Consider the following 67,377-nt stretch of genomic DNA (forward strand, 5'->3'; position numbering starts at 1 on the left):
AAGATCTAAAATCAACACCCTAACATCACAGTGAAAAGAACTAGAGAAGCAAGAGATAACAAATTCAAAAGCTAGCATAAGACAGGAAATAACTAAGATCAGAGCAGAAGTGAAGGAGATAGAGACACGAAAAGTCCTTCAAAAAATCAATGAATCCAGTAGCTGGTTCTTTGAAAAAATGAACAAAATAGATAGACTGCTAGCTAGACTAAAAAAGAAGAGAGAAGAATCAAACAGACAAAATAAAAAATGATAAAGGGGATATCACCACTGATTCCACAGAAATACAAAATACCATCAGAGAATACTATAAACACCTCTAAGCAAATAAACTGGAAAACCTAGAAGAAATGCATAAATTCCTGGACACATACACCCTCCCAAGACTAAATCAGGAAGAAGTCGAATCCCTGAATAGAACAATAACAAGTTCTGAAATTGAGGCAGTAATTAATAGTCTACCAACCAAAAAAAGCCCAGGACCAGATGGATTTGCAGCCAAATCCTACCAAAGGTACAAATAGGAGCTGGTACAATTTCTTCTGAAACTATTCCAAACCACAGAAAAAGAGGGACTCTTCCCTAACTCATTTTATGAGGCCAGTGTTATCCTCATACCAAAACCTGGCAGAGACACAACAAAAAAAAAAAAAAAAAAAAGGAAATTTCAGGCCAATATCCCTGAAGAACATCAATGTGAAAATCTTCAATAAAATACTGGCAAACCAAATCCAACAGCACATCAAACAGTTTATCCACCACGAACAATTTGGCTTCATCCCTGGGATGCAAGGCTGGTTTAACATATGAATATCAATAAACGTAATCCATCACGTAAATAGAACTAATGACAAAACCACATGATGATCTCAATAGATGCAGAAAAGGCCTTTGATAAAATTCAACGTCATTTATGCTAAAAATTCTCAATAAACTAGGTATGAATGGAGCATATCTTAAAATAATAAGAGCAACTTATGAGAAACCCATAGCCAATATCATATCGAATGGACAAAAGCTGGAAGCATTCCCTTTGAAAATTGACACAAGTCAAGAATGCCCTCTCTCACCACTCCTATTCAACATACTACTGGAAATTCTAGCCAGGGCAATCAGGCAAGAGAAAGAAATAAAGCATATTCAAATAGGAAGACAGAAAGTCAAATCGTCTGTGTTTGCAGACGACATGATTGTATATTTAGAAAGTCCGATCATCTCAGTCCAAAAACTCCATAAGCTGATGAGCTACTTCAGCAAAGTCTCAGGATACAAAATCAATGTGCAAAAATCACAAGCATTCCTATACACCGACAATAGACAAGCAGAGAGCCAAATCATGAGTGAACTCCCATTCATAATTGCTACAAAAAGAATAAAATACCTAGGAATACAACTTACAAGGGACACAAAGGACCTCTTCAAAGAGAAGTACAAACCACTGCTAAAGGAAATAAGAGAGGACACTAACAAATGGAAAAGCATTTCTTGCTCATGGATAGGAAAAATCAATATCGTGAAAATGGCCATACTGCCCAAAGTAATTTATATATTCTATGCTATTCCCATCAATCTATCAGTGGACTTTCTTCACAGAATTAGAAAAAACTACTTTAAATTTCATATGGAACCAAAAAAGAGCTTGTATAGCCAAGACAATCCTAAGCAAAAAGAACAAAGCTGGCGGCATCACGCTACCTGTCTCCAAACCATACTACAAGGCTACAGTAACCGAAACAGCATAGTACTGGTACCAAAACAGACACATGGACCAATGGAACAGAACAGAGACCTCAGAAATAACACCACACATTTACAACCATCTGATCTTCAACAAACCTGACAAAAAAAGCAATAAGGAAGGGATTCTGTATTTAATAAATGGTGCTGGGAAAATTGGCTAGTCATATGCAGAAAATTGAAACTGGACCCCTTCCTTACACTTATACAAAAATTAACTCAAGATGGATTAAAGACTTAAATGTAAAACCCAAAACCATAAAAATCTTAGAAGAAAACGTAGGCAATACCATTCAGGACATAGGCATGGGCAAAGACTTCATGACTAAAACACCAAGAGCAATTGCAACAAAAGCCAGAACTGACAAATGGTACCTAATCAAATGAAAGAGCTTCTGCACAGCAAAAGGAACTATCATCAGAGTGAACAGACAACCTACAGAAGGGAGGAAAATTTTTACAAGCTACCCATCTGACAAAGGTCTAATATCCAGAATCTACAAAGAACTTAAACAAATTTACAAGAAAAAAACCAACAACCCCATCAAAAAGTGGGCAAAGGATATGAACAGACACTTCTCAAAAGAAGGCATTAATATGGTCAACAAACATATGAAAAAAAGCTCATTGCCACTCATCATCAGAGAAATGCAAATCAAAACCACAATGAGATACCATCTCTTGCCAGTTAGAATGGCAATTGTTAAATGGTCAGGAAACAAGAGATGCTGGTGAGGCTGTGGAGAAATAGGAACACTTTTATACTGTTGGTGGGAGTGTAAATTAGTTTAACCATTGTGGAAGACAGTGTAGTGATTCCTCAAGGATCTAGAACCAGAAATACCATTTGACCCAGCCATCCCATTACTGGGTATATACCCAAAGGATTATAAATCATTCTACTATAAAGGCACAAACACACGTGTGTTATTGTGGCACTGTTCACAATAGCAAAGACTTGCAACCATCCCAGATGCCCATCAATGATAGACTGGATAAAGAAAATGTGGCACATATACACCATGGAATACTATGCAAGCATAAAAAAGAGTGAGTTCATGTCCTTTGTAGGGACATGGATGAAGCTGGAAGCCATCATTCTCAGCAAACTAACACAGGAACAGAAGGCCAAACACTGCACATTCTCACTCATAAGTGGGATTTGGACAATGAGAACACATGGACACAGAGAGGGTAACATCACACACTGGGGCCTATTCGGGGGTGGGGTGCAAGGGGACGGAGAGCATTAGGACAAATATCTAATGCATGCAGGGCTTAAAACCTAAATGATGGATTGATAGGTGCAGCTAAGCACCATGGCACATGTATACCTATGTAACAAACCTGCATGCTCTGCACATGTATTCCAGAACTTAAAGTAAAAAAAAAAAAAAAAAAAAAAGAAGTGAGTCAGACCACACCCAAGGGGAAGAAAATTATTTTTTGACTTATTTTTAGAACCACCACAGATGCTGTTGAATAAGGATATGCCTCACATAAGGAACTCTTACAGCTGGAGAAAGGAGAACTGGCTTTGCTTGTATGGAAATGTTATTACCTCTCAACTGAGAAAATAAGAAGAGGTATGCGGTATTGGCTGGAAAAGAGAACTTGTTACAGTGGTTAGGGCATTATCCTTCTGATCCTTCTCAAATGCTCAGTCAGGATAACGTGAGAGAAAATATGAAATCTAAAAAGTAGGTTGGAGTTTAAATCAGATAACCAGTTTCTACCAAACTGAATTGAATAATCTTTGTGAAATTGCTGAACTTTGACCCTCAGAGTCTTCATCTATACAGTGGGAATGAAAACAACATCCATTTAGCAAAGAGTTGTCATGAAGATTGGGTGAGATCAATTAAAGGCAATATGTACTTTGTGATACATACATGTTATAAAATTATTTTTTATTAGCCATAAAAAGCCTTAATGTTTCAGTACCATTTTTTTCCTTTTTATTACTGCCACTAAGGACAACCTCATCTTCTCAAGTTTGAGACAGCATTTCTTTATAGCATTACTATCAGTAATGAGTTTTTCAAAATCTCACTCTCTGGCTAAGCACGCTATTTTGCTCTAGGTTTGTATACTGACAAGCTTACAAATCACAAGCAGGTAGATAATTAGATCACAGGGTACAAATGCATGGTTTACCTTTCCATCCTCGTAGTTCCTGCTGTACTGACTAAAGTTCTCCCTCTCTTTCTCTCTATCTTTATTAAAGTGTGTCATCTCTTCCTAGCTTCCTCTCCTTAAGTGCTCTGTTAACTATTTTTCATCCAGGATGAGCATTCTAAAAAAGGCCTGTATCTAAGGAAATAGAAATTCATGCTGTTTTTCCATTTCCTGCAATGAAGCAAAACTAACTCAATTCAAGACTCCATAGTGCTTCTAGGTTCTGTCTCCCTTAATTCAGTTAGTCATTTTTCTCTAGTTTATTTTCTAGACCGTAGTATTTGTTAAATTTGCTTTCCTAAGCAAGAAAAAAAATAGTTGATTTTATAATGATTAAGCCCTTCTCTTCTCTTATGGATCTTAAGAGGAAATAAGTCAATGATAAGTAATTCCATGATCCTAGTGTTGCAGCTGCAGGTAAACAAACAGTGGAAAACTGGTCCTGCCTTAATTGGCATACAAGAGCAAACAGGGATTGGAGAAGAAGGCAAGAATACTATAAGGGTCTGGGCCATGTGGTTTGCACACTATTCTATTCCTCAGACTTGGCACTGACCACAAGTGTTGGTTCATCATTGCCAAGCCAGGAATCAAGATGAGCCATTAAAAGTCTATGTAACTTCAGCCACAACTGTGCCATGGGAGAATCTCAGAATCTGATCAGTGGTGGGAGAATGGAATACTATCCATTACACTCAATGAGTTAGCTGTGTTTCATTTTCTGTGACTGGTGTTTGCTATTTTATCTGGATAAAATCTTCAAGGAAGATGGAGCTGGGAGTTGATACAGAACATCTTTAACTTACCCTTCTAACAGGACAAGTGGACCAAAACATGGGTTTTTAACACTGGTATTTTGCTTATACGGTCATTGACATAATGCACTCACAGGTACTTTGCAAACTCTAGCATGCTAACTTCACTCTGTTAGGAGACAGCCTAGGGTCCACAGTGAGAGCAAATCCGAGTTCACTAAATTTTTTCACATTATCTTTTCTCCACAGACATGTGAGGGAAGGCATTTATTTTCCCTCAAGAATCAGCTACAGTCTATGTGTCCCTGATCCCCAAGGTGAAGAAGCCCCTGAAGAACTTCAAGCTTTGCCTGAAAACCTTCACAGACTTCACCTGCCCTTATAGCCTCTTCTACAGCACTCGGTCCCAGGACAATGAGCTGCTTCTCCTTGTCAACAAAATGGGAATGTATCTGCTGCACATTGGAAATGCTGCAGTCACTTTCAATGGCCCCACCCCCTGCCCTCGATCTCCTTATGCTTCGACCCATGTCAATGTGAGCTGGGAGTCTGCCTCTGGAATTGCTACACTCTGGGCAAATGGGAAGCTGGTGGGGAGGAAGGGTGTGTGGAAGGGGTACTCTGTGGGAGAAGAGGCTAAGATCATCCTGGGACAAGAGCAGGATTCCTTTGGGGGACATTTTGATGAAAATCAATCCTTTGTTGGGGTGATATGGGATGTGTTTTTGTGGGATCATGTGCTCCCTCCAAAGGAGATGTGTGACTCCTGTTACAGCGGCAGCCTCCTGAATCGGCATACCCTGACTTATGAAGATAATGGCTATGTGGTAACTAAGCCCAAGGTGTGGGCTTAAGTCTCATTCTCTTCGGTCATGATTTGTGTTTTGTGATAATCACATACTCTTTGAAATTAATGCATGGATTTTGTTTTCTTTTTCTGGCTCTGTTACGATAGTATAAACTATATTTTAAAAAGACAAGGGATAAGTAGGATTTCAATATACATTGTTTATTGTTGCAAAAATTATTTTGGGTGAATTGCACCATAATTTTCTGCAGTGCCAAACTACAGGAACTCAGGGGAACACACTACTTTCAGTACTGGTCACCAATCTTACAGAGCCCTGTACCACTGTGGGAGGTCCTATGGGGGTTCTGCGCACTCATATTCAGCAATCTATAAAACTGATGTGACTACTGGGAGAGGCTTTCAGAAGTGGGCTAATATAGTGAGCAGGAGCCCCAAAGAGGGAGTCTCAAAAGGGGTTTTCACAGGAGCAGGGTTGTGAGAGTATTTCCTTGGTACTCACTGCAAGCGGACTCAGAGGTCTCCTGGGAAAACACCTAGATAAAGGCAAAGATAAGCTGCCCTGGAGGTTTCTCATTATACCCACTCAGCTTGCTCTCCTGCAGGTAGTGCTCTGAAGGAGCAAATCTTTTACTGTTTCAGGCAATGTTTCATAAACATGAAGGTTTCCTTTCTTGGGCCTTCCACCTTTAGGGATTCCCAGATCCTTTATTTTACAGGCACTTTCAATACATTTTCAAAGGGGACACTTGGACAGTTTTGGTAGGTGACAGATACAGATTGATGTTTTTTAACCAGCCCTTTATGGACCGGAAGGCATATGGCAAGTTCTGTCTTTTTTTCTCCAGGCCGAATAAATCTAAAATCTTAATCCTTTCTCGCAAATCAAAATAACTTTCTCCTTTAGAAGACAATAAACTCCCAGACTCTTGTTTAGAACTGTATTTAAACTTAGAATTTAAACTAGGTACCCAACTATACACAGAAAATAAATTCATCCATGTAGAAATGAAAAGGGTTAAAGGCAAGGCATGGATTGCCTTGTAGCATGGATTTCCACGAAAAGGGTAAAGGCAAGACATGGACTTCCGTGTAGAAATGAAAAGGGTAAAGGCAAGGCATGGATCAGATTATGTTCTACACAGAGAAGAATGAAAATCATGGGCTAATTTCCAGATCTAAGTCAGCAAGCATTAGTTGGAAGGTGATAAAAATAAACTCAATTACAAAAAATCCTCAGATATCAGATATCCCTATATTTGTGAATTCAGTATAGCATGTGTTACTCCCACAGAAAGCATACATAAGCACAGTGAAATTCAGAGGTTGGATGTGACCATGTTGCTTACTAACACTGAACATACTGGTAACAGAGTCTCACCGAGGAAATAGTTCTAATGTGAGCCTCAACAAAATTGGAAAACAATTTCATGGGTCTCCAAGGCAGATGAGAATGTTTAAAGCTTATAATATTTTTTCTGGAATGTCAAGATTTGCTACTCTTGTCAATGCTTAAAGTAGAAAGTGATGATAAGTGGGAAGGTAGTTTTGACTGTTTTCAAGACACCCTGTACACCAACCATGTCCTCTTTAAAGTTTTAGAGCTCAATATCTATATGACATTTAGGTTGACCTGTCAACCTAGTACTTCCAATAGGTGTTATGCCACCCACTTTTCTGCTTTCAACAAATGATAACAATCAGCTACTCCTTGCTTACGATTCCCTACAGCTTTGCCCCTGTGTGAGCAGCAACTGACCACTCCCCTGGTGGTAACCTGTGTGGTTAGTAGAAGGTATAGGAGAATGATGGTAAAAACAAAGTCAAATCATGGAGACTCTTGGTTCCTTAATGTCGCATTACCACCAAATTTTGCAACTCTCTTTGGTTAGAGGATGAATGATAGGATTCAATTTTCTCGAGCTTAAAAAAATACCCAGACTATGACTGACTATATGTCAAACTGATGAAGATTCTAGGCAAAAGGTTTTTTGCCAATAGCACGGTGAAGGGCATTCTTGACCTCCTTGTTCCTCAAAGTGTACACAACAGGATTAAGTAGTGGAGTAAAGACGGTGTATGTCACTGAAATTAGCTGGTCCTGATCCCTGGTGTTCTCTGACTTGGGCTTGAGGTAGGCAATGGAGGCACAGCCATAGTGGATGATAACCACAGTGAGGTGGGAGGCACAAGTTGCAAAAGCCTTTTTCCGGCCCTCAGGAGAGGTGACCTTGAGGATGGTAGAGATGATGAGGATGTAGGAGATGAAGACCAAACCCAGCGGCACCACAATAACCAGGGAACTAACAACAAAATTAATTAGGTCATGTAGAGTGGTATCAACACAGGAAAGTTTCATAACTGGGTGGATATCACAGAAATAATGGGCCACCTGTTTATCACAAAAAGGCAGCCTGAACACAGATGAAATCTGAACTATGGCCACAAGCAGCCCAACACTGCAGGACCCACATACCAGCTGGACACACACTTTCTTGTTCATGATGATCATGTACCTCAAAGGGTTACAGATGGCCACATAGCGATCATACCCCATTGCTGTGAGCAGAAAGCAGTTGTTGATGGCCAAGGTAATAAAAAAAACATCTGGGTGGCACAGCCACCCAAAGAGATAGGTTGGCTTAGACTTAAGAGACTGGAGAGCATCCGTGGTACAATGACTAATGTGTAGACAGTCTCTGAAGTGGAAAGCATACTAACAAAGAAGTACATGGGGGTGTGAAGGTGACGATCAATGCTGATAATTGTCACAATTATGACATTGCCAGCCAGGGTTAAAAGACACAAGGTAAGAAATACCACAAAGAGGGTAAGCTTGTGTTCATGAAAGCTGGAGAAACCCTGGAAAACAAACTCCCTTATCACTGTGTGGTTCTCTCTCTTCGTTGGATAAATAAACAGATTGAAAGTACAGAGACTTAGGTCAATTAGTCAGAAGACATCAGTGCCCAATGCTTTGAGCAGGTGAATCATCTAAGAAGATAATAAGGATTCTGTTCGTGGATGGATGCCAAGTTATTGGGGACGACTGTTCACCTATAGATATAGACAGAAAAACACGATAAGAAAACAATTTCATGCATGACAATGTGTGTGTGTGTGTATATATATATATATGGGACTAAATAGGGATGAAAAAATGGAAGAAAAGACACCGGGGTAAGTTTGAAAAAGATTTCTTGGTGACCTAGCACATAAGTGTTAGAGAAAAACTAGGCTAAAGAAATAGGAAATGCATAGTTAAATTTGAAAGGAATTTTCTTTTATATTACAGTTTCAGATTTTGTTTACCTAAAACAAATTTTTCAACCTCTTCCACTTTGTTTAAACCACAATTTCGATTGTCTCTTTAAAGATCTTTCTTTCTGGGTTGCCAAACAAGACAATGCTCTCTGCTCCAACATAACATAAGTGTTTACTTTCTCCCTGTTGCTCCTGTCTGCTTGTTTCACAAACTCTTTTCATAAGTCATCAAACAGCTTCAAACCTGACTGTCACCCCAGATTTTTTAAAACAAGAGATGTTCCTCTCTTTTTTCAATGCTTGACTTGAGTCTCCTCCTCCTCAGAAAGTCTTCTCAGGACTAAATACAACCTGTCAATCCAATTCCCCGTAGTGTTGGTAAGTGTTTCCCAGTAGCTTGGTTCCGGGGACTGTGTTTATTTCTATGCATTTTCTAGCTTATACTTAGAGGAGAATTTTCACAGGTACTCTGCCTCACTAGTAGAGTAAACTGTCTTTTACAATTTCTTCAGAATTTTAAACTTTAGGGAACCGAGTTTACACATTTCTCCCTCTGTCCCCTATCTGGGGAGTTATTGGGCATCAAAAATCTCTCATTTTCAAAAAAAGTATAACAATAATAAATAGTTCCTATGGCACTTTTTAGTTTATAGAGTTTTTACGTGTATTATGTAGCATCATAACAATCCTGTGTTTTAGGTAATTATTATCCCTCTCTTGGTAAGACACCCAGGGTTAGATGATTGCACAAATTAACTCGATCTTTTAATTCTAAGACTAGTGTGATTTGCCCTATACCGCAAGTGCCTAAGAAGCAACATAATCACAAAATAAATGAGAAAGAAGATACTTTTTGTTGCTTTTATCAAAAAGAATTAATGCATTTCTTCTTGCTCTTGAGAATGAGATTACATTGGGAAAAAAATGAAAAACTGGAGAATCTTAGAATGCTTTCTCTAGATAAATAAATATTATTACATTAGTGACAATCCACGTCCATTCTTCTTGGCTTGATATTTTCGCTTCCAATTATTTATTTTAAGGAAATAATCAGAGATACATATTAGGATGTATATCTAAAGACATTTTTATATTATTTATTGGTGAAGTCTAGAAACAATGTAAATGAATAAAGGAATAATTGAATTAATTATAAAATATCCATCTGATGGGAGCTATGCAGCCATTAAGAATCTACAAAGTGCTGACATGAAAAAATACACTATATAAGTAGGTTGATTGACTGATTGAGAAATAAATTACAGACTGCAAGTTTGTAAAAATAAAAAGAACCAGAAAAGAGAGGCAAGGAAAAGAAAGGAAAAACATTCAATGACACATATGCCATTAAAAAAGTAAATATAACAAAATGCTAAAAATATGTCTTTCAAATAGTGCATGGAGAATCTATCGTTTATCATCTATCTATCTATCTATCTATCTAATATCTTCTCTATTATAAATACTATCATAAATACTTTTAATACATACATACTAATATATTATGAATCTAATATTTAATGAAATATTTAAACATTAAATATTAACGCAAAAATTAATAATAAACCATATTGGAAGAAAGTATTAATGCTGACTGTTAATTACTACAGTGGGATGCAAGTACTTGAGTGAAGGCAAATTTCAGAGTTTTCTTACTAAAGATTTTGAAGAACCAAAAAATATTAGTTTCAAAATGCTGAGAAAAATATGAAGCAAAATATGTGTTTATTTTCCTTGAAGATGTAGGAACGGGCCAGTTCTTAACCATTCCTATGTAACTGATATTCATGGTGTATTACTGAGCAAGATAAACCTCAAATGTCTATGTAACTAGAAAGTCAATCCTACCTACACTAAGCAGAATGAAAAAAATAAATAGGTGGCAGAAGAGAAAAGATTGCACTAAGTTTGTGCATTCCTGCAATTGCAACTCCTTTCTCATCATCCCCTTAGGTAAACAATGACTCACCAAGATAGCAAAGGTCCTCATGAGTGATAACGCTAGATTAGTAGGATCATGATAGCTGAAACAAAATGCCAACTTCCTTCTGTGGAATCCTTGTCACTGAGAAAAACGGCATTTTGCAACACTTTCTGTTCCCTTGTATTTTGGATTGTTAGCTAAAAATATCTCTCTACCCCTAAATTTTTTTTTAAATGTTCTTCTAGAGAAATCATTTTCTGCCTAGACCTGACAATGAATTCTGGGCCAGAGGTTAAAATTATTCATTTCATTGTTCAAGTCTTTCCAATTGGAAGCAAGCTAGAAAAGCCCAGGTGCTTCATAGTTTTCAGTCCTTTGAATATAACTGAATCATAGGACCTTAGCGTTAGGTGGTAATTTTAAAAGCACAGCATTTCTCATGAACAGTCCCTCAAATTCTGCTTCACTGCTTCCAATGATTGGAAATTCATTACCTTGTAAATAAGCATTTCCTCTTTTTTTTAAAGATACAAACTCTTCTTGAAAAATAAAACCAGGCTTTTTAAATTATAAAAGTGCTCATAGGGGAAAAACCGTGGGTACAGAAGGATATAAATGGAAAAGTTCATTTTCTCCTCTACATTTTCTTGGCCAGAGGTAAAGATGATTCATGGGTTTTTGTTGTTAGTATTGCTGTTTATTTCTGTCCAGAAATATTTTATGTACAATCATGCATATTTTCACATCATTTCAATTTTACGCAAATGGAATTAGGCAGTACATACCAATTCACAACTAGGGTTTCCCATATATTATATCCTGACTACTTTCCATAATAGTATTGTGATCTATCTCACTCTTTCTATTTCCAATGGTGCACATTATTTCATTATATAGATTAATATAGCTGTACTATCATCATTTCTATTTTGATTGACTTTAATTCTTAGAAAATATTAATTCCTATCAACTCAATATTTATTTGCTTGCAACTTACCACCTCCCACATCATTCCACTTTCTATTTTCTCTTCAATATGATTACACTTCAAATATTTGAAGATCATTATTACGTCTCTGCTAAATTTCATGTCCTTCAATCCATTACCACAGCAAGACAAGCATGAAGAAATGTAATATTAATGGACATGTGATTCAATATAACCAATCAAATACTGAACCATACAGGGAAAATAGTAAGATTTTGAAAAATGCACATGGTGTTTCATTTTCATTTACTTCTGCCAAAAGCACTCGCTGCTTCTGACCTTGGCAATAGGAAGGAGAAGGAAGCACTTTCCAGATAGTGATCTTTAAAAGGCATGAAAGGACTGAGTCTACTCAGAGAAAGCAGGTGAAAAAACCTTGTATTCAAGAGGCATTTACAACGGAAGCAAAAACACACAAAATGAGAAAAATCCAGTTCTCTCTAATATCAAAGAGAGCCTCAAATTGTTGCTATGTTCCTGAGGCTTGGGACATTGGCTCATTTGGCTTGAGAAGTGGCCCAGGGAAAAAAATACAGTCTCTTAAACTGCAGATTTCAAGAGCTGTGTATATTTATTTTCCCCAAGGAGAAGAGAATCCCTCTGCCCCAAGTCTCCTGAGATCATCCTTTTGAGAATTCCTCCATGCTACTAAGAGGTAAGGAAGGTAGAACCTGAAGGCTGGTCTCAAGAATTTCATTAGAAATGTGGGTCGCTGATGAAGGAGATGTTTTCATTTGCCTACTGACTGTTGGGGATTGTTGGAGTGTAGAAACTAATACTGCATTGAGTTTTAATAAAGTAAACCACGTGAATACTGGGTAAGCATACAAAGGGAGGACCTTAAATTTAAGTTTCTCAGTATTGGAGAGCAGCTAGCTTCCTGAAACTTATTTATATAAATAATATCAGGGTAATCAAAAGGTTATAGGGGCCGGGACATCTGTCATCCCACTTCAGCCTACAGCAAATTTCCTTGAGTCTCACTGACATACATCTCAGCCCTACTTTTCCATTTAGGGAGATCCATCACCCACACCACACTGGGAAAGGGGAGAAGACACTGTCAGAGCCCTTCCTTGTGCTCCCTTTGGTTCATTCTCTGATCCTGCTGGAGGGGGAATGAAACAGCCATGAACTTCCAATAAGTTTAATTTCTGGCTCAGCACATCCTTCTCCATTCATACAGTCTCTGCACCCATGTGAGATGTTTGAGTAACATTTCAGCCACTCTGTAAAAGGGGACAAGCCCACAAGGGCCTTCAACCCAAACTAAGAATTTTTAAATTCTGAGTTGGCCCTGTTTTCTCTCTGATTACAAACATAATGCTTGTTCATTATAGAAAAAACAGAAAAGGAAAAATAATGTAACGTAAATGACTTGTGATTTCCAATTTAGAAATCAACATCATTAACATTTTGATGAATAGGTTTCTAATCTTTTATGCATTCATATGTGTGCACCTGTCTATATACACATGTATTTATGTTTATGGTAAAAATGGGATGATTATTACTTTTGTAGCCTTTCTTCTTTTTAATAATATGAGATCATGCTATACAAACTTCCTTATATCCAGTTTACTTTTTCTCTTAGCAATGCATTTTGAAACTTTCGCATATCAATAAACATTTTCCTACATTATAATTTTTAAATAATTGCCTTGACTTTTATTACAGGAATGCTCTTTATAATAATATGGTTTGTTTGGATCAAGATTCAAATGAGCACTGCTTATTGCATTTGATTGTAACTCGTTAAAAGTTTTTTTGAGTCTAGACTAGGGTTTCTCAACAGTGGTGCTGTTGACACTTTGAAACTGCTAATTTTTGTTGTGTGTGTACGTGTGTGGGTGTGAGGTGAGTTAGGAGGGGAGATGGTCTTCTGTGTTACAAGATGTTTAGCAGGATCACTGGCCTCTACCCACCCAGAGGACAGATGCCAGTAGAATCCTTCTCTCTTTTCCCACTGTATTGGAAAAAATAAAAAATGTCTCTAAACATTACCAAATATTGCCTGGAGGGCAAGGGTATTTCAACATCCCATTGCCCCCATATTTTAAAAAGTCTCATTTACACATTAAAAAGCCAGGTCAAAATCTTACTTTCTAGATGGCATTTACTCATAGTATCATTAAATTTGTTATATCTTCTGTACTTTTTATAAATTGGAAATTAGTTTTAAAGGCTTAATTAGATTCAGGTTCAGCTTATTAAATTATATTAGATATATTAAACTGGATATACTATAACCTGTAATATAGTATATTAAACTATGGACTATATTAAACTATATATAAAAACACACATAAAATTTGGTGTATATATCAGTTTAATATATATATAAATTATAAATTTGATAATCAAGTAAAGTTGTCTGATTTAACAAAAATACAGGACATCCAGTTAAATTTTAATTTTAAATAAATAGCATAATTTTTAGGATAAGTATGTTACAAATATTGCATGGAATATACAAAATAAATTATTTATTGTTTTTTGAAATTCAAATTCAGTGCAGCATTCTGTATTTTATCTGGGAACTCTAATCAGGAGACACATACTGTTTTGTTGTCTTACTCTAAGCAAAGCTGATTTCAAAATACTATATTGTACCTCATAAATACAAACAATTATTATTTGTCTATTAAAAAATAAAATTTAATCCAGGCACTGTGGCTCATGCCTGTAATCCCAGCACTTTGGGAGGCCAAGGCAGCCGGATCACTTGAGATCAGGAGTGCAAGACCAGCCTGGACAAACCAGCATGGTGAAACACAATCTCTACCAAAAATACAAAAATTAGCAGGACGTGGTGGCGCGCCCCTGTAATTCCAGCTACTCAGGAGGCTGAGGCAGGAGAACTGCTTGAACCCGGGAGGCAGAGGTTGCAGTGACCCGAGATCATGCCACTGCACTCCAGCCTGAGTGACAGAGTGAGACCCTGCCACCAAAATAAATAAATAAATAAATAAATAAAATTTAAATGCATGCACAAAAGCTAACTGATCAATATTTCAGGTGGCAACAGCTTGCTCCTCCATTCAAATGGATCCCATCAACCTTTATCATTTAATTTATTGATAAATTTTGTCTAAATCATTTTTTTTTTGAGACAAAGTCTCTCTCTGTTGCCCAGGCTGGAGTGCAGTGGCGCAGTCTCGGCTCACTGCAAGCTCCGCCTCCCGGGTTCATGCCATTCTCCTGCCTCAGCCTCCCGAGTAGCTGGGACTACAGGCGCCCGCCACCACGCCCGGCTAATTTTTTGTATTTTTAGTAGGGACAGGGTTTCACCATGTTAGCCAGGATGGTCTCGATCTCCTGACCTTGTGATCCGCCCGCCTTGGCCTCCCAAAGTGCTGGGATTACAGGCGTAAGCCATCGTGCCCGGCCTAAATCATTTAAAATTAGGAGTTGCAAAACGGTGCTTTCTTAATCATGCCATTTCTTTTACATTTAGTCAATGGAATTATTTTATATAGAAGGTTTCTTTCATCATTTAGCTTGGGGTGCAAGCTAAAAATGAGTAAAATTGGAATTTAAGCCTCAATCTTCTAATTCTGATCCAGTGTATATTCTATTACATCCAGTGAAAGAAACTATTCTGACTACAAATAGTCATAATCCAGCAAGCCTATGTCCTATAATTAGCAGATATATGAGATGTCAGGAACATATTATAGGGGGAGGAGGCAGTACCTGCAAACTGAAGCAAATTTATAAGTGATTTCCTAAGTAAAAAAGATTAATTCTCTAGAAATAAGGAGTAAACGATGGTGCCCAAAAGAGAAAAGAATGATGCACAATTGAAAAATCTAGGGCATTTTTTCATTTCCCTCCATGCTGGCCACAAATTCTGAATAACGCATGTCAGAATAACCCATGCTTCCAACTACATAGCCATGCATGTGCCATGTAAAACCAAATTGCTTGTGGCTTCTGAGAGGACAAGAATTTTGGTTCACAAACACACTGTAAAAGGCAGGGCAAAGAAGACTCTCTTTTCTTCAGCCATGTGACTAAGGTGGCACAAAGAATTTCAGCTTCCTTTTACTCATTGACTTTATTATACTGTATTTCTAGTTAATTAAATTTACAGTCAAATATTCTGTGGTTAGAATTGTAGAAAGAGTATTAGAAGTCCATCTCTTTCCCATACTTTACATATTCTCAAGAGGACTGGCAGGCCATCGGTCATAAAAGAAAATATTCTGTGATACTAATTACCATAGAAATTAACTAAAGAATATGTCCTGGATGCTGGTTTTCCTAAGTACAGATGCAAAGACAAGATTGGTGGTTTCCACAAAGGATGAATAATTGGAGATAAGGAGTTGTCCAGCACCAGCATTCTCTAGTGCTCTTTTAGAAATATGCATATATAAATATGTACATGTAGATAAACATATTTATATATGTCTATATACACATTGTTATATATATTATTTCATATATTGTATATTATATATAAATATATAATGTATTATATATGTATATAGGCATATTTATATATGTATGTATATTTATATATAAATATAAAATTATATATTATATATGTGTGCAGATAGATAAAGACTTGCCTCTGAGGAAGGAAAGGATGATTTATTAGGTTGTAACATCTTGATATAATAATCAATGAATTAATTGCTCATTTGCCTCTCTAATAAATACATATTAAAAATCTAAGCATGCTCTCTGCTGTGCTGAGTATCAGATAAAGAGCAGTGAACTAAACTAATATAGTCATTGACTTCAATGAGGATGTGATAAGGAGCTAGACCAGGAAAGATGCAATTTTCATATATTGTGATACATGCTATGATAAGGTAAGAATGGAGTAATATGGGAGCAATAAGTAATCTTCTGGCATGCATTTTAATATATGAATTGCTTACATTCACCAGAAAGTGAAAGCCATATAGAAATGACTGGTCTGGTACACTTACTGTTAAAAATGAATACATTCACATACTAAGTTATTTTGTAAGTTTGAGTAATGTCTCAGAGACTGGTCAGCTCCAGTGAGTTTACCATTGAGATCTAGGGCTTGCATGGTAGAGACACAGACCCTGGATCATGGGGGCTACACCAAGATTTTTCTAATTACCAAATTCATCGGACTATTCTTGGTTCTTTCCCTACTTCATAACTGAAACATTTAACACTATTAATCACTCTCCCTCTTGAAATGCTCTTCTGCCTTGGTTTTGTGACACTACTATCTCCTGGTGTTTCTGTTAGAGTTTACTGGATGTGGTCATTTAGTGTGTAGTGTGCATCTGTCAGTCTGCACTGCAGAAGCGATGGTGAATGTCATTTACTCTGGTAATTCAGTTAACCTGGGTTATCAACAGAGCTCTACTGCACTCTTATCATTTCAGTATGTGATTAACCTAAATATTTTAACCATCCACTAACTCTATCTCATCATTCTAATTTAATTCTCTCTGTGTTACTACCTGGTATATTTTGTTCAATAATTTGTTCACTTTTTAATTGACTTTCTCCCCATGATGGACTATAATAATCCTTGAGGGCACCTGTTCTCTCATCCTTTCCTTGGTCCTGTATCTTCAACTAAAGCAGCAGCAGAAACAACAACAGGAGCCTCACAATTTAGTACTGCATTTTCCACTAATTAATTGCTTAGATATATAATTCTCACAAAACATTCTGAGGGGTTCGGGCTTCTCAATCCCTAAAATGAAGAAATTTAAATTGGTTATGACTATGATCCTTTCCTTTTTAACATTTTTCCTATACTTTAAGACTTATGATAAAAACTCATTAGGAAACTAGAAATAACATGTCTTCCCCAAGTCACTTCTAACAAATATCCCATGGTTATCGTCAGTCCTGCCATCTTTCCACTATTCTGCTTCCAACTCCTTTCTTTCTTTGACTTCCACTTTCAAATCTATCACGACCTCCTGCTGCTCTTTCTTTTCTGCCAGCTCAGAGTCAGAGGCATAGAAGGCAAGGTTACTGTAGATCTTGAACTGTCAACCTGGCAGGCAAGATAGGAGAGTGAAGGACTCATCAACTAGCCAGTAGCAGTCACTGCTCTTTAGAAGCCACCTTAGGACCAAATTGTTCAAGTAACTGAACTGTTATCTTCCTGAACTCCTGCAATTCTAATTGCCAGAAAACATCTAGATGTTGGGCCTGCAGAGGACCTTAGCACACTTGTAGTACAATCTTTCCATTTCATACACACAACTGTGTTGAAAGAAGTCTCAACTTGTGAGGTGTAAACATGAAATCATTATTTTTGAAATTACTACTACTGCTGTGGACCCATTCTTCTTGGGCAGTAGCCTCCCTTAATGACTTCTTAGACTAATTCCATAACCTTTTAATCACTTTATGCTACTAAAACAGTCTCATTGGAGTTATTAGGCACAATCAAATCTAATTAATTTTGATTTTATAAAATTAATCAATTTAATTTTATCTTCTGTTCAAAATTCTTTTCAGTCTCCAGCATCCTCCACCTGTCTACCACCGAGCATGGGGTAAGTTTATGGCTCCAGTGGCTTGTTATGTGTTGGGAGGTAAAGGGTGATGGCCACACTACTCACATCCCTCCCTCTTCCAGATATCAGCCCCTTCCTTGAGAGTAGGAAGAAGAAAGCAACTCTCCATGCTGTATTAGCTGTCGGCTCCTTGTTTTGTTTTAACTGCTATTCCTGTGTGAACACTACCTCATAAGTGGAGGTCAGATTGTGGTAGTGTAACCTTTTTGCTAGTTGTCACCATTTCTCTAGCATTATTCATTGTTCTTTCTCATTTGCAGTGATTCAAATATAGGTGCTCTCATGGGAATACCTTTGTAGGTTCTCCAGAAGAACCTATGTCCCATGCATCTGCACAGCAAAAAGAATGACCTATTAACTTATGGTTCAATCAATTCTACTTTCCTCTGCTCTCATTGCAGGCCGCCCACTCCAGAGCCTCTTGTTATTAGAGTTCCCCTCACCCAGAGAGTGTCCCCTTTGAGGGAGAGGGACAATATGGCTTAAGTTCTTGTCACTTTCCTTTATGCCCACCTAACTCAGGGGTACTTAAGTAGGTGCCACACAATGGAGGCTAACTCTAGCACCCTCTCTCTCAGGTCCATTACTTCTAACCTGCCTTTTCCTGCAAACCCTAGCAGTGTCAGATTCTCCATCAGTACCCTAGCAGTGTCAGATTCTCCATCAGTATCTTGCCTCATAAATTTTAAGTCAAAAGATGACCACAAACTCTCAACTTATTGGAGGGAATAATTAAGTTATCCCAAATGTTGTGGCCAAAGTGCTGGAGCACCTTGTTGAATGCCTTTCTTCCTCATGTTTAAGATCCCTACCATTCAGACCTCTAAGCTTCAAATCCTGGCTTTGCCATTCACTAGTTGTATAATCTAAACCTCCCTACCTCATTAAAAACAAGGATGCTGATAGTACCTGTTTCATAGGATTCCTGTGAGTATTAAATAGGATAAAGCACAATGCCTGAATACAGTCAGTGTTCAAAAAATATTAACAGTTACCTGTGCTTATATTTTTATTAGAACACATCCTAGTTTCTCCATTATTCTTCCTGCTTATGGAAATCAAGTTTTTAATAAAGTCATTGTGGTTTGGATGAACTCCCTTCTGCATTTTTGTATTCTACGCAGTATTCCACATATTGCTATGCACATGGCAACTGCTTAACAAATCAAGAAATACATTGCAGTTTCTCTGATATAATGCATTTTTCTGTAATGCAAATTAGTCTATATGCTATAGGCAAGCCAAGGAATAATGTCAATATAACATTGAAGTTGGTTGAAACAAGATTTTTTTCTAGCAAGTTAATATTTTGAACTACCAAGGAACAGCTAACACAAATCTTACTAGCACAGTAGAACATGGCAAGGAATAGAATATTCTGCACAGTAACTATTCACTTCAAGGTTTTCTCTTGGCTTAGTTTTACCACAAGTGTATCTTGAGCATGTTTGTTCTCTGGTTTTCCCCTGCTTTTGTGTATTTTCTCTTTGTCATCTTCTTCCACCAACCTTTGAAAGTGATCAAGTCCTAGATTTACTGTTAATTTTATTTATTACAAATTTAACATATCTTTTTAACTGCATAGTTCATTTGGTAGAAATACTAATGTTTATGTTACTGCTCTGATGGTAGGTTTTCATGATCTGTAACAGTCTTTTTTTCCTCTCAAAGACTTGTTAGTTTTAGTTATTTTTGCAGAATGCAAAACAATTTAAAAAAATAAATGTATGTTACATGTTATGGCAGAAACACCTGTGTTATGTTCAAGAAAGATTTAAATTGAATGAGTGAAAGCCACTTCTCTCTTCTTGATTATGCAAGGGCTTAACTTCTTCAATTATTTAACTTATACTTCCCTTATTCCCTCTCTGCTTACTGAATTATTCCTGTTAGCTAACAAATACAATCCAGCATCTTATATAAAACAAGAATCCTCCCTTAACCCCACATCTTCCTATACCACCATCCCACAGCAAAACTTCTCAGAATATTGTCCGCACATGTTGCCTATGCTTCCTCAATTCCTATTCACTTTTTTAGCCCACTTCAGTTTGCTTTTTACACATATTACTCCACTGCCATTGCTAAAGTCCCAAAAACTTCCATATTGCTAGATTCAGAGGATAATTGTATTCTCTATTTTACTTCACCTCTCAACAAGATTCAATGTAATTAACGATTTCCTCTAGAATTGTACTCTCTTCTTGGTTTTAGTGACATAATTCCCTGTGAGTTTTCTTACCTTATCAGCTGTTTTCTCTAGCCTCTGTTCTGGGTCTTCTGATACTCATCTTCAAGATATTGAAATTTCCTAGAGTTCTGCTCTGAGACTTTCTCTGTTGCTTAATTTCTTTTTCTCTCTCTTCAGCTGACCTCATCTTACTCAGTGGCTTTAAAGTATGCCAGTGATTCTCTACTTTCTCTACTTTATATCTCTAATATAGACATTTCTACTGGTCTCTCAACATTTTTTTTGTAACTGCCTATTTAGCACAGACTCTTAGATACAATAAAGATGCTTCAAACTAAAACACTTCCCAACCGGAACACTTGGTTGATTTCTCCCCCAATTCTAGTACTTCCCTTAAATATAGTACTTCCCCAGTCTTCACCATGTAATTACTGTCTACCCAGTTATTACAGCCAGAAATTTAAGAATCATATTTTATACTTTCTGTGCCCTCCAATCTGTCAGTAAGTCCCATTAATATATATACCTCAAACCCATCAACTTTTCTTTATCTATACTACCACTTCTCTAGACTATCTATCATCATATTTTGACTCTTAAGCATTTCCCAATATCTGCTCAAAAAACCTACAGATTACATGACGACATACCTATCTATATATAGATAGATCGGTAGACGTTGAGAGAATGTGGGTGTATACACATATACTATACATATACATGTCTATGGTTTGAGTGTTTATCCCCTCCAAACTTCGTGATGAAACTTAATTTCCAGTATGGCAGTATTGAGAAGCAGGACCTGTAAGAGGTAATTGGTTCATACAGATTCTGCCCTCATGAATGGATTAACCTAATTATGAATTAATAGATTAATTGAATAATGGGTTATCATGGGAGTGAGACTGGTGGCTCTAAAAGAAGTGGAAGAGAGACTAGAGCTTACAGGCTCAAGCCCCCCTTGCCATGTGAATCTCGGTGCCACCTCGGGAATCTGCAGAGAGTCCCCATTAAGAAAGAATGTCCTCACCAGATAGACCCCTTGACCTTGAACTTCACAGTCTCCAGAACTTTAAGAAATAAATTTATTTTCTTTATAAATTTCAGTCTCAGGTATTCAGTTATAACCACAGAAAATAGACTAAGACATACATGAAGAGCCATCAAACTGTATTAAGCAGGGGAATATATATACATACACACTGTGTGTGTGTGTGTGTGTGTGTGTGTGTGTGTATGTGCATTCTTTTGCTTCACACAGTCCGGTGGCTCTTTCTTAGCTTTCAAATAAAATCCCAACACTTTTTCATGTTCTTCCAGGCCCTCATGATCTGGCCCCTATGTGTATCTCCAATCTCGTTTTATGCCATTGGCCTTCTACTCGCTATGCTTCAGCCCTAATGTCCTTCTCTTAATTTCTTTTTTTTAAATTTTATTATTATTATACTTTAAGTTTTAGGGTACATATGCCCAATGTGCAGGTTAGTTACATATGTATACATGTGACATGCTGGTGTGCCGCACCCATTAACTCGTCATTTAGCATTAGGTATATCTCCTAAAGCTATCCCTCCCCCCTCCCCCCACCCCACAACAGTCCCCAGAGTGTGATGTTCCCCTTCCTGTGTCCATGTGTTCTCATTGTTCAATTCCCATCTATGAGTGAGAATATGCGGTGTTTGGTTTTTTGTTCTTGTGATAGTTTACTGAGAATGATGATTTCCAATTTCATCCATGTCCCTACAAAGGACATGAACTCATCACTTTTTATGGCTGCATAGTATTCCATGGTGTATATGTGCCACATTTTCTTAATCCAGTCTATCACTGTTGGACATTTGCAACCTACTCATCTGACAAAGGGCTAATATCCAGAATCTACAATGAACTCAAACAAATTTACAAGAAAAAAAACAAACAACCCCATCAAAAAGTGGGCGAAGGACATGAACAGACACTTCTCAAAAGAAGACATTTATGCAGCCAAAAAACACATGAAAAAATGCTCACCATCACTGGCCATCAGAGAAATGCAAATCAAAACCACAATGAGATACCATCTCACACCAGTTAGAATGGCAACCATTAAAAAGTCAGGAAACAACAGGTGCTGGAGAGGATGTGGAGAAATAGGAACACTTTTACACTGTTGGTAGGATGGTAAACTAGTTCAACCCTTGTGGAAGTCAGTGTGGCCATTCCTCAGGGATCTAGAACTAGAAATACCATTTGACCCAGCCATCCCATTACTGGGTATATACGCAAAGGACTATAAATCATGCTGCTATAAAGACACATGCACACGTATGTTTATTGCGGCACTATTCACAATAGCAAAGACTTGGAACCTTCTCTTAATTTCTACAATTCTCCAAAGTCTTTCTTTTTATGGGGACTTTCAACTTCCCACTGCTTGAAAATTCTTGTTCCAGCCTTTGTCTTGTTTCATCCTATCTCGTACTTTAAGTCTCTACTTAAAAGTCATTTTTCATCAAATGGCCTTTCTTAACCCTATTTAAAACAGATTGTCCTTGTACGTCTATGGAGCAACATTATTTACTTTTTACAAACGTTAGTCACAAGCTGTCACTGTTCTGTTTACTTATTTATTTTCTGTTTTCTCCAATAGAAAGTCTTCTCCCCAAGGGAAAAGATCTTGTCTGCTTATTATCTCTCTTGTATCACCAGCAAATGACAGAGTGCTTGGAATATAAATACTTGTTGAACAAAGAAATGAAAATATATGATGAAGAATGTTCCTATGCTGAAACTAAATTTTTGTGTTAGTTTTAGTGACAGAAAGATCAAGTAACAGGTCTGTATCCATATTTAAGCCATTTCTTTATTTGTCCATAATAATTCAAGCTCAGAGATTGCCTGTTTGGAAAAGTATATTATAAAAAACACTATTAATAAACTTCAAGACATAGTTTGCTCATTCTGAAAAATTAGAAAATATAATTAGCCAAAATTCTACCAGCAAACTATGATCAAATGCTAACTTTAATGAGATAGCCCTTGATAATTCTGAAGTTATCTTTTTTCTCTTAAAGATAAATTGGCATCATGAGATTATTGAAATATATGGTTGATTAGTATAAATTCAATTTAGGAATTGAGAATACAAAAAATTATTTATTTTACATTCTCTGCTATAGACTTCTAATTAACTCTTGCCCCTTGGGTCATGCAGAGAAGATTTTCTTCATATATCTTTCTGCAACGTGACTGTGCTATTACCTATGATAAAGAGGGTTGTTCTGTGTTTGGCAGCCTATTCTAGGGTGGGCCTTGTGTCAGTTCCTTTTTTTGTCCACCTGTCTCTGAACAACATAAAACCCTCATTCATAGGTGCAGCATGACTTAATTTGTCGGTCACTAGATGCAGTTGTAAATTGCAAACAAAAAAATGGAAATGCAGATGTTGAAATAAAGATGCAATTTTTGGTTATGAAATGGTCATCTGAATGATCCATATTTATATTCATTTATTTATTATCAATGAAAAACGTACAAATTTTCTAATTAAAAAACTTACAAATTCCTAATTATAATAAACACTATTCTACGGGAATGGCCACCAAAATGTCCCAAATTTTATGTCACTGAATCTATTTCTAATATTCGGTCTAATAGTCTAATCACAGACACTCAATATTCATTTGTTTTCTTGAACCTCTATGATAATCTGCAAGTGTTTCCCGTTTTGGAAGAGACAAAGGAAAAAGCTGTGATGAATATCACTGGAAACTGCGGATCAGGGCCCCTATTCCATGTTTCTCTGGCCCTTTTTTCTTCTTCAGAATTTAGCAGTGGTTTTCAATCCTATCAGATCACATTTGATAGCATGCATTTATTCCTGTGTTTGTAAGGCATAAACCTGTAACCACACTACAAATAGTGAGAATATTGCTGTGAAACTGCATACTCTATGCACTCCCAACAATCAATAATAGAAAATAAGTGGTGCTCAATGATGCTAGAGAAAAGAATAAATTATATTTCTAGTTTGTCTATAAAAATGATATTACAATATCTCTGTCTGAGGAAGAGGAGATCAAATAACATGTAATAACAATATTTTGAAAAGGAAGAGGATAGTGGAATATCTGTTTACTTTCTGATGAATTTTATAATGTTTATGTCATTTGTCAGCTGGTATATTTTTAACCTTTTGTGATTAACTTTCTTGTCCTAAATAGTAATTTTAATATCTAATATTGTATTCAAAAATTTCTACTGGATTTTTTAAGGAAGCCCCCTTAAACTGTTTAAGTTTCAGGGCCTCAAACTGGATCTACCTCTGCTACTTACACACACATATATTTTTTAATCAGTAAAATTCCCAGTTTTAATATAAAGAAGAAATAAAGGGAAATAACATTATAATAGGAAAATATGTCCTTCATGAATATGAGTGCTACAAAAACAGACTGATATGAGAATAAGGTATTGGTGACACAAATATCATGAACAGTGTAGCTACAGGTGATCTGATTTTCTGAAACAGTGAAAAATTCAAGGATGTTTTTCCAGTAAAAGCCAAGGATAATCTTTCCTCAATATACATGGTAGTTTCTTTTCTGTAAAATACAGTATGTATGAGAAATGCAAAAGATGCTTTTGTGTTTTTCACAGTCGTGTTTAAGGCTCAGATAATTATAAAATATCTGGCTGCACATTGAAAAGATGTGCAGAATCAGGCCAATTATTTAGTATGCAAGGCTGCCTTCAGTATTGCAGGGCATTTGTTTGCCTGCTAATGCTACAAATGTCTCCTGTATACTCATCATTGAAACAAGCAACCCTCAATACACATACATACATTCTCATGCATAAACTTACATTTCCTAAAGGCCTTTTGTAGGTGGTAACACAGAGTATGATGAGAAAGTTTCAGAATGCGTCCTGCCCCTCCCACTGTTCCCATCCTCACTCATACCCTCTTTCACGCACTAGAAACACACGGGTCACAGAACTGTTTAGCCAGAGTCCTGAAAAATTAGGTCTTCAAAAGTTGCCTATTAAAATGCAAATGTCCTGGTCTGGGCTAAGATCTCTCATCCTTGTCTGTTAACGGCCTAAAAGGATTCCTTTAAGAGATTTCTCTTTCCGTTTTGAAACTGTGTAATTCTGTAAGGAAGCATAAAATAAACCTGGCCTACACTACATTCGGCTTGAGGGCTGACTCTGCACAATGGGGATTTCTCTGTCTCGTACCACACCTGAAAATGATCTTCAAACTTCCTAACGCCACTTCTGCAGACATGCGTGTGTTGGAGGTGTGGGTGTGGTTATGTGTGTGATGATGTCTGTCTCATTGACATGATTACTGCTGTGTGATCCTGGCTGCATCCTGTGAGAACAAGGTTTTGCCTTCTGGACCCACCAGTGGCCTTCCAGGTTCTTCATCCTCAGGACAGACCAGGAGGATGGGAAAGGAGGCTCTCTCTCTGCTGCTCTCAAGTCTAACCAAAGGCTTCTTGCAAAATAATTATAGTATTCATGAAAACTAGTATATGTTCTGTTCTAACCACCTCACCACATTAACTCATTTTATGCTGATAACCACCCTTAAGGTAGGTACTATTACTATCTCCATTTTACTGGTGAGAAGGCTGAGGCAAAAAGAGTTTGAGTGGTCACAGCCGAGACTCAAACTTTAGAGCTTGTTCCTAGCCTGAACTCTTAATTAATCTTGCACTTAATTTCTTTAAATTATCTATGGCTAAACTTTTATTTTTATTCTTTTAATTTTTAAAAATTTAGTGTGATATTCTGGTATTTTTTTTAGCTGGGTATGGTGGCACATCCCCATAATCCCAGCTTCTTGGGAGGATGAGGTGGGAGGGATCACTTGAGCCTGGCAGTCCGAGACTAGCTTGGGCAGCATAGTAAAACCCAGTCTCAAAAAAAATTTTTTTTAAAGAAGGAAAACTTTTTTATACTACAACTTTCCTTAAGGATCTTCCTCAGTGGGCTTATAATATTGTTCTCCCCATTATGAAGAAAATGTCAGCTCACTTAACATCTGTATCTGTTGGAAGACATGAAGGTAAGTTTGAAGCCCTTTGGGCTTCTTGGCTGAAATATACTATTTATAAGGTAGAGGTCATGATCAATTTGTTTGAGTCCACCTTATGGTTCAGATTGTACCCTTAACTACAAGACACCACAAAGATGCTTCATCGGCAAAGTGTGAGTGGCTGATTACATATCTTGAAGACAGGCAGCTTGATATCTAGATGCCCACACCTATGCACTATAAAAGAGTGTAGATTATGCTCAGTGATACGCCTTGGATGTTTTCTCCCCTCCAAATCTCATGTTGAAATGTGGTCCCCAATGTTGGAGGTGGGGCCTAGTTGGAAGTGTTTGGGTCATGGAGGCAGATCTCTTATAAATGGCTTGGTGCCTTCCCCATGGTAATGAGTTCACATGAGAGCTGGTTGTTTAAAGGAAACTAGAACCTCCCTTTTCACTCTCTTCTTTAGTAGTCCTGGGAGTTTCCATTTATTTCCTTTGGATTTATTACTTTTAGACCCATTCAGGTCAAGACAAGAAGTAAAAAATATTAAAGTCACTGACTTTCTTGTGAAAATCTAACAGGCAGTCAGCATCTGCTATTGATGCTCTTTCTTGAGCAGAAACTCCTGTTCAGGGTAGCAAAAGAAAGTAAATGCAGCTGATATCCTCCTGGCCCTAATATAGAGGAAAAAGGAAAGAATCCCTCTCTCCTTTCTTCTTTTTAGGCATGTCCATGAAATATACATAGCTAACATACCAACAGTACCAACATTGTGTGGCTGTGAGTTGAGATGTCATGGCCTGAATTAAGAAAGGGAACTTATAGAACAGAAAGTTGGTTTAGATCAGTGATTTCCTATTTGTGGGTTATGGAACCCTTGAATCCAAGGAATTTCTGCATGAGGACTATGAATCCATGTGCACTTAATCACAAAGTGTAGACTCAATGAATAAAGACATCTTTATCTATCTATCTGTCAATCAATCATCTATCTATCTGGTCATGAGCATGTGCTCTTAAGACATATTGCCAGGTTCAAATTCTAATTCCTTTACATAGCAACTGTGTGCCCTGGGACAAGTTACTTAACCTCTCATGCTTTGATTTCCTTATTCTTAACTACATAGAGTTGGTAGTAGGAGGAAAATAGATAGGACATGTTGCATAGTTAGCCTTGTATTTGATCCTCAGGGAGAGATCAACATTTGTTAGGTACATAAATATCACGAGCAGACAGGCATTTTGCACTTTCATCGTTTCATATTCAATTTTATATGGACCTCACCTTGTTTTAGAGAACTTTGAGAGTGAGAAGGAAGCCAGCAGATTGATTTGGTTTTTCTGCTTCCCAGTTTTGGAGAAGGACATAAAGGCTAACACACTGTATAGGCTGAGCCTTGATCCTCCCTCTGCCAGGCACGTCCCGAAACACAAAAGTTCCTGCCCAAAGCCTCTCACGCTGGATCCAGTTGCAGGGGCACCTCACAGTCCTCAGGCCCTGTAGCTCATGTACAGCCATTTGTTTCATTTTTCCACTGCTACAAAATGAAATATAGATTAAGGCTCCCAACATCAAATAACAGGTCCAAGTTTGGGCATAGTGATACTCTTTGTGTATTGAGCATTCCTGTACCCAGAATCAGAAGCAAGAACTGAAATTTAGACACGCCCTATTGATTTCAGTGAACGTGTGTTCCTGATGTGGACAGGCTGGGTATGAGAAATTAGTAGCAGCCCACTCCACCCAGATAATGGATATGAAACTTGAAGGACTTTTTTTTTTATATATAAGATAAAAAACCTGTGGCATTCAACTGTGTATCAGCCCGTTCTTCCAGGGAGGAATAGAGCTCTTGTTTAATGTTAGTGTTAATGTGTTCCTTCTGTGTTCTTGTTCTGTTCTTTTGGGTACCTGTAGTTATATGCTATGGAAATTAGGGTATGGCTTTTTCTTTCCGATGCTGTTAATGGTTTGCTTTTTTGGGGTGGGGGTGGGCTGGGAAGATGGGTAGTTTGGTTGCTTTTTAGGCTTTAATGAGCTGCTTTTATTGGACTGCTACATTTTTGCTGTTACTGCTACCAAAGCACTTCCTTTATTTCAATACCGGGCACTTAAGCAAAAGCTTTAGAATGATAAATCCAAAGTTTCAGAAAGCTTTAGAAATGAAAGTGGCCTCCCTAACTCCAAAGCTTATACTCTTCGAACTAGGAATAGTACCTCTCGATGAGCCCTGCTCCATCTCCCATCTAAGTAGGAGCTATTTAGATAACGACTTCAGAGGAAGCCTTTAAATAGACTATTTGAGTCATGGTAAAATGACTCTCTCTGAGGGACAATTTGATTGTAGGTTCACTGTCCTAGGAAAAAGGAACCCAAATTTCCCCTGGCAAAGTCTCAACAAACTGGTAAAGTAGAATCTTTCCCCGTCTCTTCCAGGGCTTAGGGCTTCAAATATTGCCCTCTGACAGCACCTTAAAAACTACATCTTCCCTATTTCCTCCTCCTTCTCTTCTCCAATCCTATCCAACAACTTTCTGCATTCTGTTCTTTCCTGATTATGCTCTCTTCTTTGTGACTGTGGAGAGGATTGAGATTGCGTAGATATATTAAACTAGCATAAGATGTTGTTTATCAAATTAAACATACTATGTAGGTTGACAATAACTTTAATCCAGTCAAAATTCATATTTCTCCTATAAGTCTTTAATAAATAATGATAATAAAGAAGACAAAAAATGTATTTATTGACCATATTTCACATGTCAGATGCTGTGCAATGCATTTTACTTCTTTTTTATCTTATTAAATCTCATAATATAACCATGACCTGGATACCATTATTGTCCCTATTATACAGGTAACCTTCAATCACATAAAAATTAGGAACATTTGAATTCAGAGCTTAAAACACAAACAACTTGTACTTTTCAAAATAACTTGCTGTTACCTTTAAGGTCTGTCATTAAAACATAGCATGTCCTGGGCTCAGTACCTAATCTTTCTTATCTGAAACTTAAATTCCTATTTATTAACCTTTTTAGCCCTATATTTTCTAATTCCATAGAAAACTAAAGGTTTTGGTTAGATCTTCATGTGGAATGACTGGTTTCATTCAATAGACTTAATTCAGCAGTCTGTGGGGAAGAGCAAGGTATGATAGAATGGTTCCTCAAGTGCTTCAGATGTGAAGTGGGTTTAAATATACTGTCCCTGTCTTCTTCAGAGTTTTGGTAAAGATAAAATAGGACACTCATTTAAAAGCAATCTTTGCAAATGACAAGCCACTATAGACATTAATAGAGTTTTCATTTCCAGTATTATCATTAATATCAGATCCTGGAAGAAGGTTGAGCCTTGACCTAGAGCAAAAAAACAGAAGAATTAGTAAAGGAATCCTGGAGAAAGCCCCTGCTGTGTATTTAAAGGAGAAAGGGAGATCATGTTGGGAAATTATAATATTAAAAGTAAACAAAAGCTAGGAAGTAAAATAAAATAAATTATATGGCCTAGATCCCCATAAGTAATGGTTTAACTTCTGCCTTCCTGTGTTCTGAGCCAGATTAGGGCACAGTAGAGAAAGAGGAGTCTCTGAAAATGTTTCCAATTTCGCTGGTCAGACAGCGGATCATCAGTGAATCAGATGAAAATTTGTGGATTTATGCACTAACTGATCAGCAGGAAATTAAACAAGAAAAGCGTTGGTAGCTCTGGTGAATCCCAAAAGAATTTGGCAGTTGCTAGCCATGCTCCTGAATATGTATAAACAGTACATCATATGACTAAGAGTTTGACTTAGGGGTTAGATTTTATGTGTTTGAACCCCAAATTAGTTATTTAATAGTTGGCACCCCAAAACAAGTTACTTAACCTCACTAAGATTCAGTTTTCCTGTTTATAAAATGTAGATAGTGATAGTATGTACTTTATAGGATTATTGTGAAAAATAAATGAAATATCAGATTTATTTAGGATAACACCTGGCATATGTTTGGTATTCAGTAATTAGTTGCTGCTGTTTTATTCTGCTCTCCCTTGCATCCCACTTTTCTAAGTTGTAAACTAAATAGTTGTACACAGATTGACAGATTAAGAAAGGCTTGTGATTGTGCTAGACCTATGCCTCTCTCTCACCAGATTCCAGGTGTATATGTGGAGGTGGGATAGGGAGTGGAGTAAGTGGGTAAATATTAAATTGCCCAGTTGGGCACCATCCTGAATATTATCTCTAAAGAAAGAAGCAAAACCAGGCACAGCTGATGGGTTAACCAGATATGATACAGAAAACATTTCCTTCTGCTTTTTGGTTTTAAGCCTATATTTGAAGCCTTAGATCTCTCCAGCACAGTAAGCACCAGGAGTCCATGAAGAAGATGGCTCCTGCCATGGAATCCCCTACTCTACTGTGTGTAGCCTTACTGTTCTTCGGTAAGTAGAGATTCAATTACCCCTCCCAGGGAGGCCCAAATGAATTTGGGGAGCAGCTGGGGTAGGAACCTTTACTGTGGGTGGTGACTTTTTCTAGGACATGTGCAAACTATTGGGCATTTCCCAGGGACTCTGTAGTGGAGCCAAGCTAGAAAGCAGAGGCAAGTGGGCTGAGCAACACCTAAGGAGGAAGCCAGACTGAAAGCTTGGTTCCTTGCATTTGCTCTGGCATCTTCCAGAGTGCAAATTTCCTACCAAGGAAATGAGGGTAGAGGAGAGAAAGAAGCTCTTTCTTCCCCTGATTCTGATTCCTGAAAAGACGGTTGGTCCTTAAAATTCCATGGATGTAGATCTTATCCCCACACCCAGATTCTAGTCCTCTGGAGATAAAGAAGACTGCTGGACACTAATGTATCCTCTCTGGACTTTTGCAGCTCCAGATGGCGTGTTAGCAGGTGAGTCCTCTGTTCTTGTTCCCTTGGTGTTTCAACATGTCTGGGCATTGCTTTCCTCTCACTATTTTCTTCGTCCCATCACTTCTGCTTTCTAATGAGCATGAATCTGTTCCTTGGCCAGACTACTTTCCCTCTCCACCTTGCCTTGTCTTTCTTTTTTTCCCTGATTCATTGCATTCTCTCAAGTCATTCTCTCCTCTGTTTTAGTCAATAACCATGTCTGTTGCACATATACATGTCTCATTCTCTCTCCTAGACACTTTGGCATGATCTCGCTCAATAATTACATTATTATTATTATTGCCATTTTATAATTGAGGATGCTGAAACTCAGTGATTTTCTGGTGGTTACATGGCTAAGGAACTGGATTTCAACGTAAGTTCCTTGGATCTAAGTCCAGTTCTCTTCTGACTATATCACCCTTTTGTTATCACCATGTATCTACTTCTTTGGTCTCTGTTCAAATTTGCACTACATCCCCTTGTTCCAGGAAGCCATTCAAGACTGACTTTCTTAGTGCCTCTCACTACTTTCTGGAACTGACATATGTTTTTCACTCTGTATATACTTACAATTAAATAGTCATAAATATTCAGAGCTTGGAGAAACCTTATATTTCATCCAGTCCAGTAAATTTATCCATCCATAATTCACTCATTCATTCACATAATAAATATTTAATGTAACAATGGTTGAACATGGCAGACAGTGTTTCTACCTCAAAAGAGATTGCAGTCCTCATTTACAGATACTGAATTGAAATTAACAGAAGTAGAGTGAGTCAGCTCAAATCACATAGTGAATTGGTTTCTTTGTTTTTAAATCTCCTGCATATGTGTCCTGTCTTTCTCCCTGTGTTGGGCGTTCCCTGGGGCACCAATACTAATTTCTCCTTCCCCTAGAAATCAAAACAGGGTCTTATCACCAACAGAATAAGGACAGGTTGACCACTGATTGTCAGAATATTGCTTCGTTTGTACTTTTAAGCCTAGACAGTTTTCAATGACTTTTTTTCTCTCTACATGTCTTTTCATATTTTTATCTTCTTGAAGTCCCTCAGAAACCTAAGGTCTCCTTGAACCCTCCATGGAATAGAATATTTAAAGGAGAGAATGTGACTCTTACATGTAATGGGAACAATTTCTTTGAAGTCAGTTCCACCAAATGGTTCCACAATGGCAGCCTTTCAGAAGAGACAAATTCAAGTTTGAATATTGTGAATGCCAAATTTGAAGACAGTGGAGAATACAAATGTCAGCACCAACAAGTTAATGAGAGTGAACCTGTGTACCTGGAAGTCTTCAGTGGTAAGTTCCAGGGATATGGAAATACAGATCTCTCATGTGAGGGATGGCTCATCTGAAGATGGGAAAAAACAGGTTATTCCAAGGGTTAGGACACCAGAGTGGGATTCAAGGCCTCTCATTTTTAAGACCCCTGCATTGGCTGGGCACAGTGGCTCACGCCTGTAATCCCAGCACTTTGGGAGGCTGAGGCAGGTGGATCACGAGGTCAGGAGATCGAGACCATCCGGCTAACATGGTGAAACCCCATCTCTGCTAAAAAATATATATATATAAAATTAGCCGGGCGTAGTGGTGGGCACCTGTAGTCCCAGGTACTCGGGAGGCTGAGGCAGGAGAATGGTGTGAACCCAGGAGGTGGAGGTTGCAGTGAGCTGAGATCACGCCACTGCCCTCCAGCCTGGGCTACAGAGCAAGACTCCGTCTCAAAAAATAAATAAATAAATAAAAAAGACCCCTGCATCTCTTTTCTTCTACCCCCTTCCCTTTTGATTACTTGTATGCCTTCTTTCAATATTCTAGTCATCTCTCAATATTATTCCTCCACCCTATTTTCCTCTATCTTTTCTGCCTAGATTCAGGTATATATTATGTGGTCAAACAGCATGACATATATGTGAACATTTCAAAGAGCTGTGTATCTGGAATAGGATCAAAAGGTTTGACTTAAAGTTTTGCTCTGCATAATCCATATGGCAGGACCTGAATATTAGGTTGTACTCTTCGTTATGAAACATATCTGGGTACATTTCCTTATGTCCTCTGTTGTTACTTAAGAACACATATTTCATGCTTGTTTCATTTTTATCACTCCTACTGCCAACAAATAGCATAGCATGCTTAGGCACATGTGGCTTAATTAGCAAATGTTGAATAAACAAATTAATGATTTTGAATAGTGACCAATAGGTCTCTTTTATACTCTATATTTTTCTCTTGAGTGAAAAAAAATGTTTCAACCTCCATATGTAAATTCCAAACACAAACTAAAGCAATGTAGAATAGCTTCTTTATTCCCTGGAGTAGGTTCTAGAGAAGTCCTAAAGGATTGGTCCTAAATTAATTATGCTTATTATGCTAGCGATATTTCCTTTCAAAATTCTCCTTTAATGAATGCTTTTTAATTTTTACAAAAGCATTAACCATAGAATGTGATTCTTGTCTTTCACTGACTCATTAGTGACAAATATTTGTTGAGTACCTACCAACTCCTAAGTATTGCTACCAACTCCTAAATACTGTGTTGGGCATTCAGAATAGAATGTAGAACTAGACAGGGTCCCTGACTTCTTGGAGCACAGAGCAGTATGGGAAGAGGACATTAAATAAAGAATTACATAAGTAATTAATTTAAATTATACATGTTTTGAAGAAGTTTTTTTTTGACAACTATAATTAACACTAGAACTGGGAAGTTTCTATAAGGTAAGAGAGGACAAAATAGACACTCTCCTAAGCTAAAATTCCCAAGAAAGACTGTTTATTTTCCCCTAACTAACTAGAACTAGCAACAGAAGATCTGAAAGGAATTCTGGCTTTCAAGTGTTCCATGTATGGACTCATCAGGGAGGTCCGAGAGGCTTTGTGGCCCCAGACTGACTTTTCAGGAGGGGAAAGGATTTATCAATACACAAGACAGGCTCTAAGCATTATTTTGTGCCCTTTAAAAATCCACTTTATGAGCCAAAAAGTGAGTTAATGATAATTCATAGTTTCTGACACATGCTCTATGCGTGGCTCTCTTTTCTCTATTCATTCTCTCTCTCTTCATTTATTGTTAAATAAATAATGTAATGAATGTTCTTCAGACTGGCTGCTCCTTCAGGCCTCTGCTGAGGTGGTGATGGAGGGCCAGCCCCTCTTCCTCAGGTGCCATGGTTGGAGGAACTGGGATGTGTACAAGGTGATCTATTATAAGGATGGTGAAGCTCTCAAGTACTGGTATGAGAACCACAACATCTCCATTACAAATGCCACAGTTGAAGACAGTGGAACCTACTACTGTACGGGCAAAGTGTGGCAGCTGGACTATGAGTCTGAGCCCCTCAACATTACTGTAATAAAAGGTGAGTTGGTAAAGGAAAGGAAAAGCATCCATAGCAGGGGAAGGAAGAGAGAACTTCTGAGCCTGAGCAGTTGCAGCTTGTAGAAGGGGGGCACCTGTGATACACTGGAAAGCCTACCAGACTTGCAATGAGGAGACCTGGGTGATAGTATATATCTCAATCTCTGTTTCAAAGCCTTGACTTGTTAAATGGTGATAGTAATACCTGCTTGCACTATGAAATTTTTATGAAGATTAATGTGGTAATATTTGTGAAATGACTTTGTAAACTGTTAAGCACTACCCAAGCATAACAGATTGTGATTACTATTTTGATCTCAAAGTCATCTGTTGCTCCTGGGGGAACACTTATATTTATCAAATTGAAAAAAAGTTTCAAAGTTGAATGAAGAAAGGATATAAAGAGCTTGAGGAGCCCATTCCAGCTTAGGAGGGCTGGGAAAGGAAACCAGCAAGTCAGTAAGCTGTGTGCCTGTGTATTGAGGGAGGAGGGAATGGACTTGATATGGAGAGGGTAGGGAGGTGGACTGCCTCTATGGCCTGTAAGAAAAACTGCTCTCTCCAAACTCTTTATAAGAGAGGGAGCCTGTGAAGTATTCACTTTTGAAGGAGAAAGTTAGACTTTTCCTTCACACACTTTGTACATAATAATGTTTAAAAAAGCATGAGGTCAAAATACATAATTAAGTCCTAGCAGTTCTCTGTTAACTAATTTGAGACTGAAGTGCTATGTACTTGTCTCTAGGCTTCCAGTATCTTCATCTGTAAAACAGAATATTTGGTCTAGATTCCATTAGAATCATTTGATAACTTAAAAAATATATTGATGCTCATGTCTCATTTCTTGAGATTCTGATTTAATTGGTTTGGGGTGCAGCCTGGGTATACGTATTTTTCATAGGTCTTTCACATAATGGTAATGGGTAGCCAATATTGAGAATCACTTGTCTAGGTGATCTTTAAATGATTTCTGGATGTAATATTCTGAGGCTCTATAATTTGAGACTAATCACAAAAATCGGTACAGTTTATAAACAGACTAACAGAACCACAAAATAATAGAATTGGAAGGCAATTTAACTAGTGCAATTTCTTCATTTTGCCTAACAGGCATGTAAGAAATGATGATTGATTGAGTAATAGGCATTGATGACCCCTGTCCTCACTTTGTCCCCTTTCCACCCCTTAATTATATGTGAATTCTGGTCTTGTCATTTCGAATAAGGGGTTTATCTTTCCTATTGTCTTCCCCTCTGGGCACGGCACACTGGCTACTGGAGTTAAGAGGAAATGCTTAGGACTCCCTGTGGCTCCAGGGAGCACCAACAGAGCAACTCAACCTAGTGTTAATCTGAGTGTTTTCTCTGTGCTTCTGGATGCCACATCACGCTAAAAATGAAGGACAAAGCTTGGTCTTTCTCTTAGGGAGGATGAAACTCTGAACCTCATTTTTCAGTTCCCAAGATGAATTATGTTTCTCATTGCATCTGTGTTCCACTACAGCTCCGCGTGAGAAGTACTGGCTACAATTTTTTATCCCATTGTTGGTGGTGATTCTGTTTGCTGTGGACACAGGATTATTTATCTCAACTCAGCAGCAGGTCACATTTCTCTTGAAGATTAAGAGAACCAGGAAAGGCTTCAGACTTCTGAACCCACATCCTAAGCCAAACCCCAAAAACAACTGATATAATTACTCAAGAAATATTTGCAACATTAGTTTTTTTCCAGCATCAGCAATTGCTACTCAATTGTCAAACACAGCTTGCAATATACATAGAAACGTCTGTGCTCAAGGATTTATAGAAATGCTTCATTAAACTGAGTGAAACTGGTTAAGTGGCATGTAATAGTAAGTGCTCAATTAACATTGGTTGAATAAATGAGAGAATGAATAGATTCATTTATTAGCATTTGTAAAAGAGATGTTCAATTTCAATAAAATAAATATAAAACCATGTAACAGAATGCTTCTGAGTATTCAAGGCTTGCTAGTTTGTTTGTTTGTTTTCTACTAAAGGCAAGGACCATGAAGTTCTAGATTGGAAATGTCCTCTCTTGACTATTGCAAGTGCGATCTAGGAATGAAAAGACATAGGAGGATGCCAGTGAGGTGGATCATTTTTATGCTTCTTCTTCAGCTTACTAAATATGAACTTTCAGTTCTTGGCAGAATCAGGGACAGTCTCAAGACATAGGACTCTCAGGATGAAGTAGAGTCCAGGATTCCTCTGTGATTGTTTTGCCCCTCCCAAATTTATATCTTGAACTTATGTCTTGTATCTTTATACAGCACCTGAACCAAGCATTTTGGAGAAATTCCAGCTAATAATAATAACCAAAACCTTCGGCTCTGAAAACAGTCCAGGACTGAATAAGATCTTGGGCAAAAGAACTAGACAGTTTTGGTTTATTTTCCCTTTCATTTTATGTCTTCATCATAGTCATTGGAGGCTCATTCTTCTGTCATGGAGTAAATGGGATTAAGTTTTTACCTATGATTTATTTTTTAATTTTTTGTAGAGATGAGGTCTTGCTATTTTGCCCAGGCTGATCTCAAACTCTTGGCCTCAAGCGATTCTCCCACCTCAGCCTCACAAAGTGTGGGATTATAGGTTTGAGCCACTGCGCCTGGCCAAGTTTCTGCCTATAATAAAGCCATCCATTAGAAAGAGACTAAACCATACAGAAAAAGACATCAATTCAAATCCTGACTCTTCTACTTTCTAGATTTGTGATCTGGAAAAATTTTCTTATACCTCCATGGGCTTTAGTATTTCATTTGTGAAAAAAAGAAAAGGATAATAGTCATCCTGTCTACCTCTTAGAGTTCTTCTGAGAATCAAATAAGAGGCTGTATTTGAAAGTTCTTTGTAAATTGTAAACATTTATACAAATTTAGGAACTTTTAGCACCTACATGAGATCCAGTCTTTGCCACCACTACCCTCTACCCCCATGATCCTGCCCATAAAAATATTTATACTCAGGGCTTAGAGAAAGCACTAGGGAAGATGGGCAACATATTGCTGGTGCTGGCTGTGGATTCATGGAAATCAGTGAAAGATCAGGATGCCTATAGCTTACCCGTGCCTTAGAACAATTAATAGTATGAGGAAGTGTGGCTGGGGAGAAAACTTTTAAATATCCATGGGACCCACAAGTCCCATTTTTTCCAAGGAATGTTTTTGGGTCACAAAGAACAGGGAAATTACTGAAACATTTCTTTCCTCTTTTTTTAACTTTGGATAGGGATCTGGTATTACCTTTCTTCACACTCTCCTCCACTTAAAAAAAAATCATTTAAAAGAGGCAAGAAAAGGCCAGAATCCCAGTGAACACCCTTGTTACTTAGCTTCATGTAGTGAATAAGTCTGGCCAATGGAGAAAAGATTTCTCTTGGAGCAACAGGCCAGGCAAAGTTTCCCTAGGAGACTCCCTGGTGTTGCTTCAGGATGCTTCCTCTGCCACCTCCCCAAGGTCTATCTTATGTTTTAGCCTTGGGACCAGGCTTTCCACCACATTAACCACACCTTTCTCCCCAGTGCTCTTCACAGCACATCAGCATTTCAGGCATCAGGCTAAACAGCAATTTACCCCTCTATTTCAGACAAGGGATTGAGGCCAGTGATTCAGAGTTCAAAACTGAGAGATTTGATATGGATAGAAAGTCCGGGCTTGATCAGCTTGAGATACATTTTCTGAGAAATTTTCTAGGTTCTTGAGTATCGCATTTCACTTTTATCTCCCCTTTACCCTCACTGCAAGATTGAGGGGACTACGGATAGAACACAGATCTGGATATTCAAGCTGCTAACTAGCTGTGATTGGGCCAAGTTACTTGCCAGCCTCTGAGATTCTATTGTTTCTTTGTTAAAACTGGGAGTCTGGTGGAGGTGATCTCTAAGGTCCCTTGGAGCCCAGATATTTTGTAATTTATTACTTTAAGTTCATATGCAGTAATTATCCAGGCACTAAGGCTCAGAATGCATTCCCCAAGAAGCTCCAGTGTAAAATTTTCCTTTATCCTCCACACATTGGTCTCTTCTTTCACTGTGCTCTTCCGTGTACAGTATCTAAATTCCACATTTGTGCCAGACCTGTCTGGGTTTCTGCCCATTTATTTCTACCCATTTTCTTCTCGATAGTCATACATCTCTTGGTCCAGAGGGAATGTGGAACATAGGGTCAGGGCTTGAGTATTTTGTGGACCCCTAAAATATGGCATTTATGAAGATGGCTTTACACATGAAACATTTTTTATTATGCCAGAGATGGAGTACATGTGTTATAAAGATGATTGGAATAGAAATAATTCACTCTAGATTCACCCTTCTCACCCCCTTTATCACCTCCTGTCTCTTACCAAATTGCTCAAGGCCAGTTCATAGAGAAAAATTTGCTCTCCCATGAATTGCTGTTCCAAATTGGCAGACAAAAAATCTTTATGAATTCACAATAGTTAGGGGCTGATTTCTGAAAAGCAAGTCAGTAGCTCCCCACTGGTGGCCAATGGAAGACATACTCCTGTGACCACCTTCAGAGTGGAGACTCAGACAAATGGTGCACTTTGTCAGTATGTTGAGGAGTTGAGTACTTGAAGAAAGACTCTGATCTTTCCCTCTTCTCATTAAATGGGAAATGGTGACAACCTGGAGATGGAAGTTTTATGCTGAGGATGGCAGAGGCACCTGCCAGCCTAGGACTCTAGATAATCTTAGAGAGTCGGGCTGTCTTCCTGCCATAGCTGATCTGCCCAGCTCTGGACAGCTACTTATCAAGTCCAAGTCTCTTTCTGGAACTTCATCAATCGCTACAACATTCCCACCACAAACCGTTTACTCTATCAATGTGCTCACCACAACAATTCACTTATATATTTCACTTATGACAATGACACTCTTCCCCTTCTTGAAAATTAAATGACATAAGTCCACTTTCAGTCTTTCCTGTTATTTCCAATTTTCAAATATCATTGACAATGGTCAGCAATCTCTCTGCAAGGTAGTAGCATCAGGCTGCGATGAAATGGAAACTGCTCACAGATAATTTTTTGAAAAGAAAAGAATGACTTCCTATGGATTCTGAGAAAAGTTCAGATTTTAATTTTTTAACCAGTTTCCAAGAAGATAATACTGCACTGCTGCCAACCAAATTGAATCATAGTAAATATGGTTGAATAAATAGAAAAAAATTATTTTAAATTAAAATATAAGAGCCACTGATTTGCATTTAGTAGAATATATCAGGGCTGAAAGTTTGATTTCTCCACTTATGTTAATGGCTACTTTAGAAATGAGATCCTAAAATGTTGCAGGTTGAGGTCCCCAGAAAACAGACACTGAGACAGAGATTTGAACAAAGCAAGTTTATTAGCTCTCAGCATGTACACTTGTGAAGAAGTGAAGAAAGCAATATTGGGCAAAAACAAATAAGTTGAAATGTGAGGTAGTCAAGCTCCTTCTGGAGCTGGGAGAGCCCTTCCTACTTATCTTAAGGTGAAGCAATACCCTAAATAGTCAAACCACTGGAGGTAGTATATCCCTGGGAAGGGAGCATGATCTTGGAAGAAGCAACTATTTAACAAGAACAATTCTTGAAGAGGAACTCAACTGAGAGCCATTAGCCCAAGGCACTCCCAGCAGCTGGAGGAATGCTTGTGTGGGTCCTGAAGGAATGCAATCCAGGTGATGTGCTGCAGCATTCACCAAATACAACTTCAGATAGAAGACAGTGTGACATTGGCCAGCAGAACTTTACCTGATGGCTTCTAATTAGATTAAGCAGAACTACTAAGCAAAATCTAATTGTCTCTTGACCAACCTCACAGAAACAAACTATATCATTTCTAGAAATCTGGACACTAAAACAAAGATCTCTTTTATCTCCAGTCAGACTTCACATGACAATTTTTGTCAAAGAAAGACAGGTTAACTTGACTTAAATAATTTATTTCCAATGAATTGTCCCATTTTCAACATCCAGCAGACTTTACCACACTATCAGAAGTGATTTCTTGCCTCTACAGGTTCACCCCATTGGATTGGATGGATTCTGGATACTGTAGGACTGTATTTGAAACTCAGGGTATGCTTATTCCTCAGTATAGAAGGCCAGAGTGCAGTGGAAAGATGAGAGAGAGAACATCCTTCCTTGCACCAGAACACATATTTTCACCTTCTGTGATGCTCGGGCATAAAATGCTGTTTATAAATCAGGTTTAAAGTTGGAAGTATAGAAGAAGAAACTTCTGAAAATTCACCCCTGCAGGCTTAGGAGCTCACTGGAAAATTTTTAAGTCATGCATCAGATTTCTGTTCATTAATAATTCTTTTCAGAAGTTGTAGTTAAAGTGCTTATGTTTATAACACTATTTCAGAGAGTTTTATGTCAACCTGGCAAAAGGAACTATTCTTTTACTGATCCTTTCAACCTCCATCCTTTTTACTCTTGTGTTGAATGTATGAAAAGTGTTAGCCTTTTCAGCATGTTCGTCTTTTCAATCTGAGTTTTCTGATCCAGGCATCTCAGGAATATGGACAGTTCACGTCTGTGTTCTCTGTAGCTGATGCTGCTTTGCTCTTTCCCACATCTGCACTCTTTACTCCTAGGTCAGTTAGAGCAGTTCCATCAACTTGGAAGGTCTGCCTCTAGCTTTTTTTTTTTTTTTTTTTTACAAGAAAGCCTGCAACATCCACAGAAATGCATATGTGTGTGTGTATCTTCTAACTTATTTGCTTAAAATGTGGCACAAATTATTCTGACACCCTTAACAGTCAACTAGAAAATCTTTCTGGGATGGTTTCCAAACATTTTGCTCATTAGCTTTTTAGAACCCTGCTGGACTTTATGTTTCTTTTTTTTTTTTTTTTTTTTTTGAGACCCAGTCTAGCTCTGCCACCCAGGCTGGAGTGCAGTGGCGCAATCTCGGCTCACTGCAACCTCCGCCTCCCAGGTTCACGAGATTCTCCTGCCTCAGCCTCCTGAGTAGCTACAATTAAAGGCATGTGCCACCATGCCCAGCTAATTTTTGCATTTTTAGTAGAGATGGAGTTTCACCACGTTGGTCAAGCTTATCTCGAACTCTTGACCTCATGATCTGCCCACTTCAGCCTCCCAAAGTGCTGGGATTACAGACGTGAGCCACTGCACCTGGCCAGACTTTATGTTTTAATGGAGTTGTATAACTGAAAATATTCTCAAGGTATGTGTAACTGTGTGCATGTGTATGTGAGTGCATAATCCAGGCATGCATTTTTTTCCTACATTCATAAGTGTATGCTAAGCTATTTTCTAACTGTTCTGGAGCAGGGCGTAGAAGATCACAACAACCTCAAACAGAAACCTCCAGTTTTAGCACTCAGTTCAATTTAGTCTAGTCTTCTTGATCCCATACATAAGGGCATTATTGAAAGAGCATTAAAAATTAGTACATATTTATAAACGCAAAGGAAAAGCCTTCACAACCTCTCTTCATTAAGGAGACAGAGTTTTTTGCCCCACGGCTCTGTGCAGAGCATCTTTGACCTCCTTGTTCTTCAGGCTGTACACAACAGGGTTCAGTAGGGGAGTGATGAGTGTAGGTCACTGAGATGAGTCTGTCCTGTCCCAGGGAACTCTGGGACTTAGGCTTCAGGTAGATGATGGAGGCACAGCCATAGTGGATGATGACCACTGTGAGGTGGGAGGCGCAGGTGGCAAAGGCCTTCTTCTGACCTTCAGCTGAGGCAATCTTAAGAATGGTGGAGATGATGAGGACATAGGAGATAAAGACCAGGCCCATAGGTAGAACAAGGACACAGACGCTGACAACAAAGTTGATTATCTCATTGACAGTGGTGTCTGTGCAGGCCAGCTTCAGCAGGTGTCTCACATCACAGAAGAAGTGGGAGATGACAAAGGCATCACAGAATGGCAGGCCAAACACAGATGTTACTTGGACAATGGCCATGCCAAGGCCAATCCCCAGTGATCCAGAGGCCAGTTGGATACAGGCCCTCTTACCCATGATGACTGAATACCTTAGGGGGTTGCAGATGGCCACATAGCGGTCATATCCCATGACTGTGAGCAGGAAGCAGTTGTTGATGCCAAAGGTGAGATAGAAGAAGAGCTGAGTGGCACAGCTTTGGGTGGCAATGGGCTGATGAGGATTCAAGAGACCAGAAAGCATATGGGGAATGATGGCCACAGTGTAGCAGGTCTCAGAGATGGATAGCATGCACAGGAAGAAGTACATGGGGGTGTGAAGATGATGGTCCAGGCGAATAATGGTCATGATAATCACATTGCCAGAGAGAGTCAGCAGGTACAAAGTTAGGAAGACAACAAAGAAGACAAGTTTGTGCTGCCGCCTGAAGCTGGAGAAACCTTCAAAGAGGAACTCAGTCACAAAAGTGGAATTTAGCTTTGGCATCAAGGTAGGTCTAGGTTTGAAAGAGCTGGGCAGAGGAAAGAAACATATGATGAGTTAATCATGAAACAGAGTAGGCTGGACCAAGGCTTTCAGTAAAAAGCATGTCCATCCTCTGAGCAATGCCCTAGACCTGTTGTCTACTTGCTCAGAATAATCACCTGTCCCCACCCTCTTCTTTGGAAGCATAGAAGGCTACCCTGGGACCCTGGGATTGAGAGCAGAGATAGTGATCAGAAGGTGGTAACAAACTGAAAGAGATCTGTAGAAACAACTCCCTGGTTCCTTTTTTTAAAAATTATTATTATATACCTAGAGGTATATGATCCAGAGGTGTGCTTGCTGGATCATATGGAGGTCAGAGGAATATCCATACTGTTTTCCACAGTGGCTACATCATTTTACATTCCCACCCACAGTGCACAAGGGTTCCAATTTCTCAACATCCTCTCCAACACTTGTTATCTTTTGATTATAGATTAAAAATAAATAAATACTAGCCACCCTAACTGTTATGAGGTGATATCACATTGTGGTTATGATTTGCATTTCCCTGATGATTAGTGACACTGACCATATTTTCATATATCTGAATTAAAATCAAAATCTAGAAGAGATGTTTGCATTCCCATGTTCATTACAGCACCATTCACAATAGCCAAATTGTGGAAACAACCCAGGTGTCCACTGGTAGATGAATGAATAAAGAAAATGTGGTATTTACATAGAATGTAATGTTATTAAGCCTTAAAAAAAAAAAAGGAAATCCTGCCCTTTGCAACAACAGGGATGAGCCTGGAGAACATTATTCTAAATGGTATAAGCCAGTCACAGGAGGACAAATACTGCATGATTCCACTTATATGAGGTATTTAAAATAGTCAAAGTCATAGAAGCAGGAAATAGAATGGTGATTACTGGGGAACAAGAAAGGGGAAGTGGGGAGTTGTTGTTCAATTCATGTAAAGTTTCAATTATGCAAGATAATTAGTTCTAGAGAGCTGCTGTACAGCATAATTCTTGTAGTAAACAATATTGTAATATGCACTTAAAATTTTTTAAGATGGTATATCTCATATTAAGTGCCTTACCACAAAACAAAACAAAAAGCAAAGGGACACAAAGAAATGTTTAAAGGTGATAGATATGTTTGTTACCTTAATTATGATGATGGTTTCACAGATGTATGTATATGGCCAAACTCATTAAATTGTACACATTAAATATATGTAGTGTATTATATATCCATTGTACTTCAATAAAGCTGTTTAAAGAAAGAAAGAAACAACTACCTGGCCATTGAAGGAGTGGGCCTAGGTCAAGGAAGAAGCAGGTGATTCATCAAATGTGCCCAGCTCTACAGTTCCTTCTCAATACACTCCTGAATTACTTCTCAAGGATCCAGTGAGGAATAGTGAAGAATAGAAGATGTGAGACTGATTGATATCCTTTTCACACTGTCATCAGTTTCCAATGCCAAATGCCCTGTGAGAGTCCTGAGAATGCTTCTCCTCCCCAGAACCCTAGGTCCTGGTCTTCACTTATCTAAGCCCTGCATCTACAATACTCAGTGACCATCAAAGAGTAGAAAAGGGAACACTTCTACTGATGACTTTTTCTAGAAACCTTGTAATAAATATCACCTAGGATCATAAAAAATGGTTTGATATGGCATTGCAATATTTAGATTGTCTCCTTGAATTTTAATCAAAGGTAGAAAAGACAGCAAAATGAATCTGAGGGTGACTCTTTAAGTAAGGAATAGGTTTTTCTAGTATGAGAGCAAAGATAATATTCACTTAATCAGAGAACGATGAATCGTCCTGTTTTTTTTTTACTTCACTTATGCATATTCCAAGTTATGTTGGGGATACAAATAAGCTGATCCACCTTCCTTTTATCTTACCTCAAGTAGACCCAGCATGAGAGGTTGTACTTGCGCAGATTAACCTCGCTCCTTATACCCACATCTACTCCTGATAATACTCACCATGTTTAACCATCATCTCCATTCAGAAAGCTGAGGACTGTCCTAATCACCACCCTTCCCTTTTCCACACAAAGACATTGCCTCCTGAAATTCTCTCTTCCTGTCCCCTCCACTTCATGCTTTCTACCAACGCCCAACTACTGACTGCCATTACCATCCTCTGTGATCACCACAAGGCCTCCTAACTAATCTGTCTCCTTTTGGTTGATCTTAGTCTAAGTCTTCCTCCTGGATGTTGCCATTACACTTTTTTCAAAAACCTGTTCATGGAGCTGTCCTGCGTAAATTCCTCAATAGCTCCTCGGAATCTTAACCATAATATTTAACTCATTTGTAAGTTGAATATGTTAGTATTTCATAGAGTTGCCATGAAAATTAAATGGCTTACTTGTTTGAAGAGTTTGAAGTAGCATTTGACAAATAGGAAACCCTCAGTAGATACTAGTGTTATTAGAAGTTACAGTTATTTCTTTTTCATTTTCCCCAAATTAGCAAGTTTAAATTTCTAAGAAGATCAGGGGCAGGGGTGGAGGGGCTTCAATCTAATATTTCTGGATTTGTAAACAAGTATGTGATTATCTTAACCTTAACTTTGTAAGTATTATAATTTCCCTTCCAGTTGCTCAAACGGAATTTTTTATGCTCTTTCAAAATCTTTCTTGAAGTGCATTGACCAAATCCATGCACTGCTGCATGTATTATACTAACACAGGTGTGGATTAAGTTGAATATAATTTTCAGTTCTGCCTCTAATCCTCTAATCCCTTTCCTGAAGATGCTCAATATTTTACTTCTCCCTCCGGTCATAGTAGCTCATCCAACTAATATATCTAGAAACAATCTGCAGTGACATCTAGATCCCTTGCCTCGGTTATAATTGAATTGATAGCGTGGAGCCCATCATTGTAAAATCACAGTTTCCTTTACACTTGAATACATTAAAATTAATTCACATTATTTTCATAATGTAATTGTATTTTATTAACCAGAAGATCTTATTCAGGTCTGTGGCCTCGAATATTTGCCTCCCTCTCTTCCAGATAATTATTTAAACTGCTAACACTCCCCCAAAAATGCTATCCCAGCTCCATCTAAGAGAATAATCACTAAAGGGATGCAGAGTGGAATGCGGAAATTTAAAATGTAGGCAAGGATAGGATTACTCATCTAAAGTCTAGGAAATGTAGGTGAGGAGGAAAAACGAGAGATAAAAAAGTAGAGAGGGTACAGATAGACAGAAACCTCAAAATTCAGGTAATGTCTTTGACTTTGGAGTTTGTATTGCCTTTCCTTGCTTTCAAATAAATTACAAAAATGAGAAACAGGCCTTTTCCTGGCCCAATCCTAGATGAGTGTACTGTTTACAATTTTTCCCTGGAGAAGAAAACTTACTTATCCTCTTGTTTCCTGAATTTTTAAAAATCTCCTGTGCATTTTCATTCTATGCATGTACCCAAACATCACATGTACCCTGTAAATATGTACAACTATTATGTATAATTTTTTAAAACGAAATAAGCCAGGCACAGAAATAAAAGTATCATATGTTCTCACTTATATATGAGAGTTTAAAAAGTTGATCTCATGGAGGTAGAGAGGAGAATGGTGGTTACTAGAGGCTGGAAATGGTGAGGTTGTGGATGAAGAGAGGTTGGTTAAAAGGTACAAACATAGTTACAAGGAATCCATTCTGGTGCTTGATAGTATGGGAGGTAACTAGAATTTATTTTATATTTCAAAATTTCTAAAAAAGAAGATTTGAAGTGCTCCCAACACAAAGTAATAATAAATGTTTGAGGTGATGGATATTCTAATTACTTCGATTTTATCATTACACATTGTATTAATATATCAAAAAATCACATGCACCACACAAATATGCAGAATTATATATTAATAAAGCAAACTTTGAAGTCTAAAACAAAAAGTCTCCTGTACATTTCAATTTGCTTAAACTAAAATCGTGCTTGATTTTACCGAGCAAAACAACTTCTTCAAGAGTTCAATGTGTTGGGAAGTCACAAAGTATAAGTACTATGCTAGTGCTAGGAAAATAAAGATGACCCAATTGGTCTTTTTTTCTCATGGAGCTTAGATTCTTGGACAGCCTTTGGTATAGGATCCAATTACAGCCTTCCAAGTACTTTATGGCCCTCTTCTCTAGTCTATTCGTCTACGTTTCCAACATCTTAGAAATCACATTCTTTCTTATTAGAGCCCGTGTTCCCCCTTCTTCCATAGACTATCACTGGCTATGCAATAACAGTATACACTATCATAAACACTCCCCATCCCAGCCGTTAAGCTTCCTTAAAGGTGAGGTTAACGTTAAGCTTCCTTCAGAGTTTCACTTCTGAAACTCACCACATAGCCTGTTTCTTGAGTCTTCTAGAGAGTTGTGCTTATACCTGAATTATATCCTCCACTCTGGAAATTTGACTGCCTGCAATCATAGACTATGGATTTTTTTTTATTACTGATAGTTATACAATGTTTCCCAGATTTTTGTCAATGCCTTTTTTAAGATTATTTAAAACACATCGGTTATTTAACTAACAATCACTTTATGGAACTATGCTATTTTACTGAAGAGTCTATGAATTTCCTTAAGAGAGGGTCACTAATGTCATACTGAGCAGAGCTATAGTTTCTCCCCCTTTGCTGGCTAATCTTTAAATAACGCCAAGAATGTGATAACTAAAGGAACTATTTAGAGAGGAAGGAAATAATGCCTATCTCAGTCTTCCTGTGTCCGACACCAGAAGTGAAGTCACACTAAGTTCCCCTAGATTCTCACAAGCCCATCCACTGGAAGGATTTCATCTTTGGGTCACAAAGCATTAACTTTGGCTTAGGTGTTTTTTAATAAGATAAAAATTGTCTGTCCCCAGTGTTAGATGTCTCCATCTCCAAAACAACACTTACTACTCCCAAGTGATAATGGCAGAAGACACAATCCAAACAGCAGAGCATCTGGAGACCTCATTACTAAGGCAGCACATTTTCTAATCCTGAAAATAACACTTTGGAGAACAGAGTTGGCTTGGCTATTAGGGACAATCTCTGGGATGAAAAGGCTTATTTCCCTTATTAGCATGGGTAATAGTCCTGCTGAAATCCATGTCAGATTTTCTGTCCATTTCTTTGGAGGCCTTATGGAGTAACCCTTCACACATGAGAGAATAGAAGCGACAATTATCAAGCAGGGTTTATGCATGGAGCCCTCATACAGAGGGCTGACCTTCAGATACTCTGACACTTGAAGCAGTTTAAAGTCTCTTGAAAGAATCATCAGCACTGTTCCTGAATTCTATTGTCTGAGCTTTCATACTTTTTTTTTTTAAGGTTTTAAGGAACTGCCAGACTGTTTCCTAAAGTGGCTGAGGATTTAGCCTTCCCACCAGCAATGTTATGAGTGTTCTAATTTCTCGACATACTTGCTAACACTTATTTTCTGGTGTTTTTTTTTTTTTAATTATAGCCATCCCAGTAGGTGTGAAGTGGTATCTCACTGTGGTTTTGATTTATTTCCCTAATGACTAATGATGTTGAGCATCCTTTTATGTTCTTATTGCCCATTTGTATATCTGCTTTGGAGAAATATCTGTTCAGATTCTTTGCCCATTTTTAAATGCAGTTATCTTTTTATTCTTTTATGAGTTGTTTAAATATATTTTGGATACTAGATCCTGATCAGAGATAAGATTTACAAATATTTCATTCCCATTCTCTGAGTTGTCTTCTCACTTTTAAACTGATCTTTCTCATCTCTGCACTTCTTGCCACACACCCTATATTTATTTTGGAGCCCTCAGCTCAGTTTGTCCGAAGGCCTCAGCCTTGCCAGGGAACCTTCTGCATATTAAATCCATCTCATTATCCATAGCCCAAATAGATGGGAATAAGTGTCTATAGTTGAAAGATATGTAAAAGTTGGCACTCAATTGTCACAGATTTTTAACCAATTATTTCTTTGCATTGGTCTTAGATTGCTAATTGTCAGCTCCTTAGAAATAGAGACTCTTTGTCATCCATCTTTTTTTTCTCAGCAAACCTAGAGCTGCTACTTCTAAAAAAATTCCTATTACATGCTCTTTATTATATGCTAGGTACTAAACTATGCAATGCACACACATTAACTCATTTAATCCTAACAATGAACCTACAAGATAGCACAATTGTACTGTTTTTTTTTTTTTTAGGAGAAAACAGACACAGAGTTGTTATATAATTTCCCGTAGGACACTGAGCTGATAAATGGGAAACTAGGACTTAAACAAAGGAAATCCAGCCTCATAAGCTGGCCTATATTGGTAATATTGAATTTAATTTGAATTTGTGTTCAGTGGTGGTACTGCTAATGGTAGCAACCTAAAAAGACATCTTGGTAATGGTGAATAAAGCATTAGATTAATGATTTGGTTTACCCAGGTTTTAGTTCCATAGTTGTGACTAACTTGTCAAGTATTTAGACTGACATGTATCTGGGCCTTGGTGTGTTCATCTATAAGTGATGACATAATAATGTAGTAGTGGTGATGCTGCTGCTGATGATTTTGCCTCCTATTCTGCATCCGTCACCTTGTTTTATGTTACCTCACAATAACATGATAAAGTGGACATATACATCCACACTATTATCTCTATTTTAAAAATGAAGAAACTGAAAACAAGCGACAGAACTGGAATAAGTGACTCCTTACCAGGATTCTTTTCACCCTGCCACTATTCATACACAAAATTGAAGGATAGAATTAGTTCTCCTACACCTCTAGAATGATGCTATAGTGACCATACTATATGGATATAGCTACTAAGTCAGTGAATAATTGAGGAGCCAAGATTCTAGAAAGAAAGAATATGCAGAAATGTTAGCTCGAATCTCACTTCTTTGCAGTTTCCTTGAGGAATTGTAATTTGTTGTTTGTAGTCTTTGGTCAAAAAAACTAATAAACTGAGAAGAGTATCTGGAAATTTCCATATGCTTAAGGGTTATATTCTCTGTGAAAGGGTAAAGTGGAAATAAATGAACCCTTCACAGAGACTAAAACTTCAAATTAATTTAATTTCTAGTTAGATTAATATGATCTTGCCCCTAGTCTAATTACCTGTCGAGAAGCAAAATAAAATATTCTCTAGAGGAAGATAATATAATCTAGAGTACCAATTTGTCTTTATATTTTTTTTCATATAGTACTGGAGTAGGAAAACTACAGCCCATCAGCCCACTACATGTTTTTGCATAGCCTGCAAGGGGTATACTAGTTTTTACAATTTTAAATAATTGAAAACAAATTTAAAAAATACTTTGTGACATGTGAAAGCTATGTAAAATTCAAATATAGTAAGCACACACAAAAACCCCAAAATTTTTTGAACCACAACCCCACTCATTCACTTATGTATAATCTATGGCTTCTTTTGTGCTACTATAGCAGAATTTAATAGTTGGAACAGGGACTTATGTATGATCCACAAACCCTAAATTATTAATTACTTGGCCCTTTTCAGGAAAGTGTGAGGATTTCTGATAGAGAGTGTCCAAGATGTAATAAAAATGCACCAGACATACCAGGATAAAAAACCAAAGATCTAAGACTCAACAAATTAAAAAAAAAAACTCAATACAAACAAACCCATAAAATAATCATATTAAAGTTACAAAATACAAATTTAAGATAAATATGACTGTGGCAGACACATTCTAAGGTGACCCATAATGAGTCACACCCATGTATTCCCTTCATTTGAGTGTGGACAGAACTGTGACTTGCCTCTGTTCAATAGAATATGCCAAAGACAATGATATGTCTCACTCCCATGCTTATATAACATTATATAAGAATTTATCATAACAGAATGGAGCAAGAATACTAACTTGCTGACTTTAAAGAATTAAGTGGCCATGTTTTAAGATAACTTGTAACAGGGTGGTGTAGCAAGGAATATATGCAACTTCTAAGAACTAACAGTTTCAGCTGAAAGCCAATTCTGCCAACAACTACATGAGTTTGGAAGTGGATGCCAAACTCCATGAAGGAATACAGCTCTGCTGATGCTGATTGCAGGTGTGTGAGATCCTGAGCAGAGAACCCAGCTAAGCCATGCCTAGAACACCTGTCCAATGGAAATTTTGTGGCATTTTAAGCTACTAAACATGCTAATTTGTTATGCAGCAATAAAAACTACTATAATGATTATTATGCTGAAAAAATAATGTAAGACAAATTTTCAAATCACAGCAGAGAATGAGAAATATTATTTAAAAATAAAGTGAAAACACTAGAAGTATAAAATATAATAAGAGAAACTAAGAACTTAATAGATGTTATAACACCACATTAGAAATAACTGGAGATAAAATCAGTGAATTGGAAGATGTGTCAGTAAAAAATACCTAGATTGAAGCACAGGGAAAAAAAAGTAGTGCAATATGTATAAAAGAGCGTAAGAAGCATATAGAACCCCAGGAAAAGGTCTAGCATATGTGTAATTAGACTACCAGATTAATAGGAGAGATAGAATGTATCAGAAGCAATATACGAAGAAACAGTGGCCATGAATTTTTCAAACTTGAGGAAATCATTAAGACACAAATTCAAGAATCATCCTGAGTTGCCTACCAACAGGATAAATACATATTCAATGATACATAAAATTCATGTAGGCATATCAAATAAAACAACAGAAAAAAGAAAGATAGAAAGAAAAAGCCTTAAAAGGAGTTAGAGTAAAAGGACACGTTATTTTCAAGGACTAACTGTAAGGCTAATAATTGACCCATTAACAGCAGGAAAACAGAAATTAATGGAATGACATTTTTAACATACTGAAAGAAAACAACTACCAAGCTAGAATTCTATAATCAGGGAAAATATCCTTTCAAAAGGGAGACAAAAACAATAAGAGTTTTAGATATGCAAAAAAAAAAAAAAAAAAAAAGAGAGAGAGAGAGAATTTGTCACCAGCAAACCTGAATTAAAAGAAACATGAAGTTCACGAAAATCCACTGTTCTGCAGCCACTGCTGCTGATACCCAGGCAAACAGGGTCTGGAGTGGACCTCTAGCAAACTCCAACAGACCTGCAGCTGAGGGTTCTATCTGTTAGAAGGAAAACTAACAAACAGAAAGGACATCCACACCAAAAACCATCTGTATGGCACCATCATCAAAGATCAAAAGTAGATAAAACCACAAAGATGGGGAAAAAACAGAGCGGAAAAACTGGAAACTCTAAAAAGCAGAGCGCCTCTCCTCCTCCAAAGGAAAGCAGTTCCTCACCAGCAACGGAACAAAGCTGGACGGAGAATGACTTTGACGAGTTGAGAGAAGAAGGCTTCAGACAATCAAACTGCTCCGAGCTACAGGAGGAAATTCAAACCAATGGCAAAGAAGTTAAAAACTTTGAAAAAAAATTTAGACAAATATATAGCTAGAATAACCAATGTAGAGAAGTGCTTAAAGGAGCTGATGGAGCTGAAAGCCAAGGCTTGAGAACTATGTGAAGAATGCAGAAACCTCAGGAGCTGATGCGATCAACTGGAAGAAAGGATATCAGTGATAGAAGATGAAATGAATGAAATGAAGCGAGAAGGGAAGTTTAGAGAAAAAAGAATAAAAAGAAATGAACAGAGCCTCCAAGAAATATGGGACTATGTGAAAAGACCGAATCTACATCTGATTGGTGTACCTGAAAGTGACAGGGAGAATGGAACCAAGTTGGAAAACACTCTGCAGGATATTATCCAGGAGACCTTCCCCAATTTAGCAAGGCAGGCCAACATTCAGATTCAGGAAATACAGAGAACACCACAAAGATACTCCTCGAGAAGAGCAACTCCAAGACACATAAGTGTCAGATTCACCAAAGTTGAAATGAAGGAAAAAATGTTAAGGGCAGCCAGAGAGAAAGGTCGGGTTACCCACAAAGGGAAGCCCATCAGACTAATAGCAGATCTCTCAGCAGAAACTCTACAAGCCAGAAGAGAGTGGGGGCCAATATTCAACATTCTTAAAGAAAAGAATTTTCAACCCAGAATTTCATATCCAGCCAAACTCAGCTTCACAAGTGAAGGAGAAATAAAATCCTTTATAGACAAGCAAATGCTGAGAGATTTTGTCACCACCAGGCCTGGCCTAGAAGAGCTCCTGAAGGAAGCACTAAACATGGAAAGGAACAGCCAGTACCAGCCACTGCAAAAACATGCCAAATTGTAAAGACCATTGAGGCTAGGAAGAAACTGCATCAACTAACGAACAAAATAACCAGCTAACATCATAATGACAGGATCAAATTCACACATAACAATATTAACTTTAAATGTAAATGGGCTAAATGCTCCAATTAAAAGACACAGACTGGCAAATTGGATAAAGTGTCAAGACCCATCAGTGTGCTGTATTCAGGAAATCCATCTAACGTGCAGAGACACACATAGGCTCAAAATAAAGGGATGCAGGAAGATCTACTAAGCAAGTAGAAAACAAAAAAAGACAGGGGTTGCAATCCTAGTCTCTGATAAAACAGATTTTAAACCAACAAAGATCAAAAGAGACAAAGAAGGCCATTACATAATGGTAAAGGGATCAATTCAACAAGAAGAGCTAACTATCCCAAATATATATGCACCCAATACAGGAGCACCCAGATTCATAAAGCAAGTCCTGAGTGACCTACAAAGACACTTAGACTCCCACACAATAATAATGGGAGACTTTAACACCCCACTGTCAACATTAGACAGATCAACGAGACAGAAAGTTAACAAGGATACCCAGGAGTTGAACTCAGCTCTGCACCGAGTGGACCTAATAGACACCTACAGAACTCTCCACCCCAAATCAACAGAATATACATTTGTTTCAGCACCACACCACACCTATTCTAAAATTGACCACATAGTTGGAAGTAAAGCTCTCCTCAGCAAATGTAAAAGAAAGGAAATTATAACAAACTATCTCTCGGACCACAGTGCAATCAAACTACAACTCAGGATTAAGAATCTCACTCAAAACTGCTCAACTACATGGAAACTGAACAACCTGCTCCTGAATGACTACTGGGTACATAACGAAATGAAGGCAGAAATAAAGATGTTCTTTGAAACCAATGAGAACGAAGACACAACGTACCAGAATCTCTGGGACACTTTTAAAGCAGTGTGTAGAGGGAAATTTATAGCACTAAATGCCCACAAGAGAAAGCAGGAAAGATCCAAAATTGACACCCTAACATCACAATTAAAAGAACTAGAAAAGCAAGAGCAAACACTTCAAAAGCTAGCAGAAGGCAAGAAATAACTAAAATCAGAGCAGAACTGAAGGAAATAGAGACACAAAAAACCCTTCAAAAATTAATGAGTCCAGGAGCTGGTTTTTTGAAATGATCAACAAAATCGATAGACCTCTAGCAAGACTAATGAAGAAGAAAAGAGAGAAGAATCAAATAGATGCAATAAAAAAATGATAAAGGGGATATCACCACCGATCCCACAGAAATACAAACTACCATCAGAGAATACTACAAACACCTCTATGCAAATAAACTAGAAAATCTAGAAGAAATGGATAAATTCCTCAACACATACACCCTCCCAAGACTAAACCAGGAAGAAGTTGAATCTCTGAATAGACCAATAACAGGCTCTGAAATTGTGGCAATTATCAATAGCTTACCAACCAAAAAGAGTCCAGGACCAGATGGATTCACAGCCGAATTCTACCAGAGGTACAAGGGGAACTGGTACCATTTCTTCTGAAACTATTCCAATCAATAGAAAAAGAGGGAATCCTCTCTAACTCATTTTATGAGGCCAGCATCATCCTGATACCAAAGCCTGGCAGAGACACAACCAAAAAAGAGAATTTTAGACCAATATCCTTGATGAACATTGATGCAAAAATCCTCAATAAAATACTGGCAAACCGAATCCAGCAGCACATCAAAAAGCTTATCCACCATGATCAAGTGGGCTTCATCCCTGGGATGCAAGGCTGGTTCAATATATGCAAATCAATAAATGTAATCCAGCATATAAACAGAACCAAAGACAAAAACCACATGATTATCTCAATAGATGCAGAAAAGGCCTTTGACAAAATTCAACAACCCTTCATGCTAAAAACTCTCAATAAATTAGGTATTGATGGGATGTATCTCAAAATAATAAGAGCTATCTATGACAAACACACAGCCAATATCATACTGAATGGACAAAAACTGGAAGCATTCCCTTTGAAAACGGGCACAAGACAGAGATTCCCTCTTGCACCACTCCTATTCAACATAGTGTTGGAAGTTCTGGCCAGGGCAATTAGGCAGAAGAAGGAAATAAAGGGTATTCGATTAGGAAAAGAGGAAGTCAAATTGTCCCTGTTTGCAGATTACATGATTGTATATCTAGAAAACCCCATTGTCTCAGCCCAAAATCTCCTTAAGCTGATAAGCAACTTCAGCAAAGTCTCAGGATACAAAATCAATGTACAAAAATCACAAGCATTCTTATACAACAATAACAGACAAACAGAGAGCCAAATCATGAGTGAACTCCCATTCACAATTGCTTCAAAGAGAATAAATTACCTAGGAGTCCAACTTACAAGGGATGTGAAGGACCTCTTCAAGAAGAACTACAAACCACTGCTCAATGAGATAAAAGAGGATACAAATGGAAGAACATTCCATGCTCATAGGTTGGAAGAATCAATATCATGAAAATGGCCATACTGCCCAAGGTAATTTATAGATTCAATGCCATCCCCATCAAGCTACCAATGACTTTCTTCACAGAATTGGAAAAAACTACTTTAAAGTTCATATGGAACCAAAAAAGAGCCCGCATCGCCAAGTCAATCCTAAGCCAAAAGAACAACGCTGGAGGCATCACACTATCTGACTTCAAACTATACTACAAGGCTACAGTAACCAAAACAGCATGGTACTGGTACCAAAACAGAGATATAGATCAATGGAACAGAACAGAGCCCTCAGAAATAATACTGCATATCTACAACTATCTGATCTTTGACAAACTTGACAAAAACAAGCAATGGGGAAAGGATTCCCTGTTTAATAAATGGTGCTGGGAAAACTGGCTAGCCATATGTAGAAAGCTGAAACTGGACCCTTTCCTTACACCTTATACAAAAATTAATTCAAGATGGATTAAAGACTTAAATGTTAGACCTAAAACCATAAAAACCCCAGAAGAAAACCTAGGCAATACCATTGAGGACATAGGCATTGGCAAAGACTTCATGTCTAAAACACCAAAAGCAATGGCAACAAAAGCCAAAATTGACAAATGGGATCTAATTAAACTAAAGAGCTTCTGCACAGCAAAAGAAACTACCGTCAGAGTGAACAGGCAGCCTACAAAATGTGAGAAAATTTTGCAACCTACTCATCTGACAAAGGGCTAATATCCAGAATCTATAATGAACTCAAACAAATTTACAGGAAAAAAACAAACAACCCCATCAAAAAGTGGGCAAAAGACATGAACAGACACTTCTCAGAAGAAGACATTTATGCAGCCATAAAACACATGAAAAAATGCTCATCATCATTGGCCATCAGAGAAATGCAAATCAAAACCACAATGAGATACCATCTCACACCAGTTAGAATGGCGGTCATTAAAAAGTCAGGAAACAACAGGTGCTGTAGAGCATGTGGAGAAATAGGAACATTTTTACACTGTTGGTGGGACTGTAAACTAGTTCAACCATTGTGGAAGTCAGTGTGGTGATTCCTCAGGGATCCAGAAATAGAAATACCATTTGACCCAGCCATCCCATTACTTTGAATTGAAAAGGAGGGACTCCCCTTGAACTCATTTTATGAGGCCAGGGTCATCCTGATACCAAAACCTGGCAGAAATACTACAAAAAAATAAAACTTCAGGCCAATATCCCTGATGAACATTGAGGCAAAAATCCTTAATAAAATACTGGAAAACTGAATCAGCAGCACATCAAAAAGCTTATTCAGCATGATAACGTTGCCCTCATCTCTAGGATGCCAGGCTTGTTCAGCATATGCAAATCAATAAATGTAATTTGTTTATATGAAACAGGACTAAGGACAAAAACCACACAATTATCTCAATAGCTGCAGAAAAGGGCTTCAATAAAATTCAACATCCCTTCATGTTAAAAACTCTCAATAAACTAGGTATTGATGGAACATACCTCAAAATAATCAGACACATTTATGAAAAACCCACAGCCAATATCATACTGAAGGGGCACAAGCTGGAAGCATTCCCCTTGAAAGCCAGCACAAGATGAGGATGCCCTCTCCCATCACTCCTATTTAACATATTATTGGAAGTTCTGGCCAGGGTGAAGTGGAGGACCTCTTCAAGGAGAACTACAAACCACTGTTCAACGAAATCAGAGAGGACACAAACAAATGGCAAAACATTCCATGCTCATGGATAGGAAGAATCAATATTGTAAAAATGGCCACACTTCCCAAGGTGATTTATAGATTCAGTCCTATTCCCATTAAATTACCATTGCAATTCTTCACAAAATTAAAAAAAAATACTTTAAAATCCATATGAAACAAAAAAAGAGCCCGTATAGCCAAGACAATCCTAAGCAAGAACAAACCTGGAGGCATCACACTACCTGACTTCAAATCATACTACAAGGCTACAGTAACCAAAACAGCATGGTATTGGTACAAAAACAGACACATGGACCAATGGAACAGATAAGAGAACTCAGAAATTAGACTACACATCTACAACCATCTGATCTTCAACAAACCTGACAAAAACAAACAATGGGGAAAGGATTCCCTGTTTAATAAATCGGTCTGGGACAACTGGCTAGCCATATGCAGAAAACTGAAACTGGACTCCTTCCTTACACCTTGTACAAAAATTAACTCAATATGGCTTAAAGACTTAAATGTAAATCCCAAAATTATAAAAACCCTAGAAGAAAAGCTAAGCAATACCATTCAGGACATAGGCATGGGCAATAATTTCATGATGAAAACATCAAAAGTAATTTCAATAAAAGCAAAAATTGACAAATGGGATCTGATTAAACTAAAGAGCTTCTGCACAACAAAAGAAACTATCATCAGAGTGAACAGACAACCTACAGAATGGGGGGAAGTTTTCGCAATCTATCCACTGACAAAGTTCTAATATTCAGAATCTACAAGGAACTTAAACAAATTTACAAGAAAGAAACCAAACAACCCCATTAAAAAGTGGGCAAAGGACATGAACAGACACTTCTCAAAAGAAGACATTTATGTGGACTATAAACATATGAAAAAAAGCTCAACATCACTGATCATTAGAGAAATGCAAATCAAAACCACAATGAGATGCCATCTCACATCAGTCAGAATGGCGATTATTAAAAATTAAAACAGCCTGGGCATGGTGGCTCACGCCTGTAATCCCAGCACTTTGGGAGGCTGAGGCGGGTGGATCACCTAAGGTCAGGAGTTTGAGACCAGCCTGGCCAACATGGTGAAACCCTCTCTCTACTAAAACTACAAAAAAATTAGCCAGGCGTGGTGGTGGGTGCCTGTAATCCCAGCCACTTGGGAGGCTGAGGCAGGAGAATCGCTTGAACCCAGGAAGTGGAGGTTGCAGTGAGCCAAGACCATGCCATTGCACTCCAGCCTGGGCAACAAGAACGAAACTCCATCCCCCCAATCTACCCCCCACCAAAAAAGTCAAGAAACAACAGATGCTGGCAAGGGTGTGGAGAAATAAGAATGCTTTTATACTGCTGGTGGGAATGTAAATTAGTTCAAATATTGTGGAAGACAGTGTGGCAATTCTTCAAAGACCTAGAACCAGAAATACCGTTTGACCCAGCAATCCCATTACTGAATATATACCCCAAAGAATATAAATCATTCTATTATATAATCAGTCATGCACACATGTGTTTATTGCAGCACTATTCACAATAGCAAACACATGAAATTAACCCAAATGTCTATCAGTGATAGACTGGATAAAGAAAATGTGGTACATATACACCATGGAATACTCTGCAGCCATAAAAAGGAATGAGATCATGTCTTCTGCAGGGATATGGATGGAGCTGAAAGCCACTCTCCTTGCAAACTAACACAAGAACAGAAAACCAAACACTGCATGTTCTCACTTACTAGCTGAACAATGAGAATACATGGGCACAGGGAGGGGAAAAACACACACTGTGGCCTGTTGGGAGGTAGGGTGTCAGGTGAGGGAGAGCATCAGGAAGAATAGCTAACGCATACTAGACTTAATACCTAGGTGATGGGTTGATAGTGCAGCAAATCACCATGGCACCTGTTTACCTATGTAACAGACCTGTACATCCTACACATGTATCCTGAAATTTAAATAAAATAAAATAAAATAAAATTTAAAAATACCAAAGAATGGAAAAATATATCATGTGAGTACTAAGCAAAAGAAGACTAATGTTTTATGTTAAAATAAGGCAAAAAGATAAAAATGTATTTAGGCTTATTTTGTGGCCTGACATATGGTATTGCTTGGAGAATATTCAAAAAATACTTGAAAAGAGAATGTATTCTCTCTTTTCTTAATGGAGTCTTTCATAAGTATCAAATCTGGATGGTTTGTAGTGTTTGTTCAAGTTTTCTATATCCTTACAGATTTTTCTTGTTCTACAAATTACTGAAATAGAATCACTGAAATCTTTCATTGTTGACTTGTCTATTTCTCCTTCCAAATCTATATTTTTTTTGCTTCAGGAATTTGAGGATCTGTTCTCAGGTGTATATACACATATAATTGTGTATTTTTCCAACATATTGACTCTTTTATCACATCAAAATATATTTCTTTGTCTTTTTTTTTCAAAAAAACATAAATCTTTACTAAAATTATCAAGCATTGTCACAATGGTAATTGCCCTTGGCTAGTACTTAACCACACTTTTGTTTTTATTTCTTTTTTTATTATTATTATACTTTAAGTTCTAGGGTACATGTGCACAACGTGCAGGTTTGTTACATATGTACACATGTGCCATGTTGATGTGCTGCACATCACACATGTACTGCACACTCGTCATGTACATTAGTTATATCTCCTAATGCTGTCCCTCCCCCCTCCCCTCACTCCATGACAGGCCCTGGTGTGTGGTGTTCCCCACCCTGGGTCCAAGTGTTCTCAATGTTCAATTCCCACCTGTAAGTGAGAACATGCGGTGTTTGGTTTTCTGTCCTTGCGATAGTTTGCTGAGAATGATGGTTTCCAGCTTCATCCATGTCCCTACAAAGGACATGAACTCATCCTTTTTTATGGCTGCATAGTATTCCATGGTGTATATGTGTCACATTTTCTTAATCCAGTCTATCATTGATGGACATTTGGGTTGGTTCCAAGTCTTTGCTATTGTGAATAGCACCACAATAGACATACATGTGCATGTGTCTTTATAGCAGCATGATTTCTAATCCTTTGGGTATATACCCAGTAATGGGATGGCTGGGTCAAATGGTATTCCTAGTTCTAGATCCCTGAGGAATTGCCACACTGTCTTCCACAATGGTTGAGCTAGTTTACAGTCCCACCAGCAGTGTAAAAGTGTTCCTATTTCTCCACATCCTCTCCAGCACCTGTTGTTTCCTGACTTTTTAATGATCGCCATTCTAACTGGTGTGAGATGGTATCTCATTGTGGCTTTGATTTTTTTTTTTTTGAAATGGAGTGTGTCTCTCTGTTGCCCAGGCTGGAGTGCAGTGGCGTGATCTCCCCTCACTGCAACCTCTACCTCCTAGGTTCAAGGGGTTCTCCTGCCTCAGCCTCCTGAATAGCTGGGACTACAGGTGCCCACCACCACCCCCAGCTAATTTATATATTTTTAGCAGAGATTGGGTTTCACCATGTTGGCCAAGCTGGTCTCAAACTCCTGACCTCAAGTGATCCTTCCACCTCGGCCTCCCAAAGTGCTGGGATTATAGGCATGAGCCACTGCACCCAGCCTTATTTCTTTGTTTTGTAATATTCCATGTCTGAAAAGTCTATTTTTGTTTGATGTTAATACAGTTGACCCTTGAACAATGCAAGGGGTAGGGGCATCAACCCCCGCACAGTCAAAAATTTGAGTATAACTTTTGACTTACCCAAAACTTAACTGCTAATAGCCTAGTGTGGACCGGAAGCTTTACCAATAACATAAACAGTTGATTAACACATATTTTGGATGTTATATGTATTATATACTATATTTTCACAACAGAGTAAGCTAGAAAAAAGACAATATTAAGAAAATCATAAGGAAGAGAAAATATATTTATTATTTATTAAGTGGAAGTGGATTATCATTAAGGTCTTCACCTTTGTCTTCATGTTGATTAGGCTGAGGAAGAGAGGAGGGATTGGTCTTGCTGTCTCAGGAGTGGCAGAGGCAAAAGAGGTGAATGAAGTAGAAGGAAAGGCAAGAGAGACAGGCACACACTGTAACTTAACATAAATACATTGTAATTTCCCTCTGAATCTTCCACTTTATTTCTGTAAAAATGTTTTTATATGGTATCAATTCTTCTTCCACCTTTGCTTTAATTTCAAGGCTCCTGTTATCCATGTTGCAAAAAAAAAAAAAAAAAAAAGCAATCTTGAATCATCAGAACCCTTCTGCCAGATTGTCTAATGTCAATATGTTTTCCGGCACTAATTCCTCTACATCTTTTTCTACATCTTCTTCCTCACTGTCTGGCACTGGTTCGGAAACACTCATCTCCATTAAGTCATCTTCTTAATGGAAGACATTAATTCTGTTAATTCCTCTGATATAATGTCTATTATTTCTTGAATTTCTCCGAGATCCATATCTTGAAACCCTTCACCCTCTACCTTTTTAGTTTTTCCATATCCATAATCCCTTTCATGATTTTCTTGATTGGCTCTGTCATAAATCGTGTGAAGTCATGCACATCATCTGGACACAATTTTCTCCTGCAGAAATTTATTGTTTCAGTCTTGATGTGCTTTCATGGCTTTTTCTATAACAATGATGGTATCTTCGATGGTATAAGCCTTCCAGACTTTCATGATGTACTCTATATTGTGGTTCTCTCCCACAGCATTGAAAATCTTTTTCATAGAGCACTGCATGCAGTGAGCCTTAAATGTTCTTATGATCCCCTGATCTAGAGGCTAGAGGCTGAATTAGAGATGTTGTATTTGGGTGCAAGTTGACCACTTCTATGCCTTTTGTGTTGAACTCATGGCATTCTGGGTGGCAATGGAACTTGTCCAATATCAAAGAATTTCAAAAGGCAGTTCTTTACTGGCAAGGTACTTACTGACTTCAGAGACAAAGCATCAATAGAACCAATCCAGAAAAAGGGTTCTCATCCAGACATTCTTGTTATACAATCCAATGACTGGCAGCTGGTATTTATTTTTTCCCCAAGTCTCAGAAGCTAGCAAGCTTTATAGATAAAGGCAGTCTTGATTATAAACTCGACTGCATCTGCACAAAAAATTAGAGTATGCCCATTTCTTCCTGCCGTAAAACCTGGTGTTCACTTCTCTTTCTTACTAATAAATATAATTTGTGACCTTTTTTCAGAATAGGGTACTTTTGTTTATATTAAAAACATCTTCAGGAAGATATCCTTTCTACTCAATAATTTCCTTAACGGGATCTGGGAAATTGCTGCCTCTTTGTTGGCAGAAGGTGCTTTTCCTATTGTCTTGACATTTTTTAAGCAGAATGTCTTTTTTTCAGAAAGAGTCTCGCTCTGTCGCCAGGCCGGAGTACAGTGGCATGATCTCGGCTCACTGTCACCTCCGCCTCCTGGGTTCAAGCGATTCTCGTGCCTCAGCCTCCCGAGTAGCTGGGATTACAGGCACTCACCACCACGCCCAGCTAATTTTTGTATTTTTAGTAGAGACGGGGTTTCAACATGTTGGCCAGGATGGTCTCGATCTCCTGGCCTTGTGATCCACCTGCCTCCTCCTCCCAAAGTGCTGGGATTATATGTGTGAGCCACTGCGCCTGGCCCCAAACTTCTTTCTAAAAGTATCATACCATCCTTTGCTGGCATTAAATTCTTCAGCTTTAGATCTTCACCTTCCTTTTACTTTAAGTTGTCATATAATGACTTTGCTTTTTCTCAAATCGTATTAGAATTCATAGGTATGCCTTGATTATAATAGCAAATCCTGCCATTTCATAAAAGCTGCATTTTCAATATGAGATTAAAAAATATTTTATGAAATGTGCAAGATTTTCACACCTGCTGGTGCAGCTGTAGTGGTGGTTTCACTAATTTCCTTTTCTTACAACGTTCCTTACACTGGATTCATTTATCTCAAAATGGTGGCCAACCACAGTTGCAGACCTCAATCTATGGTACACAGCAAACAGTTCAACTTTTTCTTGTAATGCAGTGGCTTTTCTTTGTTTCTTAGAGCACACTTAGCGTTACTAGTGTCACTTGTCCCATGATTAACTATGTTACCCTAAATATGATGAAAAATACATAAGAACCATGAGAGTTTACTCTTTACTGTGTTACACAGTTTACTGGAGAAATGAACTGCTCACATGGAGATGATCAGTGTCACAGGGCAGTTTAAGCAGATACTTGGAACACTTGAGCTCACCACAAAAGCAACAGGAGGTGGCTGTGAAATTATTACAATAGTATGGTAGGTACTATGGTTAATTTTATACAGTTATGATTTAATACTGCCTATTTTCATTTGCTTATATTTCTTTCAACTGCAAATGGTGGTTTGTGTGCATAAGTTTTGGTGCATTTTAACCTTTCATAATAGGTTCATGTATATTTTACGGTAGTAAATGATAAACTAGCATTTACATATGTTTTATGCATTGATGACATAATTAACTTTTTCTTAATTATTTTGATATTTGTAGGCCACATGGTTGGTCTGCTTTATCAGGTTGCCACAAATCTGCAAATAATTTTACAATAAAAATTTACAATGTTTTTATTGGAATACAGAAAAAAATCCATGTATAAGTGGATCCACAGTGTTTAAACCCATTTTGTTCACATGTAAACTGAATAGCCACTTCAGCTCTCTTATGCTTACTGTTTGTATGATTTATTTATTTACAACCTTTCACTGTAAAAGTATTTATGTCGGCCGGGCGCGGTGGCTCAAGCCTGTAATCCCAGCACTTTGGGAGACAGAGGCGGGCGGATTATGAGGTCAGGAGATTGAGACCATCCTGGCTAACACAGTGAAACCCCGCCTCTACTAAAAATACAAAAAATTAGCCGGGCGTGGTGGCGGGCACCTGTAGTCCCAGCTACTCGGGAGGCTGAGGCAGGAGAGTGGCGTGAACCCAGGAGGCGGAGCTTGCAGTGAGCCGAGATCGCGCCACTGCGCTCCAGCCTGGGCGACAGAGCGAGACTCCATCTCAAAAAAAAAAAAAGTATTTATGTCTTTGATTCTAAAGTATATCTCTTATAGACAAAATATAGCCAGATCATGTTGTTTTATAAATCCAATCTGGTAATCTCTCTCTTTTAATTGGACCATTTAGTCCACTCACTTTTAATGTAATTTCTGATATGATTGAATCAATATCTTCCATTTTGTTATTTGTTTTCCATGTTTGATATATTTTCTATTCCTCTGTTCCCCTTTTACTGTTTTCTTTTCTGTTAAGCATATGATTTTCAACAGAAATTGAAGAAAAAATAACAGAATGCAATACATACACACACATTCCTTAATAATTACCTACTTATGTTACATAGGTAGTGTGGTGGTAAATTTTATGTGTCAACTTGGCTGAGGTAAGGGATGCCCAGATATCTGGTAAAACATTATTTCTGGGTGTGTCTGTGAGAGTGTTTCTGGAAGAGATGAGCACTGGAATCAGCAGACTAAATAAAGAAGATCACCCTCACCAATGTGAGTAGGCATCATCCAATCCATTGAAGGCCTGAAAACAACAAAAATGTGTAAGAAGTCCAAATTCCCCTCTGCTTGAGCTGGGACATCCATCTTCTCCTGCCCTTAGGCATAAGTGATCCTTGTTCTCAGACTCAGACCAGGACTTACATTTTGGCTCTTCAGATCACAGGCTTTAGGACTTGGACTGCATTACACCACCAGCTTTCCTGATTCTCCAGCTTGTAGACAGCAGATCATGGGACTTCTCTGCCTCCATAATGTGTGTGCCAATTATTGCAATATATGTCCTCTTACTTTATACTTGTAAATACATAAAGTACACAAACACACAAATACACACACATATATATTCTATTGCCTCCACTTCTCTGAAGAAAACTTACTAATATAGTTAGAATTTCTGTTTGTTGTTGTTGTTTTTCATTCTTTCTTGTAGATATGAATTACTGCCAGTTTTCACTTCCTTTCAGCCTTTAGTATTTCTTGTAAGGTAGGTCGGCTAACAACAAATGCTCTCAATCTTTGTTTATCTGGGAACATCTCTATTTTGCCTTCATTTTTGAAGGATATTGTTGCTAAATGTAGAATTATTTGTTAAAATGTTTTATTTTTTCCTTCAACAACCTGAATGCCATTTACTTATCTTCTGCTGTTAATTTTTTGTGTGTTCAAACATCAGCTGTTAATTGTATTGCTTTTACTCTGTACATGATGAGTCAGTTTCTCAGGTTGTTTTCAAGATTTTATTTTTGTATTTAGCTTTCAGTGGTTTGACTGTGATGTGTCTATATGTGATTTTCTTTGCATCACGATTTTTGGAGCTTTTTGAATCTATGTTTTTTCATCAAATTAGGAAGTTTTCAGACATTATTTTCAAATATTTTTCTACCCCTTTATTCATTTTCTGGGAATCCTTCTATGTCTATGTTTGTATGTTTTAGTTTGGCTTACAAATCTCTGACACTTCATTTTTCTTCATTCTTGTGTTTCTCTGTGTTTTTGGACTAAATAATTTATATTGATTAATCTTCAAGTTCATCATTCTTTCTTCTGCCATCTCAAATTTGCTGTTGATATCATCAAATAAAATTTTCATTTCAGTTAATTTATTTTTTTAAGTGTAGAATTTGTATTTGTTTCCTTTTGTAGCTTCTATTTCTTTTTTAAAAGTCCAAATTTTCTGGATCATTGTCATGATATTTTTCTTTTAATTTGTTGAATATAGTTTCATTTAATTCTCTAGACATTTTATAAAATCTTTTTTCCATGTCTCTGCCTGCTAAATCAATATATGGGGTCATTCAGAACAATTTCTATTGACTGCTTTTGTCCCCTGAGTTTGACTCTCACTTTTCTATGTCTTTACATGATTTATAATATGTGGTTAATAACAGAACATTTTGTAGCAACTCTGGATCTCGTTTCATGTTTTCAAATGTCATTCTTGTTGTTTGCCTTTTTTAGTTACTTTCTCCAACTTAAATGCAGAATCTGCTGAATATGGATGCTAGTGTATTCTTGGTTTTTAATTTTTTTTTAGCCTAGAATTCTAGGATTTTCCCTATGACTATATTGCTTAATGGTTAGCTATTGGGCAGATTGTAAACAAACACCTAAAGCCCATGAGGTTGCACCCCCTGTTGATCAACTTGTGTCCAAGCTGTGAATGTAGTCAAAGTTCCAGCCAGTTCTCAGGTCTCACTTGGCTTTCACTTTTAATGAGGCTTTCTCAGGTCTCTTTTGTTTAAAGCTGGAGTTTCTCATCCAACCTCCACTGCAAATTGGAATTTCTCACCCAACCTCCACTTCAAATATAGATTGACTTTTCTGACACCAAAGCTGCTGCTTTTTTTACAACCAACTTCAAGCAGATAAAACTAAAGTTTCTACCCACTGACCTCGGGGCATGAGGAAGAAGTTGGGAGCATCCCCAGACCAAAAAAACAAAAACAAAATCAAAAACAAAAACAACAACAAAAAAAAAAACAGACTCTGCTATTCTTATCTGAGGCTCTAGTTATTTTTTGAGCATAAATGTTTCTTAATTTCTTATTTGCCTTTCATCAATTTCCAGTGTCCTGAAATGGTTATTTATAATAATTTCATTCAGGTTTATACTTGTTTTGCAAAAGAGAGTTGATGACCTTTTCTGGCCACCATTACTAGAAATTCTGTCCACTTCACTCTCTCTATGGCTCCATTGCCTCCTAATCCAAAACTAGTGTTAAGTCTCAGAAGACCCCTAATTCATAGTATCAGGAACCTGGGAAATGTGTGTAAGAATTGATTCTAAATTTGTTAGACAGAAGAGGAAGAAACACAATATTGAGATAGGCAACGTGTATGGAAGTATGTACTTAGCCAGAGATTCCAGGTCCAATGTATGTGATCAAGTTTAGAGTAGCTCTTG

General features: G+C 37.7%; 1 protein-coding gene and 3 pseudogenes across 5 annotated transcripts; 2 read left to right on the top strand and 2 right to left on the bottom strand.

Moving 5' to 3' along the window:
• Nucleotides 4,920-5,595, top strand: MPTX1 (mucosal pentraxin 1 (pseudogene); annotated as a pseudogene).
• OR10J2P (olfactory receptor family 10 subfamily J member 2 pseudogene) lies at nucleotides 7,456-8,413 on the bottom strand (annotated as a pseudogene).
• Nucleotides 11,988-36,615, top strand: FCER1A (Fc epsilon receptor Ia). Of its 4 annotated transcripts, NM_002001.4 has the most exons (7): nucleotides 11,988-12,309; nucleotides 18,129-18,166; nucleotides 30,719-30,832; nucleotides 31,267-31,287; nucleotides 32,341-32,595; nucleotides 34,401-34,658; nucleotides 36,161-36,615. In NM_002001.4, the coding sequence occupies exons 3-7, from the start codon at nucleotides 30,778-30,780 to the stop codon at nucleotides 36,343-36,345; spliced, it is 774 nt and encodes a 257-aa protein (NP_001992.1). In that variant the 5' UTR covers nucleotides 11,988-12,309; nucleotides 18,129-18,166; nucleotides 30,719-30,777; the 3' UTR covers nucleotides 36,346-36,615. The 4 variants fall into 4 exon arrangements, with proteins under 4 accessions (NP_001992.1, NP_001374209.1, NP_001374211.1 ...); NM_001387280.1 differs by lacking the exons at nucleotides 11,988-12,309; nucleotides 18,129-18,166 and having other exon boundaries at nucleotides 30,749-30,832; NM_001387282.1 differs by lacking the exons at nucleotides 11,988-12,309; nucleotides 18,129-18,166 and having other exon boundaries at nucleotides 30,749-30,832; nucleotides 32,440-32,595.
• A 5,367-nt stretch (nucleotides 36,616-41,982) lies between these two features.
• On the bottom strand, nucleotides 41,983-43,172 carry OR10J3 (olfactory receptor family 10 subfamily J member 3 (gene/pseudogene); annotated as a pseudogene). The gene has a single exon (NR_172557.1). The product of NR_172557.1 is annotated as an olfactory receptor family 10 subfamily J member 3 (gene/pseudogene) (transcript).
• Nucleotides 43,173-67,377: the final 24,205 nt, after the last annotated feature.

This window comes from Homo sapiens, chromosome 1 (genome assembly GCF_000001405.40).
Source record: "Homo sapiens chromosome 1, GRCh38.p14 Primary Assembly".
NCBI classification, from domain to species: domain Eukaryota; kingdom Metazoa; phylum Chordata; class Mammalia; order Primates; family Hominidae; genus Homo; species Homo sapiens.

Coding starts and splice junctions, on each gene's coding strand:
- FCER1A (NM_002001.4), top strand. CDS start 30,778: ATGGCTCCTGCCATGGAATCCCCTACTCTACTGTGTGTAGCCTTACTG. Junction 30,833..31,266: donor TGTAGCCTTACTGTTCTTCG/GTAAGTAGAGAT, acceptor GGACTTTTGCAG/CTCCAGATGGCGTGTTAGCA. Junction 32,596..34,400: donor GTACCTGGAAGTCTTCAGTG/GTAAGTTCCAGG, acceptor AATGTTCTTCAG/ACTGGCTGCTCCTTCAGGCC.